This window comes from Phallusia mammillata, chromosome 3 (genome assembly GCF_965637545.1).
Source record: "Phallusia mammillata chromosome 3, kaPhaMamm4.hap1.1, whole genome shotgun sequence".
Taxonomy (NCBI): Eukaryota; Metazoa; Chordata; class Ascidiacea; order Phlebobranchia; family Ascidiidae; genus Phallusia; species Phallusia mammillata.
The window spans coordinates 2,735,016-2,791,233 of NC_137254.1; the positions used below are offsets into that span (position 1 = coordinate 2,735,016).

Genomic DNA, 56,218 nt, shown 5'->3' on the forward strand with positions numbered 1-56,218 from the left:
ATAGAAAAAATAGATATAAATGAGTCGAAAAAGGTCGAAGTATTTCAGTTCGACAACAAAAATTGTCATGTTTCATTTAAGTAAAGTTAGTCACAGTCAGCGTTTTCAACATATTCTATGACACTTCACAGATTATTGTCACACAAAAAATCTAGCCATACAGCTTTTTATTGGTATCATAACTAACAAATTTAACAACCACATTACATTGGTTTCAGAACTTGTTCATTTAAACATCTTTCTTGATTTTTTGTGTACAGACTATTAATTATATTTTAGTTTCTTAACTGCTATAATTGCTGCTTGCTGGCAAATAGCTTATAATTCCTTTTTTAAGTGCAAAACGCCTTCAAGCTTTAAAATTTACAACACTCTCACTTAAATTTAAACCATATTATTAAACCTTGTGCTTCCTTTTTCCAACCAAAATGAATCATGAAGTTATAGTTTGGGCATGATAATTGATAGCTTATTCCTTACTCCCAAATGATAGCTAAGAAACTGTTTTCGTATTTAGTACTAGCACTGCAAGTGCAAGTCTTTTGGGAATATTGGTGTTCCTCAGAAAAATTGGCATCTTTTTCAGTGTTAAAAAGAACTGTTTTGCCTTCGAAGGAATCATGAAAACATCAAAAAGGATTTTTCATCCTAGCAATTTAACTTGTCAAAACATCATCTCTAGATTAATTATTTCCAAAGTAATCATGAACATCAGATCGACAGAAACATTTTCATTTGAGTAACTAGCTTTTCTTTGTCAACAATAGGATGTGCTTGGTGTCACTACTATCTTGTCTGTAGAATGTTCATTCTTAAGAAACACTTCCGGTGAAGAAATTTAGCAGCTACTGTTTAGACAAACAGTACATGTCCATTATATCAATACACATGATTGCACTTGGTTGCAAATACTGTCCACATGGTGTGTTAAGAAATCCACACTTTAATTTGTCTTTACTCTTTTTTTTGTCTTCATTTCAAAATTCCTGTTGCTTGCAGTTGTTTGTTCTGCATTTGATATTGCCTGAATTTCAGTGAGGCATTTAACTTCACAGTCACAAATTTAATTTTTCTTTGGTAGCATTAGGAACTAAAACTGAATATTTCTTGTTGTTGCTTATTCCTGCATGACATTGGAGTAGCAGATGTTTTGTCCCATACTTTCATAAATCTTTTTAATTCAGTTATTTATTATAAAGGTTAGTTGTGACTTTTAAAGGTGTTAGATGACCTTTTTTTCTTTTTCAAGGTGTTAGATACAGTTATTTAATTCAATAATAACTGTAAAAACTGAAACCCACTTACAGTAATCTTAAAAAGTCACGACTAACAGTCAAACAATAAGTTTAATAATAGCAAAATAATTATTTAACTGCACTCACTGTCGAACTTAAAAACACAGTACACGGGTTTGGCTTTGGAGCTCACTGACGCGAAGCACACAACACAACTAGCGCTACGTCACGGGAGGGGCTGCGCGAGCCACAGCCCCCTCTCGCCTATTTCTCCCGGCATGTAGTTTTTCCAAGTGCGCATGCGCACAACTGAAAACGTCATGAAACGTCACGAAACTGGAGCTGCAGCTCCGCCATAGATAACTTATTATTATTATTTTTTTTTAAATAATACAAAATTTTTATTAATTTTGTTTTAATAAAATGGCGATTAATGCCATAAAAGTTATTCTTAGTATACACTGATCAAACATAAATACTATATGTAAAGATTGTTTTGTATGACAACTTGGAATAGGAATGTCAAGTAAAAATACTGGGGGTGCTGCAGCTCCGCAGCCCCCTCGCACGAGCCGCCCCTGCATGCAAGTGGCTACTGTAATTTAACTATCTCTTTTTAATACATTTATTTTCTGAAACATAGAGAGTTTTGCCGCAACACTGGCTGTCACAATAAAATAATTATTTACTAAACAAAGGGAATTATTACTACACAGTATAAATAAAATGATCAATTTCTTACATATTATATAGTTTTTCTTGATAAGTCCTGGCCATGCCAGCAAATAACAGTGACGAGAGCAGAAATTGCAGTATTTAAGTCCATTAGCCTGCATTCAAAATTAACGGAAATATGACGTAAAAAGAATAAATATGGGTAATTAGCCAGATTAACAAAATGTAAATTAAAGTCGTTATAGTCTCAAATGAATGAAAGGGGGTAGGTTTGTAAAAAGCAGTATATTAAGTTCCTAAAAGTTCCATATAAGTTATATGCAATGAGCAATTATAATGACAAATTAGATACAGCCTACAGACAGTCTCATCAGCGCATTTGCAGTAACTTGGCTACGCTAGCACATATGGCCAAGGTCTTTACACACGCTTGACTGTTAGGACCTTAAACGTCTAAACCAGGGGCGGGCAACGTACGGCCCGCGGGCCGGATCCGGCCCGCGACGGGATTTTGAGCGGCCCGCAGACAGTTTCTGGTCTTGCATGATAATGCGGCCCGCGGCCACAGTCTGTCGCAATCCCCCACTACTTGCTTACTACGTCAAATTATAGTTGTAACGGACAGTAATAGCAAAAAACTTTCCCGCCGTTGTTACAATTGCACCATACATCCATTGTTATGACATAACTGCCAACCTTGTGTGTGGCCTGCTTTCAGGGTTTCCTTTGTTTCCACACGTACGTGTAGCCTAGTTAGTGTTTCAGCGGTATCTAAGTCTGTGGTGTATGCATTAAATTTGCTGTGGTGAATAAATTGATGTTATATCAGTTAGATTGTTTGGACTGTATTGTAATTGTGACATTCTTGGTTGTAATTGGTTTAGGTGGTCAAAAATCCGTTTTAAATCACTGGATAAATACGCGATTAATGTACCGATTCAGGAATCCGGCCCGCCAAGTACTTCATTTTCCCATATCAGGCCCGCCGACTGGAGAAGTTGCCCACCCCTGGTCTAAACCAATGGTTCTCAACCAGGGCCCATGGCCCCCCAGGGGATACCACGGATGTAAATTCACCAGAAACACCCACTAAAAGCCATTTTCTTTTTAACGCGCATAATGAGTGTGTGTATAGCAAACAACTTTATTCCCTAATTTAATCGACTGTTTCACACACTATCTGTCTGCATTAAGGTTTTTTGCCCCCGACTCAAAATCAGTCAGCAAATTTTTTTTAAAATTGAGTCATATATTTCACCAGCAAAGGCATGGTTAGTATTGATAAAACCTTATTCAAATAAAATGAAGAAATCTGACATAAAAGGTGCCGTGTCGAGCTGGGATTAGATAATTGTAATATTTTTGGGAAATTTGCGAGTCATTAGCTTTCAGGTCAGTAATACTGATACTTTGTTACGTAAGGATCGATACGATGCATTCCGGTTGCTAAAAGAGTGGTTAGCTTTCAGGTCCCGACTTGATTGGTTCCACCAACGTAGCCCCCCATCCAGTCTCGATGACCAAATGCGCCAACCTCACCCTCCAATGTGAGTCCCTGTCACATAACGTTTGTATAGTAACGGTGTAACTGCAGCGCGTTTACCATCTATCCACAAATTGTGCCCTTAACTTTGCCGCGCTTTTTAACGTCTTAACGTTGCGCAGCTATTTCGGGCTTGGTGAATATTTTACACAATTGTGCTGCTACGATTTTGCCCGGCGAAATAAACTCAACTCATCTTAACTTAACATGGGTGGTTAGATTTTAAGCCCCCTCGGCTGGTCCCACCAACGTACACCAGTCGTGTTTTACTCACAGTGCGCCAAACTCACTCTCTGGTTAGTTCCCGTCACTTAACGCTTTTTATCACGGTGTTTCTGCAGTGCGTTTAATAATGATCCACCAATTGTACCCTCCACCAGAGTTGCAAGTCGGGCCGGGCTTTTCGGGCCGGGTTCGGGTCCCCCCCTATGCCCACCCTACTATAAAACGTATTGTTTACCCCATTGTCAACGATTGTTCATTGTGTTTGTTGTCTTCTCACTTTTTTTCTTTCTCATACTTTGTTGCAAGGTTTTCGTGGATGGGCCTGTCAATCAAAATTTCGGGCCCAAACGGGCTTCTCAAAAACGTTTCGGGTTCGGGCCGGGCTTCAGGCTTATACTTTCGGGTTCGGGCTCAGATTTCGGGCCCGCTTGCAACTCTACCCTCCACTATTTTGCGCGCCATAACGTTTAAAAGTTGCGTAGCCATCCCGGCTTAGTGATTCATTTTGTGCAATTGTGTCACTATGTGTTCTTGCATCAGGCGAAATAAACGCAATAAAATTTTGTTTAGATTTTTAAGTTTAATTTTCTTCCAAATTAGTACAAAAAACGCATTTTCCCAATTACATATTGCGATTGCATTAAACACAATATCCCAATTTTTTGTCAGTCTAGTTTTGTTGTTTAGTTGTGCTTAGTGGTGATCCTGGTCCGCATAGATTAAAAGTAGTGCAAATCAGGCACATTTTTTTCGCTGTAACAAAAAATAAAGGACAGTTGCAAAATTATTACAGCAGCAATAAAATTCTAACTTACTTGTTGTTGGTAGTTCTGAGCAATTGTCCAAACAAAGCAAGGCACAAGCCTCCTAGAAAACAGAAATACTAAGTAAATCAAAGAGTTAAAAACTGCTGGCTCACAATCGTAGGATTAAGGGTTCAAATCCCACGGTTGCCTGTGAAATGAGGTCTACTGCCGCAGAAGTTAGTCGACTTTGGCTTGAAAATGGCTCAAACTTTAATTTAGAATTGCGTATTAGGTATACTTTCATGCGGACGGTGTACATACAGATTTGTTGCTTATAACCGTTCATTGAATAAATCTTAGTGCACTCGTGTCTTTCACAAAAGGTCAACTTTTAAGCATAAGTTGAGCCGACTTACAAACTGTGTAGATTAACCAATTGAAGTTTACAGGCACCTCAGCCTTATTTTAATTTTTGTTTTTTGACAATTGTAATACCATTATTCAAACAATAGCTACTAACTGTAAACGCATCAAGGCATTACATGATAAGTAAGCTGCAGACAGTGCACACTGTTTCGACCCATAAGGTCCCATTAAAGCAACTGGTGACAAGACATAGGCCGTGTTGGCTAATGTAGCCATGCTACGACACTCTAGTTTGTTGGGTGCAACAAGCAGAAAAACCAGCCTTATCAACTATGTTTAATACCACAACTGGGCATAAACCCGAAACCCGAAACCCGAAACTGGTATACAATGGCTAGGCGACTATTTGAAAACCAGAGTCACTGCAGTTTACCTACTAACTAGATCTAAAATCATGTTAAGTATAAGAAAGCAAATCTACCTTTGTACTACAGTATATTTTGTATATTTTAACTATGAGTTTCTGATTTTTTTAACTCACCTTAAGGGTTTTCACTTTCTGTTGACTTGATGAGGAAAATAGACTTAAAATGATCAACAACAAAACTATTTTCTTTATGGTAGCTCTTTGCTGAAAACACAGAACTAAATCTTTGCACAGTTCTAAGGGTCTGTTGGCAACGGTCTGTTTTGTACGTGTCGACTGATAAGAAGTGTCACAAGCAAATATTACGCCATTTGTTGACAACACGGTAAACATCGGATGAGCTTATTGACGCCACATTGCCAAAAATATTTGCCACTTGTATTTTATTCCAACTAGCTTCCATAGAAGTATTGTTAAACAGTAAGTATACTACAAAAGTTACATTTAATAATGTAGTTGTCCTTACTGTATTCTGCAAGCTTTTATAAAAATTTAGACAAAAGAAAATCTTCGTTGCATATATAACATAATCCAAACGAACTACAGATAAATAAGTAAGACTCTTCCCAGTCACAGTGGTACACAGTGTTTCCAGGCACATAAAGACATCTATCTGCACATAAACTGAACATCTAATGTCGCTTACAGTGGTCCTCAGTATACTGTAGCGGTCACGTGCTTTCCAACCATCATTTTGGCATTTTGGTTTGGCTAAGCATTAAGTAATGGAAAATTTTAACTTTGCAACCATGACTTTTCGTTCCATGGAATTTATATGCTGCTTTTGCGACATATGGTATCGAGCGGTGTAACTTTACTGTTCCATGTGTTCTCATGATTCAGTAACTATTGGAAGCACATATTCAGTGTCGTTGTTACATGTTCCCGTCTTCCTCATATGTTCCAACAGCCTGACCATAAGACAGGCTGTTGCGTAAACCGGATGTTTCGAAATAGTTGTGCAATCCATTGCAGCGCTGCAAATCTTTGCAAGCGTTTAACTTAAACAAACTAATAACTGATGTGAGTAAAAGAAGGTACTGTTCTGGAACGATCGCACGAAAAACGAGTATCAGTTTAAAAGCCAATGTTTATCGTTGATCTTTCTCTTTTCCATCGTATCTTCTCCTTGAGATGAATAAGACTTGATGTGTGTTGCGTAACCAGAATAAAAGACAAGAACTAAATTGATCTTTTGTGGATCATGTCGGCTCTAAGCAGCAAGCGTTAAGAATCGTAATAATGAACTTACTCGCTACTGCAGACGACCGATACGAGCCACGAGAAGCAGAAGAAATAACGAGCTTTCAATTAAACAATAACACGCGAGCACGGGCGAGCACGCACGCTCGCTCGTACTCTCGTGTGCTTGTGTGCATGCCCAGACACATAAAAATCTGTGCTGTGTATAAACTGGTGTGTGTATCTGATGTTGCTCAATTAGTAAAAGCACAGGTTGTCTCCGCAAGTCCGTTTATTCCGATTTCCGTTCAATCAACATCATCAGTAACATAACAACAATAATCATGACAAAAACATTAGTCACAACAACAACTATTCCAGCAACCAAAATTTCAACTACAATAACAACAACAGTAGGATTATTTTCTTACAGAGAGCTAGACAACACTACAGACAAAAAACTACAGTAACATTACACGTCGAAATCGTATGATTCGTGTTGTTCAAAATCATTCTGGATTTTTTTATTATTGTCTCCGTTTGGTGGAATCCTACGGAAAATTGCTCCACGAAATGAAACCGCACATTGCAATTTCAACTTGCAGTAAGTGCAAATTGCTCGCACTGTAACGTAAAAAAGGTGTAAATTAACAATCCGAATTGCTTGTCAATACCAAACATTTACCAAGATTTTTTTATTGAAAACCAAATCCTATCAAAAATTGGTCAATAACTTAAATATTTTTTTACAAAAGTGTAATCTTCTTACAGATAGATACGTTGCTGGAGCTAGGTGCTAAACGTGGTAAAACGCCACAGCGTTTGTTGCAGAAAGTGCAGATATTAAATCCTTGAGTCTGTAAAATGCAAAGTTTTGTTACAAAACCAAGTAATACAAACTTTAATAGTCGTATTGATTGAATAGTAAAACGTCTTAGAGTGTGCTTAAAAGTAAAACGTTATATCAATAAAAAAGTTAAATTATTGCAAGTATTACAATTAAAAAGTTGTGATTTTCATTCACTATATAGCGTTATGCCTTTTATGCCTTTAGCCATGAGGTACAATTTTTAAACCAATGGGCAGAAACTGTAGTTATAATTATACATATGTAAGAAAGTAGATAGTTGTCCAATTTGTAAGACTTTATAATATAGTTTAGATTAAATTATTAATCACTCCAATCTAACGTACAATAAACATACACATAGACACGTGTTAAATTGTAAAGCAAACAGACAACATACAAAAACACAGGCAAAAATAACACACGTACATTACAAATAAAAACCTAATTTTAAAACAAAACAAAAACACCAATTCGTGAACTTACCACCGACACAAGCATCAAAGTAAAGACGATCAGCAATAATAACTTCATAGTTGTAGTTCACAGCAGTCAATCTTCTTCTAACTTTCTAATAAACACAAGAGTAAGAATAGCGTCTAATACCAAGCAGATGGCTGTGCTGTAAAAATGATACGGAAGGAAATTGAAACGTAGGGTTACTCAGCGTACTCAGGGAGCATATGTGTATGCCCAGACGCATAAAAATCTATGCTGCGCATAAACTGGTGTGTGGCCAAAGCATGTATATGGAATATTGCACACCATCGTAAAAGAAAAGCAGCATTGGTTTTGGATGCAAATTCATTAGTTTAACTCCATATAATCAACATTTATAACAACATCATCAGTAACACAACAACACTAATAACTGCAACAACATTAATTCCAAAACAAATACAATTCCAAGTGTTTTTCAATTAAAAAAATCTTGTGGAATTAGAACTAGTAAATTTTTACTGTTTCAACACAACCGCGCTAAAATGTCTTTTCTCACTTGCACGTATGTGTAGCTGCAGCGCGTATAGTCATAAAGGCTGTTTGCACCAATAGGGAACGCGAAGGGCCCTTTTTTCCCTCAAGCAAATAACGCGAAAATCGAGGTTACACCAGGAGCAAACGTTGCGAACAAAGCCGTTTAGGTGAGCTTATTGACGCCACACTGATACCTAACTATCTTTCACAGAAGCATTGCTGTACATGAAGTATATTACACCATAAACTTTTGATTATTTGGAAGTCCTTTGTGTATTTTGCCAGCTTGCATGAAAATCCAGCCAAAAAAAAATATTTTGCACATACACTGGTGTGTGGCCACAGCGTTCACATTTAATGTTGCTCACAGTGGTCCTCAGTTTTCTCAGGGAGCTTGTGTGTATACCCAGACACATGAAAATCTATGCCGTGCATAAACTGTCGTGTGCACATCTAGTGTTACTTCAGTGCACTTAAGTGTGTTCCCAAACACATAAAAAGCTAATGTTGCTCAATATAATTAGTTGTCTCCGTAAATCCGTTTTATTTTGATTTCCATTTAATCAACACCATCAGTAACATAACAACAATAACAACGGTTACAAGATTACTCCCAACAACAACAAATATACCAGCAACCAAAAAATCAACTACGATTACAATAACGACAATTACAATAACAAGAAACACTGACAGATAAAAAGATAACAGTACAGACGAAAAACTACAGTAGTATTAAACGTCAAAGTTGTACGAATTGTATTGTAGAACATCATTGTCATTGCCTCCATCCGGTTTAGTACGGAAAACTGCCCCACGTGCAACCACCATACATTTCAACTTAACTTCGCAGAGATTGCAAATTGCTCGCACTGTAACGCAAAAAAATGTGGTAAAGTAATAATCATTTTGTAGCCTCTAAAGTACTTTTGCTTTGTCATTGTCTGGTTTAAGCGGTTTTATAATTTAAAATTTGCCTCACAACTCAATTTGTTACGTCATGGCCGATATAAGTATAAAATTCTTTTGGAATAATTCACACTTCTGCTAATAAATACATTTGTTTTAACTTTAGTTAACACGTTTACTATGGAAATGTAGGAGGTTTAATTATGATCCAAATTGCTTCATAATAACTTGCAAATTATTTTGAAATTAATTTTATCGAAAACAATACCCATTAACATTTTGTCAATAATTTCAAAACTTAAGAAAAACACATTTTGCTTACAGGTATTTCCGTTACTGGATGTAGATGCTGATTTTGTTATAGTTCCACAATTGTTCTTGCAGAATGTACAAATGTCAAATCCATGTGTCTATAAAAGGTTTTGATACAAAACACTTAAAAACAAAGTTTAATAGCCCTATTGGTTGAATGTAAAATAAATTTTAATTATGTATTTAATTTTTAAATAACATATCAATATGAATGAATTATCGAAAGTATTGCGAAAGTGGTTTTATCTAAAAAGCGGTATGCCTAAAGCTGTGGCTAAGAATGTTCATATGTAAGAAAATAAATTTGGTGTCCAACAAGCTCCATCTTCTACACATTAATTCGCAAATCAGCTGAAGTATATTCTCAACAGCTGTTATCACAGCAAAAAACGTTAACATCACAATGTGAATTTCTTAATTCAAACAGACATAAATGTATATTAACACCCATAAATTAATACAAAAAAACCCACACAATTAATTTAAAAAAATAACAGATATAAATTACGCAAGAACTAACATAAGTTGTAAAAAGCAGACATTGATACTTGATCAGAAACAGACATACCATACAAAACATACATGAACTTCAAAAAACAGACAAGAATTGGCCCAAAACTGAAAAAACAATATAAAAACAGACATACATTACAGAAAAACATGACCAAAAACAGACATAAACTACAAAAACAACCATGTAACTTATACAAACAGGCATAAATTGCAAAGACAACAACAATAAGAATTTGATAATCTTACCACAGAGATAAACATCAGTGTTAAAACGATCAACAATATTAACTTCATAGTTGTATTTCACAGCAGCCAATTTTCTTTTGACTTTCTAATAAACACAAGAAAAATAAATAGCCGTACCCTAAAAGCAGATGGCTTTGCCATGATGATACAGCGGAAGGAATTAAAATACTTCGTGAGTGCTGTAATGAATGTTGCAGCCAGGGATGGTAAACTAAAATCCCGAAAAATATTGGCACAAAATATCAGTACAATCATAGAGCACTAATACTAGAGGCGACACTCCTAAATATCGACAGATCGGTCACGCTTGGATGACCAGGGTAAGATCGCCGATTCCAGCACTGCACACTACAGTTTTAAAGCGAAAAGTTGTTAGTAGTGATTTTGAAAGGGCACTTGCATGTCCCTGATTGTCGTAAAATTAACTTGTCAGGGTTATTTATGAATTTATGTGTATTATAACACAACGAGCTGGAAAAAATGATCATGAAGGCTAAGTTGAAACATTACAGCTGGCAACATACTGAAGCGTGAGTTCCGCTTACTTCAATATAGATGTACATGAAAATCACTTGGCAGTGACCTAATTATTGTATTTTCCAAGACAAAGTTTTGCAATTGGTAAATTCTGGTCCCAATTATGTCAAGGCTGATGTTTTCATAGAAACCGTTTCTACTTTTGTAACCCTTGAAGAGGTATGTTGTGGTTATTTCTTTTGTTTTATATGCCAACTGCACCATGTGTAACTGTAAGTAAGTTTCTCAGCAAATATGATCCAAACACCTACCACAATTATCAAGACGCTGGATATAGAAATTAGTGGCAAAGCGGTTCTACATTTTTTTATAATTCACTGAATTTTAGTACTTTTCTCAAATTGCCATACAAAAGTTTCCCTAATGATTTTTTTATATGAGTTTCTTGTGATTTAAACTATGATGGCATAGCTGGAGACAGGTGGTGGTGTAACATCCACACTGCATTTACTTCCAAGACTCAAAAAGGAGACACATTTTACTTTATGACATGCAAAAACTGTATGGTCTTTCAGAATCCTATTAAACCCAAGCAAATTACAAACGCCAGCCTAGTATAACATTACTGTACTAATATCTTCAAACAACTGACATTTGTTTGCAGGTACCAATGTTATGGCATTTACAGTTAAGCTTTGAAGCTAATGGAAAGAACAAAAATATGGAGTTCCAACCAAAGTTATTTACTTTTATAATAAACATAGTTTTTTTGTAGAGTTCACCAGAACAAACCTATTATATTTCAAGTTGATTGATGACACTTGAACTAAATGTATATAGTAAAGGTTTTCAAAGAAGGGAATTCAAACTGAACAAGAAGATTGAAAACAAATCATTTCGCTTTTGATATGCAGTACTTTTTATTTTGCTTGTATTCATTGCCACCAAAAATATACACTATTATTGGGGCACAAGTTTTTCTTCTTTTTTTTAAGACAGTTTTATGAAGGTGTCCAATAAGTTTCAGACTAAAACATTTTCATGTTGACTTTTCCAGTGACCTTTTTGTTGAATTGAAAAATTTATGAAACTTGATTGTCCAAACTCCGTGGTGCAAGTAGAAATGTATCCTGAATAGCATTTTGGCAAAGAGGTATCATAAAATTTCAAGGTGGACAACTTGGCACAAACCATTTATTCGTTTTTTTTTGACACAAAACGAATGCGTCCCCCATGCACATATGTGTTGCGAATTGGTTACAGTAAAAATGGTGGACAAATTAGTAGAAACACCTTGTTGCATTCCAAGAACTTCACCTGCATTTTTGCAAACATGTTCATATTTTTTGTACAGCAATTCTGGTTTGGGATTAAGTAAAAATTCCTCTGTAGTTGATTGGATATATAGTCTGCAGACATCAGCACAAACGTCTGGCACATCTATCGATGTATTTTTTGCCATTTTTGAAGCCATAGATAAATTTTTTTCACGTCTTGAGGTGATACATTAGTTGTGGTAGCAATAGGATAACCTGGACATTCTGCACTGGTAGCCCTGGTCTCTTGGTCTATTTCGATGACAATCAGGTCAATTTCCTTCTCTAGGCATGTTACTTCTTCTGTACTCATCTTAAGGTATGTTTTGTATCCAATAAAATAGGTACCGGGGGTTCGCTCTTTATTTATTAGAACAAACATTGAGAAAAGCTTAAAACGTCCTATGCAATTGCCAGCAAAAACAACTGAAAATGGTCACGTGGCAACGCTTCATCCAAGCGTGACCAATCTACAGAGGTTGATCGAACAAAAAGGTGCCGTAATTCTTTATTTGTTTAGTTGTTGCAAAACTAAAACTTTATGCCAAAGAATAAAGTTGTTTATTACCTTATTGTTTTAAAAAATATATATTTTTTGCTAAACAAGAAAAGTTATGATTGATTTCACGCTTGAGTGAGCAATCATTTACCTCTCTAGTATTAAGTGCTCTATGGTACAATAACAGTTAATGGATCAAGGATTCCTAATCCATTATCATCCAATCATAGAACAGCAACAGTTTTGTTTTAAATAAAAATTGTATTCCGATCACAAACATATACTGATGACTAAAATCATTATTTTTTGTCCAGCGAAATTTGCAGAATGCCCAGTCGTAAATGCCATTACACCAGTTAATGAGATCTGTGGCAGAGCTATAATATGGTACCGAATAAGTTTCAGACTACACTGTTTCGACCTATGAGATCTTATTAGTACAGCTGGTGACGAGAAAAAGGCCGCCTTAGCTAGTGTAGTCATCCAACGGCGCTCCAGTTTGTTGGGAGTAACAGACTTAAAAGTCATGCCTTAACCATTTTGTTTCATGCCGCAACTGGGTTTAAACCACAGCCTAAAGTGGCAAAACTATGCTAAAATTATTTGTCTAGCAAAAACATTATGGGAGTAATTGCTGTGCACTAAAAAGGCAACAAAATTTACGTTGTACAAACTTTAAATTAAATTTTCAGCAAAGAAAAAAATGTTTTATTTCTTCTTTATATGATTAGCTCAATTCTTATTGCTTTTTTAGTTTTGTTACAGGCAGCTCGGCGGCGGATCTATTGTAAGCATTATGCATTTAGGCTTTTTGAGAAAAAAACAAGAAACAAACAAACAGTTTGTAGATTTATTGGCTTCTATGTATGTCCATAAACATGAAAATATATGCTTCCCATAAGCTGGTTTGAGGCCATTCCATGTACATCTGATTTTGCTTGTTACGACGAAAGCACAAAATCATAGTTAGCTGTATATATCCGTGTTACTTGTATCTCTAATCAATCATCATCAGTAACACAACAATAATAATAATAACTACAACAACATAAATATCAACAAGAATAATTACAGCAAGCACAAAATCAACTACAATAACAATAACGTTCCCTCAAAAACAATCCGACAATAAGACAACACTACAGACAGAAAATTACAGTAGCATTACTTGTCAAAATCGTACGATTCGTATCGTTCAAATCATTCCGGTTTTTATTCTTATTGTCTTCTTTTGGTGGAATCCATCATAAAATTGGTCCGTCAGGACATTCTAATTTAGCTTCACAGTAAGTACAAATTGATCGCACTGTAACAAAAAAAAAACATTGGTCAAAGTAATACAAAAGAGAAGCGATTATTATCTCAGAAAGCACTTCTTGTTTGTCATTGTCCAGTTTTGGCGGTTTTTAAATTTGCGTCACAACTCAATTTGTGACGCCATTAGTATCCAACTTTATTTAAAAACGAGACTAAATATGTTTTATTGGGGACATATATTTGTCCTAACTAAAACAACAGACAGGTTTCAATCTGGTAATAAACTTACCGTGCATGTCGTATAAATTCAATACGATTAAAAATTACTTAAATTCATTAGGAACACTATACACGGACTTGAAAGTAATTTAATCATAAATATTACTGCCAAGGTACTGGTGTATATAGAATACATCGTTGACAACAGTTGTCAACGATGTATTCTATATACACCAGTACCTTGGCAGTAATGTTTCTGATTAACTTAAATCCTTTTTTAGAAAGCCTATTTTTCAAGTGATTTGTATCGAAAACAATACTTGTTAACAATGAATTAATCTAAATTTCAAAACATTAAGCAAGTGTATAACTTTCATACGGAGAAGCTTGTTGTAGGAAGAAGTTTCTGAAGTTGTTACCCTTCCACACCGGTTATAGCAGAACGTGCATAAGTTGAACCCTCGAGTCTGTTAAAATACAAAGTTTTGCGTTAAACGTTTGATGCAAAACACGATAAACAATGTTCCAAAGTCGCATTGTTTGAATTTATATTATTTTATACTCACACGTTTAGCTATTGGGGAGAGTTTATGATAATAATTCAACCAACAGTTGTTACGGAAAAATAAACATACACGATGACAAAAGGAATATGTCATATTAGAAATATAAACACAAATAGACATAAATTACAAAACATAGAAGACTTGCGACAAAACAAACACAAATTATATCAAAAATACAGGCATACATTACAAAAAAAACAGACATAAGCTACAATAAAACACACACACATGTATTTTAAAGACAGACACAAACTGGAAAAACAATAATAAGAATTGCATAACTTACCACAGAAACAAGCGTCAGAGTAAAAACGACCAACAATAACAACTTCATAATTGTTGTCAACAGCAGCCAATCTTAATTATTTTAACTTTCTAATAAACACAAGAGGAATAAACCGTCTTACCCTTAAGCAGATGGCTTTGCCATGATGATAAAGCGGAAGGAATTAAAATACATCGTGAGTGCTGTAATGAATGTTGCCGCCAGGGATGGTAAACTAAAATCATGACAAGTATTGGCACAAACATCAGTACTAGGCCTACCATATTTCTATCCCCCAGGACACATTGTTGAAAAGAACATGAAAAAATACTTTAATTTCGACGTCACGCTTGTTAAACGTCATGTGACGTAATATTTTGTTCTACAGTCACAAATACAAACAATGACAAAACTCTGCGATTCCATTTTATTTCGATTTTCGGTTATACGATAAACACCGTTCCTTACTAAACAACCATGATGGTTACAAAACAATCAACAACTACAATAAACAACATGAAATAAGAATGATAACATTAACAATGACAACAAAATAGTAACAATAACACCACTCACTATAACCGTAGTAATGATTAAAAAAAAACACTTCGATGTTGGATTAAAGTCCAAAGTCGAGCGAAGGCTTCACTGCTGCTTGTAGTTAAAATGCTATCGAATGTGAAGTCAGGCTCGAATCTGACCGGCCCGAACCCAATTCCAAAAGCCGACTTACGAAATTGACTTTCAAAACACATAATAACTTAATTTGTTTTCACTTGTAACATTTAACTTGTTTAGATCAGGGAAAGGGAGTGTAACATTTTAGACCAAATTAAGGTAAAAATTTGATGTCCATTTTGAGCCAAAAGGCTTAACAGATAATCAAATACGAAATCTCTAAAACGGTATCTAGGCGAATAGTTCATAACAACAACACTTTAATCAAAACATTTTCTTACCATTGAAACCAGCAACAAACCTATCACAATTAACGATACTGACTTCATAGTTTTTAAGAACAGAACAAAATGTCAAAACGTTCTTCTTAAAGATAAAACAGCCAAAGCAATGAAAGTCGCTTCATGTTGTTGATAATTATCATAAAAGGAAACTTAAATAAAATCGAGTGATTAGTCACACTAATTGCCACAAACGACAACACACACGTGTATCGTGATCAACTATTTCTATGAAGAAAACGCCGACTGCTTTTTTAAACATTACCAAGCTCTAATAATCTTTAGTTCGTTATGACGCAGCAAAAGTGCCGAAATCTTTACCGTTAGTGTCATATCATAAAATTGTCTGCTGCTTTTTTTTAATATTTTGTGCACAAATCTTTGACGTTGCTTTATTTATGTCTAGGGTAGTTTAACTTAGAGCGTTATACTATTCTAAAAATTGTAATAGAATAATTAAATCGAATCCAAAATACCAATTATCCTGTTTTTGCATGGGTATTGTTATAATTCGAATGATCTGGATTTTGATTAGGTTGTCCGGTGTGATTTAAATCAACAATGAAATAAATAATAACGTCACACCAACAATAGGCATGTTAATCTCGACGATCATTTAGATTTACCAGTCCAGAAAGTAACAATAAAGAAGCAAATGCCCCCGACTCAAAATCAGTCAGCAAATTTTTTTAAAATTGAGTCATATATTTCACCAGGAAGGCATGGTTAGTATTGATAAAACTTTATTCAAATAAAATGAAGAAATCTGACATGAAAGGTACCGTGTCCACGGCTATAATTGTAATATTTCTGGGAAATTTGCGAGTCATTAGCTTTCAGGTCAGTAATACTGATACTTTGATACGTAAGGATCGAAACGATGCATTCCGGTTGCAAAAAGGGTGGTTAGCTTTTAGGTCCCGACTTGACTGGTTCCACCAACGTAGCCTCCCCTCCAGTCTCGATGACCAAATGCGTCAACCTCACCCTCCAATGTGAGTCCCTGTCACATAACGCTTGCAGTGACGGTATAGCTGCAGCGCGTCTACCATCTTTCCACCAATTGTGCCCGCAACTTTGCCGCGCTTTTTAACGTCTGAACGTTGCGCAGCTATTTCGGGCTTGGTAAATATTTTAGCGCAAGTGTGCTGCTACGATTTTGCCCGGCGAAATAATCTCAACCCAACTCAACTCAACAATATGGATTAAATATGTTTATTTGGCATTGGACTCCCGCCCCACTTGGAAATGCCTGACGCCCCCTAGTTAAGAACCACTCCTGCTAGCACAAGTAATTAACGTTAACGACTGGTTCCCGTAAATGTGCAGGCAAAGGCTTGTTTCAATTAATGCACACAAGACATGTCCTTTTTAGCACACAAAGTAACTATAAGTAAGTGTAATGTCATAACAGACTACATGAATCAGCCTGTCTAACAGGGTGGTGACCGACAGATCTGTCTTCAGTTTTATCTTTTATGTGTTTTTGTCGTTCTTTTTTTTACGGAAATCGACGATGCCTCAATAGGCGAAATTAATATCTCTGTTTTATAAATAAAAGATGCCGATCGTCTGACGTTTTGAGTATATTTTGTACACTAAGTAACTAATGATAATTTGCGCATATTACGGCTTTTTGAGGATCTTGACACTGTCGCATGAAACTTTGCCCATGTTTTAGCCTTACGAACGAAGACTTACGAAGTCTGTTCAAACAAGATGTCCAACTCGTTTTTACGCGATACAGCCTCACACACGCCCTATTGTGGCCCAACTCTGTGCGATACCACATGGTAAATATTACGTCATTTCTTGACAGCATGGTATACATCCGGTAAGCTTATTGGTCTATAACACATATATGCCCAGAAAAAAATGAAATGTATAATAATATGCTTCCTTAGCCTTCCTATAAAAGAAGATGGTGCGTGGTCCTAACATGTACATTTGAAGCACAAAATCCCTGGTTAGCTTCATATACCTGTTTTCAAGCCTATAAAATCTATGCAACGCATAAACTTGTTTGTGGGCACAGGGGGTATATCTAAATCCGTTTATTTCGATTTCCATTTAATCAACATCATCAGTAACATTACAACAATAACAATGGCAACAACATTAGTCCACACAATAAAAAACCAACTACAAATACATTAATATCCACATCAATACTACCCCCTCAACAAACAAACAATCAAGGAACAAGACAAGACTACAGACAAAAAAACTACAGTAGCATCAGACGTCGAAATCGTACGAATCGTATTGTTCAATCTCATTCTGGATTTTCTTTTTGTTGTCTTTGTAAGCGAGAATTGGTCCATTTAGTAACGCAGTACATTTCAATGCTTTTTTGCAGTAAGTACAAATTACTTTCACTGTAATGTAAACATGCAAAAATTAATGACTGAAAACATGTCACTGTGAAGTGAAACATTTTTTTTTATTTCGGATTCTAAACACTCATCATCTTATTTTTATGTGCAATACCTATAATGTTACAGGGCCGAAAAAGTGAAAAAGAATTTGTTTTACAAGAATGGCATTACCAGTGTACGCATAAACAAAACTGGTCAATTTTCTTACATATTTTTCTGTTTTTGTTGGTAGGTCCTAGCGTCGGCAGCAAATGACAGAAGTTGGAGCAGAGATTGCATGGTTTAAGTCCATCAACCTGGATTCAAAATTACATTAAATAAGATCTAAAGGAATAAGAATAAGTAATTATGTTGGACGGTAAATTGTTGATAAAACAAATAAATTCATCAAAAACTAACACAGAAAACGGAAATAAGGCGATTCATTTATAAAAAGTTCAACAAAAGTAAGAGAGTTTTTTATGGAAATTGGCAAAACAACTATTAAGTAATCATAGTACGCCAGGCCCATTGAAGGCGTTATACCGAATCAGTCAGTCACCGAGCATTACCGTAATCACTAGTCACAATCGACGCTTCAGGCCTGATCTCATCTATTCATCTATGTCTTAACGATTATTAGGTTAAGTAAAAAAACATAAAAAAATGTTCTTACCATTGAAACCAGCAACAAACCTATCACAATCACAGATGCTGACTTCATAGTTTTTAACGTTCTTCTTAAAGATAAAACAGACGAAGCAATGAAAGTCGCTTCATGTTGTTGATAGTTATCAGAAAAGGAAGGAAAATGAATAAAATCGTGTGATTAGTCACGCTAATTGCCACAAACGACAACACACACGTGTATCGCGATCAACTATTTCTACAAAGAAAATGAATGCTTTTTAAAACATTACCAAGCACTAATAATCTTTAGGTCGTTATGACGCAGCAAAAGTGCCGAAATCCTTACCGTAAGTGTTATGTCATAAAATTGTCTGCGGCTTTTTTAAGTATTTTGTACACAAATCTAAATCTATGACGTTGTTTTATTTATATCTAGGGTAGTTAACTTAGAGCGTTATACTATTCTAAAAATTGTAATAGAATAATTAAATCGATTTCAAAATACCAATTATCCTGTTTTTGCATTGGTATTGTTATAATTCGAATGTTTTTTTGATTAAATTTTTAGTGGTGTCGAAATATTACTCAGATTTACTATTCCAGAAAGTAACAATGCAGAAGCAATGCCCCTGACTCTAAACCAGACAGCAAAAAAATCTAAAATTGTGTCATATATTTCACCAGCAAAGGCATTGCCAGTCTTTATAAAAGCTTATTCAAATAAAAATGAAGAAATCTGACATTAAAGGTGCCGTGTCGAGCTGGGACTAGAGCCACCACGGCTATAATTGCAATATTTGTGGGAAATTTGTCTTCAGCTTTCAGGTCAGTAATACTGATACTTTGATACGCAAGGATCGAAACAAGGGTTGCAAAAAGGGTGGTTAGCTTTTAGGTCCCGACTTGACTGATTCCACCAACGTAGCCTCCCCTCCAGTCTCGATGACAAACTGAGCCAACCTCACCCTCCAATGTGAGTCCCTGTCACATAACGCTTGCAGTGACGGTATAGCTGCAGCGCGTCTGCCATCTTTCCACAAATTGTGCCCGCAACTTTGCCGCGCTTTTTAACGTCTGAACGTTGCGCAGCTATTTCGGGCTTGGTGAATATTTTAGCGCAAGTGTGCTGCTACGACTTTGCCCGGCGAAATAATCTCAACCCAACTCAACTCAACAATATGGATTAAATATGTTTATTTGGCATTGGACTCCCGCCCCACTTGGAAATGCCTGACGCCCCCTAGTTAAGAACCACTCCTGCTAGCACAAGTAATTAACGTTAACGACTGGTTCCCGTAAATGTGCAGGCAAAGGCTTGTTTCAATTAATGCACACAAGACATGTCCTTTTTAGCACACAAAGTAACTATAAGTAAGTGTAATGTCATAACAGACTACATGAATCAGCCTGTCTAACAGGGTGGTGACCGACAGATCTGTCTTCAGTTTTATCTTTTATGTGTTTTTGTCGTTCTTTTTTTTACGGAAATCGACGATGCCTCATTAGGCGAAATTAATATCTCTGTTTTATAAATAAAAGATGCTGATCGTCTGACGTTTTGAGTATATTTTGTACACTAAGTAACTAATGATAATTTGCGCATATCACGGCCTGTTGAGATTCTTGACACTGTCGCATGAACCTTTGCTCATGTTTCTAACCAAGCGTATCATTACCACGTTTGGTGAGTCATATTATGATTTAGCCTTACGAACGAAGACTTACGAAGTCTGTACAAAACAAGATGTCCAACTTGTTTTACGCGATACAGCCTCACACACGCCCTTTTGTGGCCCAACTCTGTGCGATATCACACAGTAAATATTACGTCATTTCTTGACAGCATAGTATACATCGGGTAAGCTTATTGGTCTATAACACATATATGCCCAGAAAAAAATGAAATGTATAATAATATGCTTCCTTAGCCTTCCTATAAAAGAAGATGGTGCGTGGTCCTAACATGTACATTTGAAGCACAAAATCCTTGGTTAGCTTCATATATCTGTTTTTCAAGCCCATAAAATCTATGCTACGCATAAACTTGTTTGTGGGCACAGAGGGTATATCTAAATCCGTTTATTTCGATTTCCATTTAATCAACATCATCAGTAACATTACAACAATAACAATGGCAAAAACATTAGTCCACACAATAAAAAACCAACTACAAATACATTAATATCCACAACAATACTACCCCCTCAACAAACAAACAATCAAGGAACAAGACAAGACTACAGACAAAAAACTACAGTAGCATTACACGTCGAAATCGTACGAATCGTATTGTTCAATCTCATTCTGGATTTTCTTTTTGTTGTCTTTGTAAGCGAGAATTGGTCCATTTAGTGACGCAGTACATTTCAATGCTTTTTTGCAGTAAGTACAAATTACTTTCACTGTAATGTAAACATGCAAAAATTAATGACTGAAAACATGTCACTGTGAAGTGAAAATTTTTTTTTATTTCGGCTTCTAAACACTCATCATCTTATTTTTACGTGCAATACCTATAATGTTACAGGGCCGAAAAAGTGAAAAAGAATTTGTTTTACAAGAATGGCATTAACAGTGTACGCATAAACAAAACTGGTCAATTTTCTTACATATTTTTCTGTTTTTGTTGGTAGGTCCTAGCCTCGTCAGCAAATAACAGAAATCGGAGCAGAAATTGCATGGTTTAAGTCCATCAGCCTGGATTCAAAATTACATTAAATAAGATCTAAAAGAATAAGTATAAGTAATTATGTTGGACGGTAAATTGTTGATAAAACAAATAAATTCATCAAAAACTAACACAGAAAACGGAAATAAGGCGATTCATTTATAAAAAGTTCAACAAAAGTAAGAGAGTTTTTTATCGAAATTGGCAAAACAACTATTAAGTACGCCAGGCCCATTGAAGGCGTTATACGGAATCAGTCAGTCACCGAGCATTACCGTAATCACTAGTCACAATCGACGCTTCAGGGCTGATCTCAGCTATTCATCCGTGTCTTAACGATTATTAGGTTAAGTAAAAAAACATAAAAAAATGTTCTTACCATTGAAACCAGCAACAAACCTATCACAATCACAGATGCTGACTTCATAGTTTTTAACGTTCTTCTTAAAGATAAAACAGACAAAGCAATGAAAGTCGCTTCATGTTGTTGATAGTTATAAAAAGAGGAACGAAAATGAAATAAAATCGTGTAATTAGTCACACTAATTGCCACAAACGACAACACACACGTGTATCGTGAATAACTACTTCTATTAAGAAAACGTCGAATGCTTTTTAAAAACATTACTAAGCACTAATAATCTTTAGTTCGTTGTAACTCAGCAAAAGGGCAGAAAATTTAACCTTAAGTGTCATATTATAAAATTGTCTGCCGTTTTTCTTGAGTTTTTTGTGTAGAAATCTTTAAAGTTGTTTTATTTGTGTCTAGGGTAGTTTAACCCAGAATATTATACTATTCCAAAAATTGTAATAGAATTATTAAATCGAATCCAAAATACCAAATCCTTTTCTAGCATTGGTATTGATATAATTCAAAGTATTTTGATTTTGATTAAATTTTTGGTGTGCTTACGAAGAATAAATCAAAATTGAAATAAAGAAATAGAATTTTAAAGGGGAAATGTCACTCCAATAGTAGGCATGTTAATATCGACGATTTACCGATCCAGAAAGTAACACTGTAAAAAAAAAAAAAGTAACAAAAAAGCAAATGCTTCTGACTCAAAATCAGTCAGCAAAAAACTCTAAAATTGAGTCATATGTTTTTACCAGCAATGACAATCAGACTTTACAAAAGTTTATTCAAATAGAACAAAGAAATCTGGGACAGAAGGTACCGTGTGGAGCTGGGATTAGAACATACACCATTATGAATGTAATATTTTTGGGAAATTCAAAGGTCTTTAGTTTTCAAATCAGTAACACTGATTATTTGATACTTAAAGATGGACATAATTCATTCCGGTTGCAAAAATATGGATTAAATTTGTTAATTTGGCATTGAACTCGCGCCTCACTTGAAAATGTCTGGCGGCTCCTACTTAAGAACCACTGCTCTAACACAAGCAGTTAACGCTAACGAATGGCTCACGTAAATGCGTGAGAAAACGCTTGTTTCATTTATTGCACAGAAAGCAGGCGAAAAAACAGTTGTTTTTCTTGGTTGAAAATGTAGCCACTTGCGCCCATGGGACTACTAGAAGTCTCCCCAACCTATGTTGTAAATAGATGAACTTGCTGTAAAAGTAAAAATCGCGGCTTGTTGCGAGCTTGTCAGTGTCGCATGACGTCACGCAACATGTGCTCATGTTTCTAACTCAGCGTATCTTTGCCACGTTTCATGAGTCATATTATGTTTTAGCCAAACGAAGTCTGTACAAAGCGCAAGCTGTTCAACCCATTGTTACGCAATACTGCCTCACATACGCCGTTTTGCGGCCAAAATAATACAGCGGGTGTAGGGAAAAACACATACATTTTCTGATTTTTACTAACTGAAAAAATTGCATTACAGGCAAAAATACACCAAGTTTCGTAGTGTCTGAAAACGTCCTGTATTTTTTGTTGTTGTCATTGTACTAAAAAAGAAAGCACAAATTCCGCGCACTGTATATACAAAAAATATTAAAGGTTGGTGTGAAAATAGTTTTTTTTTTAGCCTGTTACTCCCGACAAACTGGAGGGCCTTTGGATGGCCATACTAGCCAATACGGCATATCTCTCGTCACCAGCTGCATGAGACCTTATAGGTCGAAACATTGTGTACTGTCTGCAGCTTTAAAAAGGTTTTATTAACAAGACATCTGCCGGGGTGCTTGTTTACAGTAAAAACGTTCAATTAGCAGAATTTTCAACAAATGGTGTTGTTATTATCAGTCATCAAAGGTCGTTTTTTTTTTTTTTTTTTTTTTCTTCACGGGGTTCGAACCCAGGAACCTCCCGGGGACGAATCCCGATCAGGTTTTTTATGTCTGTGTATGGGTCAGGCGCGCCAGGCCATTCGGCCAAGTTCCTGCCCAAAGGTCGGTTTGTTGGTTCAGTGAGTTTCAACTGGTGTTCCGCGGAACACTAGTGTTCCGTGAAAGTTCGTCAGGTGTTCCGCGAGAAATTACTGGTTTGAATATAGGATTCCAATGTTTTAGACTTCTATGGTTTGAATAGTGTTTTATGTCAAACACCGGTCGAAACTCACTGGTTAAATACAATAGGCGGAAATAGGTTTTATTTTTTGAAAGTAATTATCCGCTTTTTGAAAATATAATTATATTTGACATTTTGATCCACGGCCGAACGAGGTTGGTGTTTTTGCACCATGTGTTGGTTACCTAAAATGAAAGTAAAAAATACGCAAACGCTCAAACGGGTTCGCAAATAGCTTACAGCAGGGGTCTCAAACTCAAACTGCTTTAAGGGCCAAAAACAAACTTTTTAGTAAGTCGAGGGCCGCACTATCGAAACATATGTTACAGTGTAACATGACAACAAAAGTATTGCATGATTAAAAACGAAAGTGTTCATTTATGCCAATAACTGCATTAAAAAAAACACACAATAACAAACAGATATACAGTGCAGCAAAGTGAAAGAACCAACTGTGCCTTATAGCTTTGTGTGAAAACAATGACCTGCAATAACGCAACAATGTAAATAATATGGCGCAACCATCGTGGCTGATTCTAAAGAGGAGCTATTTCGATTTTTCCTGTTAAAACGTTGCACATACCACCAATAGAAAGTGATTGTATATTGTAAACTTACTGATCTGACAGGGTATTCCGCCTGAGTAAAACACATAGCTTCTAAAAAGTTATTTCGCGGGCCGCACAAAAACTCTTGGAGGGCGGCATGCGGCCCACGGGCCGCGTGTTTGAGACCTCTGGCTTACAGCAACGAAAAGGAGCCGCAAAGGCAAAAAGGTTGAGAACCGCTGGACTAAACCTAGCATGTGACAATGCAAAGCCTTCAGGAAATGAGCAACGACTGGTGGAAGTCAAAGACGCTTAGGTTTCAGTTTTGCTAACAATTGTTGTTTTACGCATGTTTGCAGTTTTGACTAGAGATATCCCTTATGATAAAGCCGCTGATATGGGAAATGCTCATATAGTTTAGAAGCCGACAGCAAATTGATCAACCAAGAACTTGCAAAGAAAACCCATCAGTATGAAGAAATCATCTGCAATATCCAAAGCTTGTTTGATGTTGTTTATTGTTGCTATTGTTTTGCCAAGTTACTCAGCTTTAGACCCGGTACGATTGTGTTAAGTGCTTATCGTATGCACGAAGCTTGTTAGGAAACCGACCTAATGTGCTCAAGATAGTGTATGTAATGACAAGCGCTATGCTTGACTGTACGTAGCTCGTTAGGAATTCCGCTTTTGAACTAGTAAATTCGTTTCCATTGTTGTAGTTGACTGCATAAAGCTCGTTAGAAACCCATTTTGGGCGTGCTAAGTCGTACAGTTAACAAAATGTACGACAATTTGTATTGTTTTACAGCCGATATGCTACTGCATCGAGCACTGCGGTGATTATGGGGCAACATTCTGTAAGTAAATTTCATACCGACAAAGAACAACTTAAATTTTTTAAAGTTTGATGAAGTTAACTTTTAAGTCCGTGTCAAAAGTACTAAATTAAGATAAGTTAAAACATATTTTTTCATAAAAAACAAAGTTGAGAGCCGGCCTGGATTTGAAGCAAGACCAAAACCTGAGTGAAACTACTGTTAAACTGTGTCCTAGTGTAACGTTTAGCTTAAATAAAAACAGATTTGTTTTAATATGTAGCTTGAACTTGACCTCGTATCGGACCTTGGACTTTTCATTCAAAACATATCGGACTTTGGACTTTTAATTCAAAACATTCACTTGCATGCATTTGTCGTGACGTATATTTGCCTCGGTCAAACTCGGTCAAACCTCGCCTTTTTCTACACAGAAACTTGACCGGCTATTAAACCTATTTAAACCTGTTTTTCTTATCACTGAACCGGTCAATTACTGCTTAAGGCTATCGTTTTATCGTCCCCTTACGTGTTAACGTGAAGCAACGTTTTAAACTGCTTCCAGCCAGGTTACACTTGACACTTCTATAAGCGATTTAAAGAATAATTACGGTTTAGAACACAGTTAATCTTTTCGGGCGTACGTTTTTACGACTAGCTGGCATAACAACTATATGACCTGAAAGCTATATAATCTGCATCATTTTTGACGTAAAATCAGTGACTAGAGTACGCATTGGAATTGATATCTCACAGGATTCGTGGCGCGGTGACTTTTGTGTTGCGTGTTTAGCCGCAAGAGGCGCTTTCGTGGCTTGCCTTATTGAAATATAATGTGGGAACGTTAATTTAGTTTTGCGTCTTTTTAGGTTTAGTTAAGCAGCATTAGTTTGTTTATACAAGGAGTCAGATATACGGCAGTGTTGTTAATTGTCTACCCACTGGGTCAGTACAACCTTACCTACAACCCAGATAGAAACTGTTATTTTTATTGCAGTGTATAAAAACTGCATGACATGCAAAGTTATGGGGCGCTGTGATCCCAACGATAAAGAACAACAACTTGGAGCAACAAACATGACGTCTTTTGAAACGTAATAAAACGAATCAAACACTTGTTGTTTGTTATATTACGAAAGTGTTTTGACTGCTTTTGGAATTTGTTTAAGTTCGTTCAGGTGGCAATGCTAATTCTGTACTATGTCCAAACTGAACCTCTATCTTGGAAACGGCCAGATCATTAAGAATTGGTGGAAGTCAAAAATTTTTGGTTTTCAGTTTTGATATCAATTTGTTTCGCTTGCACTTTTTAAACCTTTGACTGAAACCTGAATGTCTTTCTTCAAAGAAAATCAGTTGTTTTTGAGCGAGAACATTTACATTGTCGAACAACTGTCAAAAAAACTAGAGATTTACCAAATATTCGGTTTGCCAAATTAATATTTAGTCTTTTACGAACACATATATAAAGCGTTTAACGAGTCTCTTCTGCTTAGTAAGGTAACACGCAACCTTTTAAACTACACCTCAACTAAAATCGCGTCAATTATTATAAATTCTAAAACTTATTGTTTATAAATTCTGAACTTATTGTCTCCGCCGTAGACAAAAAACTGAACAATTCATTGGCAGGTTTGTAAACATGCTTAAGGCAATGTTGAACCCAAAAAAAAGTATTTTGCACTAATTGCCTGGTAGATAAACTTATGTTTTCATGTCAAACGCGTAGCGTACGTCTTCGCTTGACGTCACAACTGATTCGGTGTATGCGGCAAAACTGCCGAATCTTCGGTTTCGACCGAACCGAAATTTAGCCGATTCGGTACATCACTAAAAAAACTCCCAGCTTTAAACTTTGCGTATATAGTCTAGGCATTTGGATTATATGTTTTCGATTGGACGATTTTTTTCTTTAAATGATTTTTTCTTTTTGGGACAATTTTTTTGCTTACATTTAGACATGTTAGCTGTAGTGAGTTTGTATATTCAGTCAATTTTACAATAATTAACATTATGTAGCGACCTCACTACCGAAACGTGCTATTTGCCTTTTTCTTTTATCGCCATTGCCTCTTTATAAACGCCGATTTCGCGTTGCTCTATCTCTTACACGTTTCTAACATGACTCGGACATGGCGCCGCTGCTCAATAAAGCTTCGACCGCTTCATTGGTGACCCCGCGACTCTCAAACGGACTTTGAAGGTCATGGAACACGCTGTGTGTCTCAAGCTTCCCACGTGTTCGCTAACTCAGCCACGTGGTTTGCTTCAGTACGAGCTCGGTTCCAAGATGTGGCAGATAAAACAGTTTCTTCACGTCGACTCAACGTTGGAACTACATCTCAGCACACTGGAACACGCTACAGCCGTGTTACTAATTTTCTTGTTGGGACGGCCTCTGCAACAGATGCGTATCAAGTACAACGCCGACTTCAAGCATTTGCGATTTCCTGGCACAAACAAGCAGCGCGACTCCTGCACGTGCCTCTGGACATTTGATTTGTTTGAACGGCAGCCTGCAACAGTTGAGTACAAAGCACACGCACAACGCTTGCTTCAATCGATTGCTCTACCCGGCACGACCGTGCAGCGCGACTCCTGCACTTGCCTCGGGATATTCGATTTGTTTTGCCCGATGAAGACCCGACTGATCTTCATTACTTGGCTGAAAAAGTAACCGTGTTGTCGCCATTACGTGCACCTCAAGCTTGCTCAGAGCACCGCTTTGCTCTGCTACTCTACGTCATTCCGAAGTGACCCAGCAAACACGTGCAGCGCGCCTCCCGAACTAGCCTTCCGAACACACCTCTTCGGGCATTAAAAACCAACCCGGTTTTTGGATGAAATCCTCGCTCCGCCCGAAACCGCCAGTCATCTGTCCTCCACGAACACTGTTCACGCGGCACATGTCTGAGGATAATTGATTGGATTTTTGGCCAATGAAGTACCGACTGTTCTGCGTAAATTGGCTCCAAGGCAGCTGAAATTTCTCTCCGTGTGATGTTACGTTACCCACTGGCCATCGTAACAAAAGCCCGCTTCTGGAGGGGGGTCCTGTAGCGACCTCACTACCGTGTTCGCTCATGCGCATCGAAACGTGCTATTTGCCGTTTTCTTTTATCGCCATTGCCTCTTTATAAACGCCGATTTCGCGTTGCTCTATCTCTTACACGTTTCTAACATGACTCGGACATGGCGCCGCTGCTCAATAAAGCTTCGACCGCTTCAATTACATACTTTCATTTTGTTTATTTACTTAGTTTATAAGTCCTTAAAGTTCCCCTGTGGTTTTTGGTGCAAGTGAAATTCTTGTAAAACTGAAATGCATTAGGAAATAGCATTGACATATCGAGTTTTGCAAAAATATGTAAAAATATAGTTTCGAAATACAATAAATAAGTAACTTTTAACAGTTAAGAAAATAAAAACCGTGTGGTCAAAAATTGATGCCTCGTTTCATTAAAAAACAAACATTACTGACAGTTCACATAATTTGAAAGTAATTGATGTTTAAAGGAGATTCGATTGTGAACAATTTAAATTTAATTTTTATATATGATATCATGAGTGTGTAAAATAGGAAAAGGTTTAGAACAAATGTGAATATACTTGGAAATTCCGAATAGCCCTAGCACGAGTTTAAATAATGCGAATTGTTCCGTTAAGTATTTGTTTGCTTTTTATTTTGATCCTCGGTGGGCGGGCAACGCTTAAATGCGTTGTGATCACAATGATTCATGAGCTGCCTGTTTCATTACAAGTCTGTGGAATCATGTTATTTTCTGTTTTCTTTTCTGCTCGGCAGATTTTTTATGATTTCAATTTAGTTCAACTCAGTGGTAACTAATGCCTCTTAAAAAGATTGTTTTCAAATACAAACAACCGAGACAGGATTAAAACTGTGAACAGAAAGCGTTACACTTACCACCCGGCCATGTTAACGTAATGTGTAAGAAATAGATCGTTTGATGTTATTCACAATAGTGTAGCGAAATTTTGTTTACTTGTTGTTGTTGTTTTTTTCACGGGGTTTGAACCCAGGACTCTCCCGGGGACGAATCCCGATCAGGGTTTTCCCTAAATCCCTATGTCTGTATATGGGTCAGGCGCGCCAGACCTTTGTCACTGTCACATATTGTTTATTCTTTTTCGTTGTGTCACCTTAGTTACGTTTGTGTTATGGCACCCTCGCTGCTTTCCCTTTGTGGTGATTCATTTGTAAAGCGTTGATTGCGCCGGAATGTGCCTTCGAGTTCCGCATGCCTTGAATAGGGCGTCGCTAGTCCTTTTTCTCTGGGCGCCGTGAAACGTGATGGTGTTTGTGTTAGTATTGGTGGAGGGTTGCCACGTGCCCGGTGTAGCGTTGTTTTTTTTACATTTTTTCAGCGCCCATAAGCTAAACCAGTGTGCGGGAGTAATTGGCCTCAGTGGTAAGCCGTTATTGGAGGGTTCTGGACCGGTTTCGAATTAAGTAATTAGGCTTGGTGTCTCAGACCGATTGATCAGGCCTGCCGAAATAATTCGGTAACAATAGGCAAACACAATTTTGCATACTGAGCAACCAAACAAACAAAATAGTAATTTGCGCAAAACATGGCTTATAGCGACCCTTGTCGATGTGGAATTACGTTTCTAACTGATCATTTAGTTTTGCAGGTGGTTGAAATCAACGCTGTTTGCGTATTTTTGCCTTGTCATCCTATGTTTTTAGGAAATTAAAGTTAAAAAAATATTTGGATGACAAAGCTAAAACCTGAATTTATCTGTGAAATTAACAGGGTTGTAGAACAAGGTTAATTACTGCATTCTAAACATAACTCATTTTCCTTGACATTGCATTCGGTATGTAAGTTATAATCAGTTTCCAAGTTTCTTTAATTTGTATCAAAAAAATAACACAATATTATTTCAAATTTGTTTTATTTGTCTGAATTTATTAGCACCCAAAAGTGATTTTTGAAGTCTCTGATGCTATTGGTAGCCTTGTTGTTGAAGCTGAAACAAATAAGTAAAGTAACATTTCATTTTTTGCAACAAATCCGAAGCCAGAATTTCTTTGAAATTGCAACAAACTTTTTGAAGTGAAAGTGCGGTATCATAAATAAATAAAAAAATTCCAAAGGAAGTGCAATCTGTTTAAAAGGGGCTCGAATATTAACAATTTTAAATATAATTTATCCTTAGTGAAGCGTTTGTACGCGGTTTTTATAATCTCTTGTCTGTGTAAATAAGAGTTGTAATTCACTGTCGGTCTCATTAGTGCTGCAGTTTCATCAACTTTGGGTCTTAATTTGTTGTTTGTTAAAAATCGTTTGCAAAATCATGTACAACAAAATATAATCAAGAAAACTCACCAAGAAGTTTACACCAAATTGCGGCGTTGAATCTCATCAACGATGTCGTTAACCAAAGCCCTTTCCAATGCTGCTTCATCCATCACTGGAACAAAAATAAAATGTAAATTCAAACAAAAGTATAGATCTACTATCTACGACAGAATATTTAAGACAATGAAAACACGACAACAAAATGATTATAATTGTTTTTCTGAAACAATATTTTCATAATGGACCATTTGTTTTATTTTTTTATCTTTGCAGCAGGGTTTTCTTAAATATTTTTATCAAATAATCTAAATAGCATTTTTGTGACTAAAATAGATCACATTTTATAGCATTGTTTTTCTGAAACACGTCAACATTTAAGTATTTAACACAACATAAGAAATTTGAAAAGAAATACCTGAGCCCTGCTGTTGGTCGCCTCTAAAACATAAAGAAAAGCAAAAGTGAATATTTTGGAGTTTTGTTCAGCTACAAACAAATAATCCTTTCACAACAAAAATATAGCAACTTTACATCGACACACTGCTATGTATATCTTTTTAATGAAATACACATGCCAATATCGTTTGTTGTGCAAAATAATCTGTTTGGGATGTAACTTTTATAACTTAATATTTTTTTTCTATGTTTTTCTTTGTTTCAAATATTTACCTGTTAATTACAAAAATAAAAACAATTTACTTACATGTGGTGTGCAAGTAAATGCAACCCATGCTTTGCAAGTGAGCTAAAGAAACCTGCTTCTGTGGTCGCCAAGCACAAAGTGGCAACCAGAAAAATAGACAGACACAGCTTGTTCATGATGATAGTTGAGTTGTTGAAGTTGAAAACTTACTGATGACTGAAACCCATTCTGCTCCTGGTTTTATAGAGATTTTACTGTTTACATTGACTGTTAAATTCTGTGAAGATTTGATTGACAACCTTCTGGCATTCAGCCAATAAAACAATTATATTTCTTTCCTTGAAAATCATAGCCATTGATGCAGACAATTTTCTAAAAGAATTGTATTTTATTCATACAGTACTTAAATTGTTTGAATAGTTTTCTTTGTTTGAATGGGAATAATAAAAGCGGATTGTTTTACTTATTGGAATTGTCTTTGATAAAAGCTTAATGCTGCATAACAGTCGGTTCATTATTATTTTGAGGAATTGTTTGGTAACAATGCGTATGCGCAAACGCGTTGCAAAAATAATTCATGGAACTCTGCTTTGACTTAATACAAAAATTCATTACTATTGTTCGTCATCTTGGAAATGTTCTTGCTGCTAAAACAATGCTATTAAAATTCCTAGTATATTTTGAGCTAACAGTTATCAAACAAAAACGGCTTCAAACGATTAAAAATATCAATTGTATGGTTAAAACGCAAACTGAAAAAATAAGCTGCATCAATGGCTGTGATTTTCAGAATTAGATTGTTTTATTCTTTGAATGTTCGCTGTTTAGATTGACAGTTAAGTTCTGTGAAAAAAACCATTTGGAAACCTTCTATTGATTTTGAATCGTTGAGTTCTTTTATTTTTAAAGACCAAAAATAGAAACGTAATGTTGGATTTTATAGAAATTTTTTCAACTTTAAATTGTTTGCTAACAACGCACTCCACAAATTATTTGTGAAGGTTCTTGGCTTTAACTTGATACAAGAAGGCATTACTATTGCTAGCCTTCTTGGAACATTTTCTTTGGATAAAAGAAAGCCATTAAAATTTCCTGCAAATTTCGTTTTAGAATGTGCTTTTCCATGATTGTTGATCTAAACCAGCAATTCTTGACTTGTGGGTTAACACTCTTATAGGCGTACATCGACGATTTGTAGGATTAATTTTGTTGTATGTTTTAATTTTGTGACGTCATTCTTCCACGACGACAAAGTTGTCAAGTTTACTTTTATGAAACGTAAATGTTTAGCAAAGACCTGAATATTTTGTGGCTCGTTCTCAGAGAAATTTATTGGAAGTGCCTATATATTTTATGCTGTTTAGTCACTTTATACAAACGGGTGCCCATTAGTAAAACCAGCTTGTTATCTCTTTGCCTTAGTGGTGGGCTGTTATAGCAGGTTTCGAATTGGGGAGGCAGTTTGTGCAAGTAGGGTTTGGTGTGTCGTTTTGGGTTTGACATCGAAAAAGTCTTTTAGCCAAATTCTTAGAGCTGCCAAAATAATTCTGTAACACTACTATTTCATCCATTAAAGTAAATACACTCTTGTACTCCATGCCAAGCATTTACTAAATAGCTTTTGCAAAAAAGGATTCGAAAATGTCGTACTTTTATAACCATGTTTCAGGTGCACACGCTGCAAATCTAACATTTTCTGTTTCAACTGTTTCAATTTGCACCAAATAAACACAATATTCACATTTTTTTATTTGACAGAATTTATTAGCATTCAAAACCGTTTAGTAGTCTCGGATGCTATTGGAAGTCTTGCTAAAGCTGAAATTCATAAGAAAAGTAGCATTTAAAGTTTTGCTACAAAAAGCCACAGTTAAACTATTCTTTTTTTGTAAAAATGCAACAACCTTTTAATAATTAATATTTTGCAATCATAAATAAAATTATTTCGAAAGGATGTGCCATGTGTTGAATGGGGTTCAATTATTGACAATTTTTAACTTAATTTTTCGAGATTGAAATTTTTCCCTTGATTTCAATGTTCTATTGCCTGTGTAAATCCGAGTTGTTATTTAGATCGGGTTTAAGTTTGAATAAAAGAGTTAATTAGAGCCTGAAATCACACTTGGCTTTATTCCTGCCAAAACTTTGTCAAATTTTGGGCCTAATTTGTTGTGTAAGTAAATTCGATAATGCAAATGTGTACAGCAATGTACCATGGCATCTCACCAAGCCAAAGTTAATGTATTTCAAATTTTGCATTACTACTAGAAAACATGTTATAATGGTTCTTTCAGCGAAACACGTAAACAATTAAGTCTTCAACATAACATAAAAATACGAAACAAAATTATTTTGGTCCTGTTGGATACCCCAAAAACACATTTGGCTAACACGAACTTTATAATTTTTAAAAGTGTGACATGCAGAAGTTGTAATTGTCACTGATTCAAATGTTTGGAAAACGGTGACTGTAATAACTTCATGAAAACAACAATAATAGTTAAAGAACTTTTCAATTGAAAAAAATCTCAGCTCAAGAGTCACCAGGAATTTTAATAACGTATTTTCATTTGCAGAATTTTTGTTAAGAAGGCTTTCAATTGTTATACTTTCTTGTATAAAGCTAAGTCGTTCAATGATTAATTTGTGCAGTTCGTTTGGTTGTACGCATTGTTAGCCAAAAAATCTGAAAAATATTATTAAACTAACTGTTATCCAGTATTGAATAGTCTCATACAAAATATTATTAACCAAAGAAGTTAAGATTTCATCAAAACAATTCTATGAAGTACTTCTATTATTCTTTTCAAAATAAAAAGGACAATTTAACGATTCAAAATCAATAGGTTTGCCAATGGTTTTTCAAAGAATTTTAGTGTCAATGTAAACAGCCTGGCATTCATAGAAAAAACAATCGAATTCGTTTTCTGAAAATAACAGCCATTGATGCATCTCATTTCTTTTAATTTTGGGTTTCAACTATACAATTGCTATTTTCAATCGTTTGAATTGTTCTTTTCATTTTGAAAAGAATAATAGAAGCGCATTGTTGGACTTTATAGAAATGCAATCGTTTTTTGACAAAAACTTCTTTATTTAATTGTATTCCGTACAATAAATTTAACAGTTGCTTCATTATTATTATTAGGAGTTGTTTGGTAGCGCAAATTATCCATGGAACTTTTTTTTCGTTTGTTTCTTGTTACAAGAAGGTGTTTCCATTGTTTGACATCAACCAATAAATATTTTTGCCAAAAACAACAACAACAACATTAATCATGATTTGGTGAATTTTATCATTATTATGTTGTACTAAACTTTATGCCCTGTGTTAAAAAATTCAATGTACTTTTATATTATTATCATTGAAAACGTTTCATACGAAATATAATTGATCAAAGACTTAAAGCTTTAATGAAAAACATTTCCATGAAATCAAACAATGCGCTTAAGCGCAATAGAGTTCTATTATTCTCTCCAAAATAAAAGAACAATTGAAAATCAATAGTACTTGTTGGGTTGAAATAGAAATTTAAAAGGAAATGAGCTGCATCAATGGCTGTGATTTTCTGGAAAGGAAAATGATTGTTTTATTAAATGAATGGCAGAAGGTTGTCAATCAAATCTTCACAGAATTTAACAGTAAATGTAAACAGCAAAATCTCTATAAAACCAGGAGCAGAATGGGTTTCAGCTATCAGTCAGTTTTCAACTTCAACAACTCAACTATCATCATGAATAAGCTGTGTATGTCTATTCTTCTGGTTGCTGCTTTGTGCTTGGCCAGCACAGAAGCATTCTGGCCCTTAGGCGACGTGTCTTCAAATCCCAAACACTTTATGTGAGTTGTTTGTTTGCTTTTTCGAAATAGCCCGAAAAATAAGTTATTCAACAAAAAGCTTAAACGATTGACGTGAAAGTCACTTCGAAAGTTCGTTGTAAAGCACCACGAATACTTAACCAATTTATATGTTCAGTTAAACAATTTTTCACAACTGTGTGTTAATATATGGCAGATATAATTCGGTTGGTATAAAATAACTAGGGAGCCTTTTTGTTTGTAACTGAACAAAATACCCTTATGCCTACTTTTCTATTCCTTTTTTTGTTTTGTTTTAGGGGTGACCAACAACGGCAAGGTAACTTTGTTTCGTATTCTTACGTTATGTTAAAGACTAAAATGTTTACGGATTTCCCTAAAAAAAACATATTATTGACGCATTTTTGCAAAATATAAAGTATTTTAATTTTAGTTACAAACGGTAGATCTCTAATATTTTTGTATTTTTTGTTCCAGTGTTTGATGAAGCAGCTTTCGAACGGGCATTGATTAGGGACATCGTTGATGAGATGCAACGTCGCAATATGGTGTAAATGCCTTGGTAAGTTGCCATGTTATATTTGCTGTACACAGTTTCATCAACGAAATTACTTAAACAACAAATTAAGCCCTAAAGTCTAAAACTGCGGCACTAATGAAACCGAGCGTGAATTCTAATCAAGCCTGTTTTCTTTAAGCTCAAACCCGATCTGATCTACAACTCTGATTGAGTTTCCAATATGCAGGCATTGAAATCAACGTTGTAAAGGGTTTCGAATATGGGGCTCCAATACTACCCGAACCCCAATTTGGCCTTTATATTAAACTCAGCCCAAAATATACCCTAAAGTTACAAATGAGGCAGAGTGTGAAGTAAATCCCCTAATCAAATCCGTTTTATTACATGTTTTTGCCCAAACTCCGTCTGAATTAAAACAAAGTCTACCTGATGCTCGCAAGCGTGCAAAATTTTAATTCAGATAAGTTTGAAAATACAAATGACAATAAATTTTAAAAAATTCGAACCCCATTAAACAGATTTTACTCTCTTTTAAAGTATTTTTTTTCTTTGTTATAACAAACTTTCTCTGTTAAAAGTTTAATGCACTTTGAAAAAGAAATATTTCCAGCTTTGGCTTTTGTTTTAAAACTTTTATTTGGAAATGTTACTGATATTAATTTTAATTTTTATTATTTTTACTATGATTTATTTTATATGTTCCAGCTACAACAAGGCTGCCAATAGCATCAGAGACTACAAAATCACTTTTGGATGCTAATAAATTCAGACAAATAAAAATAATTAACAAAAATCTTGTGTTATTATTTGGTGCAAATTAAAATAAACTATAAACTATTACGAAACTGACATGTGCAGCATACGAGGCAGGCAACGGTGCTTGTGATTCGACATTCGGCGGATTCTCCACTGAGCCTGCGTAGCTCAGTTGGTAGAGCGCGAGTCCTGAAAAGACTCCTGTCGTGGGTTCGAATCTCACCGCAGGCTAGATTTTTCTAGCCTACGCCTTGCCATATGGTGGTGAATGCTTGGTGACTGGCTGATTCGGTATAACGCCAATGGGCCTGGCGTACTATGATTTCTACATGAGTGTGCCGTGATCGCTGGTCTGCATAGACGCTTCAGGGCTGATCCCAGTTATGAATTTATGTTCATCTTAACTGAAACTATAAACTAATTATAACTTACAAGTCCGAACGCAAGCTTAAGGAAAATGACTTAAAATGATTAGAATAGAGTAATTTAAACTTCGCCTACAACTCATTCAACTTACAAGATGAAATTTAGGTTTTAGATCTTTCATCGTATTTTTACCTTTAAGGCCTTAAAAACAAAATATGACTAAGGAAAAATAAGGACATAATATTGCTTACACCCATCTGTGAAAAACACGGGAAAAGATAATGTTTAGTAAGAAACTTCATCGACAAGGCTCATATAAGCCACGTTTTGCGCAAAATGCTATTTAATTGTTTACTTCGTGCAAATATTTTAAACGATCCGTTCCGGAACCAGTCGTTCGCTTCGATTGACTTTGTGTCAAAAGTTATTCGGAATTTCCAAGTATATTCGGATTTTGTCCAAACTCCAAACCAGCGGTTCTCAAACTTTTTTAGCATGCGGCGCATTAAAGAACTAAAATTTCCTTCCGCCGCACACTTGGCAGTTAAAAATAACAAACAGCTATTAGGGTTGGTTGAGGTTTAACAATAATAATGACAATAAAACTGTAACTGATAAACTCAGTTCCTGAGACCCAGTCCCACTGCCAATTTGAATACCTGTGCTCTTAATGCCATCTATTGGTATTTAGCAAACTTTGTCTGTTATGAGTTCTCATGTTAGAAGCTCCATCCATTACTGTTTCAGTCGATACACGGATATGCCGTAACGTGATTGGTTAATTTGTTTGTTTCATTTTTATCCTCGGTGGGCGGGCAACGCCCGAATGCGTTATACTCACACTAAGTCCGCCGTCGAGCTGTCTGTGTTATTACAGGTCCGTTCATCATTTTTTATTTGTTTTCTGTATTAGGCAGTTGGTGACTTCAATTTAGTTCAACCCATCGGGAACCACTAGGTTGGAGCAATGTCGCTTAAGTTTCTTGCTCAGGGAAACACAAGCGACCGAGATGGGATTAGAACCCACAACTTTGTGAACAAGTGATTGTTTGTTTATTTTCGCTGAACCATCTTATGTTTGAGGCTTTATAGGCAACCAAGAGATTGTGATGACAAAGCAAAAACCTAAACTTCAACGTAAGCCAAGTTTAAATGACTTCATTCTAATCATTTTAAAGTCATTTTAATAAAATCGTTTCTGACTTGTAATTTATAATTAGTTTCTAGATTTCCTCAATTTCTACCAAAAATAACACAACAATATATTTAATTCTTTTTATTGTTCTAATTTTTTTAGCATCAAAAAGTGATTTTTGAAGTCTCTGATGCTATTGGTAGCCTTGTTGAAGCTGAAACATATAAGTAAACAAACATTTAGAGATAAATTTTTGTAACAAAAGCCAAAGCCAGGAATATTTTTCGTCGAAGTGATATTTTTAAAAGTTAAAGTGTGTGATCATAAATAAAAAACATTTTATAAGGAATTGCCATTTGTTTGAATTGGGGCTCGAATATTAACAATTTTAAATTTAATTTTTCGTCAAAAAATTTTGCACCATGTTTTAAAATTCTATTTTCTTTGTAAATCAGAGTTGTAATTTAGATCGGTTTTGAGTTTGAAGAAAACAGGCTTGATTAGGGACTGAATTTACACTTAGTTTCATTAGTTCCACAGTTTTATCAACTTTAGGGCCTAATTTGTTGTTTGTAAAAATTCATTTGCAAAATCATGTACAACAAAATATAATCAAGAAAACTCACCAAGACGTTTACACCAAATTGCGGCGTTGAATCTCATCAACGATGTCGTTAACCAAAGCCCGTTCCAATGCTGCTTCATCCATCACTGGAACAAAAATAAAATGTAAATTCAAACAAAACTATAGATCTACTATCTACGACAGAATATTTAAGACATTGAAAACAAGGCAACAAAATGATTATAATTGTTTTTCTGAAACAATATTTTCATAATGGACCATTTTTTTATTTTTTTTTATCTTTGCAGCAGGGTTTTCTTAAATATTTTTATCAAATCATCTAAATAACATTTTTGTGACTAAAATAGATCACATTTTATAGCAACATTTTATACCATTGTTTTTCTGAAACAGGTCAACATTTAAGTTTTTAACACAACATAAGAAATTTGAAAAGAAATACCTGAGCCCTGCTGTTGGTCGCCTCTAAAACATAAAGAAAAGCAAAAGTGAATATTTTTGAGTTATGTTCAGCTACAAACAAATAATCCTTTCACAACAAAATATAGCAACTTTACATCGACACACTGCTATGTATATCTTTTTAATGCAATACACATGCCAATATCGTTTGTTGTGCAATATAATCAGTTTGGGATGTAACTTTTATAACTTAATATTTTTTTTTCTATGTGTTTCTTTGTTTCAAATATTTACCTGTTAATTACAAAAATAAAAACAATTAACTTACATGTGGTGTGCAAGTAAATGCAACCCATGCTTTGCAAGTGAGCTAAAGAAACCTGCTTCTGTTCTCGCCAAGCACAAAGTGGCAACCAGAAGAATAGACAGACACAGCTTGTTCATGATGATAGTTGAGTTGTTGAAGTTGAAAACTTACTGATGACTGAAACCCATTCTGCTCCTGGTTTTATAGAGATTTTACTGTTTACATTGACTGTTAAATTCTGTGAAGATTTGATTGACAACCTTCTGGCATTCAGCCAATAAAACAATTATATTTCTTTCCTTGAAAATCATAGCCATTGATGCAGACCATTTTCTAAAAGAATTGTATTTTATTCATACAGTACTTAAATTGTTTGAATAGTTTTCTTTGTTTGAATGGGAATAATAAAAGCGGATTGTTTTACTTATTGGAATTGTCTTTGATAAAATCTTAATGCTGCATAACAGTCGGTTTATTATCATTTTGAGGAATTGTTTGGTAACAATGCGTATGCGCAAACGCAAAAATTGCAAAAATAATTCATGGAACTCTGCTTTGACTTAATTGTATGGTTAAAACGCAAACTGAAAAAATAAGCTGCATCAATGGCTGTGATTTTCAGAATTAGATTGTTTTATTCTTTGAATGTTCGCTGTTTAGATTGACAGTTAATTTCTGTGAAAAAAACACATTTGGAAACCTTCTATTGATTTTGAATCGTTGAGTTCTTTTATTTTTAAAGACTAAAAATAGAAGCGTAATGTTGGATTTGATAGAAATTTTTTCAACTTCTTTAAATTGTTTGCTAACAACGCACTCCACAAATTATTTATGAAGGTTCTTGGCTTTAACTTGATACAAGAAGGCATTACTATTGCTAGCCTTCTTGGAACATTTTCTTTGGATAAAAGAAAGCCATTAAAATTTCCTGCAAATTTCGTTTTAGAATTTGCTTTTCCATGATTGTTGATCTAAACCAGCAATTCTTGACTTGTGGGTTAACACTCTTATAGGCGTACATCGACGATTTGTAGGGTTAATTTTGTTGTATGTTTTAAGTTTGTGACGTCATTCTTCCACGACGACAAAGTTGTCAAGTTTACTTTGATGAAACGTAAATGTTTAGCAAAGACCTGAATATTTTGTGGCTCGTTCTCAGAGAAATTTATTGGAAGTGCCTATATATTTTATGCTGTTTAGTCACTTTATACAAACGGGGCGCCCATTAGTAAAACCAGCTTGTTATCTCTTTGCCTTAGTGGTGGGCTGTTATAGCAGGTTTCGAATTTGGGAGGCAGTTTGTGCAAGTAGGGTTTGGTGTGTCGTTTTGGGTTTGACATCGAAAAAGTCTTTTAGCCAAATTCTTAGAGCTGCCAAAATAATTCTGTAACACTACTATTTCATCCATTAAAGTGAATACACTCTTGTACTCCATGCCAAGCATTTACTAAATAGCTTTTGCAAAAAAGGATTCGAAAATGTCGTACTTTTATAACCATGTTTTAGGCGCACACGCTGCAAATCTAACATTTTCTGTTTCAACTGTTTCAATTTGCACCAAATAAACACAATATTTCACATTCTTTTTATTTCACAGAATTTATTAGCATTCAAAACTGTTTAGTAGTCTCGGATGCTGTTGGATGTCTTGCTAAAGCTGAAATTCATGAGAAAAGTAGCATTTAAAGTTTTGCTACAAAAAGCCACAGCTTAAACTTCTTTTTTTATTCTTTTTTGTTAAAATGCAACAACCTTTTAATAATTAATATTTGGAATTATAAATAAAATTATTTCGAAAAGAGGTGCCATGTGTTTTATGGGGTTTGATTATTGACAATTTTTACCTTAATTTTTCGAAATTGAAATTTTGCCCTCGGTTTTAATGTTGTATTGTCCATGCAAATCCTAGTTGTCATTTGGATCGGTTTAAGTTTGAATAAAAGAGTTAATTAGAGCCTGAAATCACACTTGACTTTATTCCTACCAAAACTTTGTCAAATTTTGGGCCTAATTTGTTGTGTAAGTAAATTCGATAATGCAAATGTGTACAGCAATGTACCATGGCATCTCACCAAGGCAAAGTTAATGTATTTCAAATTTTGCATTACTACTAGACAGAAAACATGTTATAATGGTCCTTTCAGCGAAACACGTAAAGATTTAAGTCTTCAACATAACATAAAAATACGAAACAAATTATTTTGGTCCTGTTGGATACCCCAAAAACACATTTGGCTAACACGAACTTTATAATTTTAAAAGTGTGAAATGCAGAAGTTGTAATTGTCACTGATTCAAATGTTTGGAAAACGGTGACTGTAATAACTTCATGAAAACAACAATCATAGTTAAAGAACTTTTCAATGGAAAAAAATCTCAGCTCAAGAGTCACCAGGAATATTAATAACGTATTTTCATTTGCAGAATTTTTGTTAAGTAGGCTTCCAATAGTTATACCTCCTTGTATCAACTCAAAGCTAAGACGTTCTATGAAATATCTGTGCAGTGCATTTGGGTGTACGCATTGTTAGCAAAAAATTCCGAAAAATATTATTAAACTAACTGTTATCCAACATTGAATAGTCTCATACAAAATATTATTAACCAAAGAAGTTAATCTTTTATCAAAACATTTCTATGAAGTACTTCTATTATTCTTTTTAAAATAAAAGGACAATTGAACGATTCAAATTCAATAGAAGGTTTCCAAATGCTTTTTTCACAGAATTAAGTGTCAATGTAAAGAGCGAAATCTCTAAGAACTTCTGGCATTCATAGAAAAAAACAATCGAATTCGTTTTTTGAAAATTACAGCCATTGAAGCAGCTTATTTCTTTTAATTTTGCGTTTCAACCATAAAATTTGCTATATTAATTGTTTGAATAGTTCTTTTTTTTAAAATAGTTTAATAGAAGTGAATTGTTGAACTTCATAGAAAAACTGAACTTCTTTAATTGATTAATTATATGCCGTATGAAAAGTTTCAATGCTAGATAACAGTTGCTTCATTATTACACCCAAATGCATTGCACAAATCATCAATTGAACTTTTCAGTTTTTTTCTTGATACAAGAAGGTATTTCTAGTGTTTGACATTAACGAATACATCTTTTCGCCGAAAAACAACCATATTAATCGTAATTTGTTAAATCATATCATTATTGTGTAGTACTGGACTTGATGCCCTGTATTAAAGAATTCCATGCAATTTAATGCTATTATTAGAAACGTTTCCATCAAAATATTATTGATCAAAGACCCATTGATCGAAAAGCTTTTATCAAAAACGTTTCCATGAAATCAAACAATGCGTTTAGGCGCAATAGAATTTCCTCTCCAAAACAAAAGATCAATTCAAACGATTCAAAATCAATAGTAATTGTATAGTTTAATATAATTTAAAAGAAAATGAGCTGCATCAAACTATGATTTTCTAAGAAATGAAATATGATTGTTTCATTGATTGAATGCCAGAAGGTTGTCAATCAAATCTTAACAGAATTTAACAGTCAATGTAAATAGTAAAATATCTATAAAACCAGAGGCAGAACGGATTTCAGTTATCAGTAAGTTTTCAACTTCAACAACTCAACTATCATCATGAACAAGCTGTGTCTGTCTATTCTTCTGGTTGCCACTTTGTGCTTGGCGACCACAGAAGCATTCTGGCCCTTAGGCGACGTGTCTTCAAATCCCAAACACTTCTTGTAAGTTCTTTGTTTGCTTTTGCAAAGTAGCCCAGTAAATAGGTTATGCAATGGAAAGCCTAAGACGCATACAAGATTGACGTGAAAGCTACTTCTAAAGTTCGTTGTAAAGCACCACGAATGCTTAACCAATTTATATGTTCAGTTAAACAGATTTTCACAACTGTGTGTTAATATATGGCAGATATAATTCGGTTGGTATAAAATAACTAGGGAGCCTTTTTGTTTGTAACTGAACAAAATACCCTTATGCCCACTTTTCCATTCTTTTTTTGTTTTGTTCTAGGGGTGACCAACAGCACCAAGGTATATTTGTTTCGTATTCTTATGTTATGTTTAGGACTAAAATGTTTACGTGTTTCGCTAAAACAACCATCAAAACGTTTTTGCTGTCCAGTATTGACGCCTTTTTGCAAAACAGAAAATATATTAACTTTTGTCACAAACGGTAGATCTCTAATCTTGTTGAAATTGAAATGTATGTTTCTGTTCCAGTGTTTGATGAAGCGGCTTTCGAACGGGCATTGATTAGGGACATCGTTGATGAGATGCAACGTCGCAATATGGTGTAAATGCCTTGGTGAGTTGTCATGTTATATTTGCGGCAATATGCAGGCATTGGTATCAAAGTTGTAAGGGATTGGGAACTTTTGCTTCCAGTCCTGCCCGAACCCCAGTTTGGGATTTGTTTTACAATGCGGTAATGCGGCGGAGTGTGAAGTTAAACCCCTAATTAAACCCGTTTTATTACAAATTCATGCCCAAGTCGGTCCGAATTTGTTTTAAAACAAAGCCCACCTGATGCTCACAGGAGTGCAAAATTTTAATTGAGATCAGTTTTAAAGATACAAATATTAAGAAGTTTTAAAATATTCAAATCCTATTAAAGAGATTGTACTCCCTTTCAAAGTATTTTTTCCTTGTGATCACAATCTTTAACTATTTAAAATTGGATGCACTTTGAAAATAAGATATATTTCCAGCTTTGGCTTTTGTTTCCAAACCTTGTTTGGAAATTTTACTTATATCAATTTTATTAATTTTACTATAATTTATTTTACATTTCAGGCTCAACAAGACGACCAATAGCATCAGAGAATACAAAATCACTTTTGGATGCTAATAAATTCAGACAAATAAAAAGAATTAACCAAAAATCTTGTGTTATTTTTTGGTACAAATTGAAGAAAACTATAAACTAATTATGACTTGCAAGTCCGAACGCAAGATTACCGAAAATGACTTAAAATGATTAGAAAGTAATTTCAATTTGTCCTAGAACTCATTTAACATACAAGATAAAATTAAGGTTTTACATTTGTCATACAAATCTGTTTTAACCTTTGAGATCTTAAGAACATAACATAACTTAACAAAAGCAAGCAAACGATATTGTATACCACCTGCGAAAGACATGTGAAAATGCTTAATGAGAAACTGGTTTAGCGCAAAATGCTACTTGCAAATGTTAAGCCAGTGGTTCTCAACCAGGGCCCATGGTTCTCCAGGGGAGCCACGGGTGTAGATTCACCAGAAACACCCACTAAAAGTCATTTTCTTTTTGCCATTATTTCCTGATTTAATCGACTTTTTTTCACACACTATTTGTCTATATTGAGGTTTTTCACGATTACTGATTCTTGTTTAATCTATTCGACCTGTTTAAAGCCGAAATTAGTACCGGATTCCAACACGAGATGGCCATTTACATTTTTAAGGTGACTACAGGTCTCATACTGTGTTTCTTGAAGGAAGCCACGAGGCCCAAAAGTTACTTTTTGAGGGCCACGGTCTACGAAAGGTTGAGAACCATTGTTTTAAACAATGTTTTTACACTATATATTCGGATTTGGTTTAAACCAGTGGTTCTGAACCTTTCACCAACAAATTTTCGCTCCCCTTCTGTAATTGCTTAAATAGAATAGACCTAACCAACCTTAATGATTCAGCACCCCCGCACCCCCTAGGAACAGTTCTCGCAACCCTGGTTAAGAACCCCAGGTTTAAACTTTAATCCAGTGGTTATCAAACTTTTTGAGCATGCGACCCATTTAAGAACTAAAATTTTCTTCCGCGGCACACATCGCAGTTAAAAATAACAAACGTTGTTGAGAGAATGTTAATTTTCAACTTTATTGTGGGGGGTAAGGATGATTTTTATTTCCAATAACTCAAATATGAGCTATGAAACGTTGTTATGCACACCAATATTTATTCTTTAAGTCTTTAAACACCAGTTCGTATTCTCACTTAAAAATGGAAAATATTTTGCGGCACATTTGGAAATCTCTAACGGTACACAGTTTGAGAATTACTGCTATAAACCTTTATCACTGTTTTTAACTGCACAAAACTGTACAATACCAGTAGTACTGCAAATATAGACAACGTTGCAGTTTTTGAAATCGATTTTTGCTTGTATATTTCATCTTAATTTTTCACTCTTGATGAGGTGTCAACAAAATCAACTGAAAATATTTGAAAGCAGAATTGCACGAAAATGCTGACGGTTAGGGCTAATAGGGTTGAGTGAGGTTTAACATTAATAATGACAATAAAACTATAGCACCCAGTCCCAAATGCCAATATAAAATCTAGTGTTGTTTGCGCCATGTATTGGTATTTAGCAAACTTTGTCTGTTATGAGTCCTTATGTTAGTAGCTCTACGCATTTTTGTTTCAGTCGATACCTGGATGTGCGTTTGCCGTAACGTGATTGATTTCGTTTTTATCCTCGGTGGGCGGGCAACGCCTGAATGCATTATGCTCACAATAAGTCCGCCGTCGAGCTGTCTATGTTAAGTCCGTTGATCATTTTTATTTTTTATTTTTTTTCTGTTTTAGGCACTTGGTGACTTCAATTTAGTTCAACCCATCGGGAACCACTGGGTTGGAGAAATACCGCTTAAGTTTCTTGCTCAGGGAAACAGAAGTGACCGAAGAAACCATAACCTTGTGATCACAAGGCGTTTGCGCTAAACACTCAGCCAACTTGGCAACCAAATTGACGTTATGGGTAGCGTTAAACGTCTTAGCATGACAAGCAATGTCAGTCTTTCTCGATCTGGTCGTTCTGTGTGTCATAGAAAAACAAAACAATTTGTTTTCAGAAAATCACAGCCATTGATGCAGCTTATTCTTCACAGCCATTGAAAATCACAGCCATTGATGCAGCTTATTTTGCATTCCAACCATACAATTGCTATTTTCAATTGTTTGAAGCCGTTTTCGTTTGATAACTGTAAGCTCGAAATTTACTAGGAAATTTTAAAGCGTTTTTTCCGCAAACCTTTCCAAGATGGCGAACGTTTTGTATTAAGCTAATGCCGAGAAGTTCCATGAAATATTTATTCAGCGCGTTTGGGTTCGCGCATTGTTACCAAACAATTCCTAAAAGTAATATTAAACCAATTGTTATCCAGCATTCATATGAAATTTAATTAAAAGACTTCAAGCTTTTATCAAAGACAATTCCATTAAGTGAAACAATGCGTTTCTATTATTCATATTCAATCAAAAAGAACAATTCAAACGATTCAAAATCCATAGGAACTTTATAAATTAAATAAAATTCTATTAGAAAATGGTCTGCATCAATGCCTATGATTTTCATGGAAAGAAATATGACTGTTTTATTGGCAAAATGCCAGAAGGTTTTCAATTAAAACTTCACAGAATTTAACAGTCAATGTAAACAAGTCTCTATAAACCAAGGAGCAGAATGGGTTTCAGTCATCAGTAAGTTTTCAACTTCAACAACTCAACTGTCATCATGAACAAGTTGTGTCTGTCTATTTTTCTGGTTGCTACTTTGTGTTTGGCGAGAACTGAAGCTTCGATTTTAAGTCTGTTACAGCACATGCGTGCATTAGACAATGCGTAAGTTATTCTTTAGTAATTGATGTTTAAGTAAAACAATAGATGTTTAGTTAAACAAGTTTTCGAAGCTGTGTGTTGATATATAGTGGGTATATTTTTTGATACTTTTTGTCTGTAGCTAAATAAAAGTTGTATTCCAACTTTTTCTTTCTTTTTTGTTTCAGCGTCCCATCACAAGGCACAAGTAAGTGTGTTTCGTTTCCTTACGTTGATTATAGCAGTGTTTCCCAACCTATGGGTCGCGACCCAAAGTTGGGTCGCCTGAACATTCTGTTGGGTCGCTTGTATTAGTGACAATAAGAGCATCTACTTTTGACTTCGCCCCGTAGCGTTATTTTTATATTTTCCGAGGTTTTAAATTGTTGCCCAATAATAATTTCATCACAATTTGTCGTGATAATGGTTAAAACTGTTTGTGATGTCATAAAGTGATGTGTTAGCTGACAGTTCAGCGTTGTCTGGCTAATAATGCTTCGATTCAGCTCCAAGTCCGGGCTGAATGGAAATGTTTGGTCGAAAAAAACACACTATTTGTTCGCTATAAGGTTATTGATTTGCTAAACTTGCGTAGTAATTTTCAAAAGGCTTTCCTAATTTACAGACAAAAATAGAACTAAAATAGCATGTCCATGGGTCGCGAGAAACCACTAAACAAAACTTTGGTAAGTATTTGGGTCGCGTCAAAAAAGGTTGGGAACTACTGGATTATAGTACGCCAGACCTACTAAAGGCGTCATACACAATCAGCCTTCCATACGGGAATGCTTGGTGACTGGCTAGTTCGGTAAAACGCCTTCACAAGGCCTAGCGTACTATGATTTATACATGAGTTTACATTGATCGCTGTTTTGCATAGAGTCTATGCCATTTTTACTGCCAAGCATTTTTGCAAAATGTAAATATTTTTATGCTTGTGGCAAACGGTAGATCTGTAAGTAGTCTTGTTTTTATTTAAATGTTTGTTTTTGTTCTAGAGCGTGATGAAGCAGAACTTGTACGGGAAATGTTTAGGGACGAGTCGAATAAAAATAAAAAAAATAAAGGAGACATCATGGATCAGATACAAAGCCAATATTGGATGTAAATCCGTGGTAAGTTTTCTCCATGTTTTCGGAGAAGTTGTTGACGATCATGGTTGTAAAGCAAAGGTGGGAAACCTTTTGTATGCGCGGGTTAAAAAGTAATGATATTGTGTAGGAGGGCCGCAACGATGGTCATGCCAAGGTTGTAAACGGGCCCGAAATTGGAGCCCGAACCCGAAAGTAGAAGCCCGAAGCCCGTCCCGAACTCGAAGCGTTTTTGAGAAGCCCGTTTAGGCCCGAAAGTTTGATTGACAGGCCTCTCCATAAAAGCCTACAAAACGTACTACTGTATATAATATAATTAAAAACGGCTCTTTGGGGCTGTTGGGCACTAGATGAAGTCCAGCAACTGGCTACTTAGTTGGGTAATTTTTATCAAAACAAAAAACAACGGACACAAAATTTAATTGTCAGACCTGAATCAAGTCCGTTCGTTCAACAAAACCTAAGCCGAACCCAGCCCTAACCCGGCCCGAACCCGACCCGAAAAGCCCGGCCCGACTTACAACTCTGGGTCACGCAATGACATACGACTGTGGGCAAACTCAACTTACCTCGTAATTGCTTGCTGTCAATATGCACAATATCAAGTGAACTGTACAGTACTCGTTTGCTCCAAATTTAACCTTAAACAGATTTGCTTGGGATTCTAAAATCATGCCCACTCACACAGTAAACTTTAACACAATTCTTAGACGCAGTTTAAAGGCAACACTTGTAGTAGCTTTTGCCCACCCATTACTCCGAAGCATAAATAGCTAAGCCGGCTGAAACTTTTAATTACAGTAGCACATAAGTATGTATTGAGGTGATGTCAAAATAATCGACAAAGAACATAAAATCTCCCATGAACGGGGAAAAAAAGCACAGCAACGAGGTTTACCGCAACATATTATGCATTCAAGTCAAGTCAAATTTTATTTGCATAGTCACTTCATCATTACATTTCCATTGTTGAACGGATACGTAACCAGCAAGGACACCGAAAAAAACCGCAGGTTGTCGAGTCAAGTGTCCTGTTATTTGAATTGTGGTTGAATTCTGTTTTGGGTATGTCCTGCCGTAGGATCGCAACCGACCGCACGAGCCTGGCGGGGTACGTCCGGTTGCATAAGACGGTGTTTGAACCCGCAGGTTCTGCTGGCCAAATTTACCCGCCTAAACGGAAACACCAGCTCGGTTCCGCGGAACGTTTCCTGTGATCGCGTAGGCCAGTGGTTCCCAACCTCTTTGTAGTCACGGACCCCTTTTACAAATTTTAGAAGTCTGCGGACCCCCAACTTATGTTTCACGTTTCTTGAATTATCTGTTATTACGTCTTTGGATCATTTTAATTCTTAATTTTAAAAAAGTTTCTTGTATTGTAGCGGTGAACACAACAAATCGATAAATTTTCTGGTATATATAACTTGACACAACACCCATAAAGTCTATTGTCCATGTGTGTTATGATGTCACAATAGGGAAGACAATCACAAAAGTAATTGTTCCCAATTAAGGTTAGATAAACAGTTTGCACTTGTATGCAGTATAGTAAAAACGGTTGAAAAACTTAAAAATATTTTTCTGTTGGTTATAGATACTAAACATATTTGCCTCCATGGACCCCCTAAACTATCTTACGGACCCCTTGGGGGTCCGCGAACCCCAGGTTGGGAACCACTGTTGTAGAGGGACCCAAATTGTCGTCCGAAACCGGCCCGAATTTTTCTTTGTGTCTAGTATCTGCTTAACTTTCTGTCCGATTGTTCATGTTTGTCTTTTATCCACTTTGTCCCCGTTACTTCATAAAACATTTTTTGTGTTGTACAGAATGAATACTGCGCCTTATATGTAAGCATTAAAAAGTTTTGATGCGAATTTTTGGACTATTTTCAGATTAAGCCATTACCTTCCATCAGAAGAAATGGATAACTTTCCGAACACCTAATGTGATTTGCCACCAACAACATCTTACACGGAATATTTTTTTGCTTATTTGAAACATTGTTTCCTGCATGATATACTTGGTGTATCAACTATTGTTGTTTGAAAAGCATGACTGATATTCAATTGCTTTCAATAATTGGAATACTGTGACTTAGATTGTTTTTAACTTTCTAGAAAAGTTTGATGAAATAAACTGGATTAAAAGTTCGTGGTTAAATAACAAAAAACACTAAAAACATACAGCAAAGCAATCTTAAAGGCTTGCACCAGTTTCAAGTTTTAAACGGTAAAACAAATCTATTCATTTGTTTTTTCTAATTGAATTGTTCAACCGAAGGTCTCGCATAATCAGCCAGTAACCAAGCATTGGGCGTCCAGAGGCAAGAGGTTCGCAAATATTAGACAACGACGGCGCAGCCCGGAGTGCAAAGGCAAGGCCAATAGCACCCGTTAATGGCGTGTAGCCAAGTTTTGTCGAATTTTGAACTTCATACCGCTCCAATATCTCCTTCCAATGGGTTATCTAGTATTCCCTCCTTCAAAGTCATCAGCGCTTCGTTGACAAATCTTGATATAAGTCGAAGTTGGATATCACTGTCGCTTGAAACAGATGCAACGGGCTCAATGGCGAAAGCTTTAAGAATTTCAGTTGCTTTGTCGTTCAAAGATCTGTTCTTGGATTTGCCGTAAACATATAAACCTTTGCCGGATTTTCGACCTGCGCATCCGCTCTCCACTAGGCGACGCAATACCTCCACGTTTCCACCTGCACAACGCTCCCCGAAAACTCCTCCAAGATAATCTGACACGTGGACAGCTACGTCAATTCCAACCTCGTCCAACAGTGTTGCTATGCCAACGGGAAATCCGAATGACGTGGCGAGTTTGTCGAGCTTCTGTGGGGAAACCCCCTCTTGTAGGAGCCGCATAACTTCGGATAGAGTTGGTGCCAGAAGACGAGTTGTGTAAAAAAAAAAAAGTTTGAGTTTAAGACCCAATCTAGTCGTTTGTTTTTTGTGACAAAAGGGACATTTGCAACTTTTTAGTATATATAATATATATATAATGCTTACAAAAATTCGTTTGATTTTTCGATATCAGTTTGAGGAGTATTTATTTTTGTCGCTTATAAATTTTCTTCAAAAGGTTCAAATAAATTTCTTTTGGTATCAAAATTCGACAAAACTTGGCTACACGCCATTAACGGGTGCTATTGGCCTTGCCTTTGCACTCCGGGCTGCGCCGTCGTTGTCTAATATTTGCGAACCTCTTGCCTCTGGACGCCCGACACGGCGTGCGTCTTGGTGAGATGGTCAGTATACTCCTGGTATGGTGTTTTTGTCAAAGGCTGGTCATTTATGTCAAGGGATACACTAGAAAATCTAGTTTGTGGTTGACTACGAACCCACGACAGGCCCCTTCTATTAACCGCGGTATGTTTCTGGTACTGCAAGTCCTTTTCAACGCGCCAAAACCAAAAAATAGTCACCTTCACAGAGACTATGATTACAAAAAAATGTGATACAACTTTTCGCCACTATTTTGAGCTAAGACTTAGTGAGCTGATGTCAATTTAGAGCAAAGGTATACAAAGACAAGCTTGTCATTGTTATGAATTCCATCAGTTGCTATTTTGCCGATATATAATAAAGCTAACAAACGAAGCATCTAAAAAAAATGTTGATTGGGAAATGCTTGGTGACCGGGTGATTCGGTATGACGCCTTAAATGCGCCTGGCGTACTAGAACCTATTTGTTGTGCACTATCAATTGTTCACTGCCCATGTTTACGTTTTTGCTTACGCTGTGCCAAGTTTATACTGACTAGTTCCACCAGATTGTGCCTTGTTTGTCTTTACGTGATTGGTTGATACAGAGTTATAAACGGGCCTTGAAACTGAAGCCAGAACCTGATAGTTAATCTTTTATCAAAACATTTATGTGAAGTCCAACAATGCGATGCTATTATTCTTTTCAAAATTTAAAAAAACAAAACAAACTGTAGTGTTCGGTTTTAGGTTACTGGTATCTAATGAGTCTCAAGGTTATAACCTAATCACTGCAAATTAAAGAGGTATACCACCTCCCAAGCTCCTGAGCTTGCCAGGACCGAGTCGTGGAAACTCCACACAGTTGTCTTGCGCTTCGGTTCGTTTGTTTATTTCTTCTGAAAGGCACAAGAAGGTAAAGGGAAAGAAGACATCGAAATGAACCAGTGTTGTTTTATATATATCCCGGATAAGGCATTAAAATCGTACACATGTGCTCTAGCGATTGGCTCTTGCACAATTCTCACACAAAGCAGCGTCTAATCACAGCACAGGACAAACCATACGATTAAAGCATGTAAACACCAGACCACAAAGTCGCATCTGCATTCTAATTAACTGCGACAGGAAATATTACAAAGTCCTAACACGATTTGTCAATACAGTGGGATTTGGTTGCTACACAATTTCCTCGCAAGCATTGAGCTACCGAGTCAAAAACGAGTCATTTTGGTAAAAAAAAACTATTGCAGAATTTGCACAAATTATGTCGCAATCGCTATAGTACTATTCGACGATTCAAAATCAACAAAAGGTTGGTTTTGCACAGAATTTAACTGTCAATGTAAACAGCGTAGTCTGCAAAACAATTTGGCATTCACAGAAAAAAGCAATCCAATTGGTTTTCCGAAAATCACAGCCATTGATGCAGCTTATTCTTTTGATTTTGCATTTTAATCATACAATTGCTCTTTTCAATTGCTTGAAGCCGTTTTGTTTGATAACTGTTTGCTCGAAATTTACTAGGAAATTTACTAGCGTTTTTTTTCAGCAAGAACTATTCCAAGATGTCGAACAATAGAAACAGCTTTTTGTAATAAGTTAAAGCCGAAAGGTCCATGAAGTATTTATGCAACGCGTCTGGGTGTGCGAATCGTTGTTAAACAATTCCATGAAATGATATCCAGCGTTGAGACTTTTCGTATAAAATATAATTGATCAAAGACCCCAAGCTTTTATAATTGATTAAATATAATTGATTAAAGTCGCCAAGAATATTTCCAATAAGTGAAACAATGCGTTTCTATTATTCCTATTCAAACAAAGAAAATAATTCAAACGATTCGAAATTCATAGTAATTGTGTGAATAAAATACAATTCTATTTGAAAATTGTCTGAATCAATGCCTATGATTTTCAAGGAAAGAAATGTAATTGTTTTATTGGCTGAATGCCAGAAGGTTGTCAATCAAATCTTCACAGAATTTAACAGTCAATGTAAACAGTAAAATCTCCATAAAACCAGAAGCAGAATGGCTTTCAGTCTTTAAGTTTTCAACCTCAACAACTCAACTATCATCATGAACAAGTTGTGTCTGTCTATTCTTCTGGCTGCTAGTTTGTTTTTGGCGGGAACTGAAGCTTCGATTTTAAGTCTGTTACATCACATGCGTGCATTAGACAATGCGTAAGTTATTCTTTAGTAATTGATGTTTAGTTAAATAAGTTTTTCAAAGCTGTGTGTTGATATATAGCAGGTATATTTTTTTGTTATTTTTTGTTTGTAGCTGAATAAAAGTTGTATTCTAACTTTTTCTTTCTTTCTTGTTTCAGCGTCCCATCACAAGGCACAAGTAAGTTTGCTTCGTTTTCTTATGTTGGTCATTTTATGCCAGACCTACTAAAGGCGTCAAACCCAATCAGTCAGTCACTGAGCGTTCACATATGGTTAGGTGTAGGCTACCTAGCCTGTGGCGGGATTCGAACCCAGCGTACGAGCCTTTTCGGGCCTTGCGCTTTACCTTTCGGGCCTTTGGCTCCGACTGTACGGTGAGCCTGTCGAAAGTCGAATCACAAGCACCGTGGCATTCCCAGTATGCTGCACATGATACCTTCGTAACAGAGAAATCGTAGTAGTAAAAGAGGAATTAGTTAAGATGAAAATAAATTCATAGCTGGAGCAGACCTCAAATTCCACCGCGGGATAGATTTGTCTAGCCCTACGCCTTGCCATATGGGAATGCTTGGTGACTGGCCAGTTCGGTAGAACGCTTTCACAAGACCTGGCGTACTATGATTTATATATGAGTTTACCGTGATCGCTGATCTGCATAGACGCTTCAGGGCTGATCTCAGTTTATGTTCATCTTTTCTGTTGTTGTGTACAAGACCTAAATGTTGTCATATTTGGAAAAAAATAGCCACTCTTTATGAAAACGTTTTAACTGGCAAGCATTTTTGCAAAATGGTAATATTTTTAAGCATTTCGCAAACCGTAGATCTTTATGTGTTCTTATTTAATTTAAATGTTTTTGTTCTAGAGGGTGATGAGGCAGCACTTGTACGAACAATAGTTAGAGACACGAACAAAAAAAAGAAAAAAGAACCAAAAGTTGGAGACATCATTGATGAGATACAACGCCGATATTTGATGTAAATCCGCGGTAAGTTGTTTCCGTTTATTTGAAGTAATTGTCGACAATGTAGGCATTCGAATCATGGTTGTAGAGCAAAGGTGGGCAACCTTTTCGTATGCGTGGGTCAAAAAATTGTGATATTGTTGAGGCGGGCGGCAACAATGCTCGTGAAATAACATACGACCAGTGGTGGGATTCAAATTTGTTGTCAGCCGGTTCTATCACAAAAGTCATAGTTTCAGCCGGTTCTGTTACAAGAAGTCAAATTTTCATTGACAGTAACCAGTAATGCTAACCGGTTCGCTGATCTCATAAAATTGCGTGAGACGGATCTATAGAACCGGTGCGAACGGGTTGAATCCCACCACTGCATACGACTGTAGGCAAACTCAACTTTAACTCGTACTTGTTTCAAGTGAATATGTACAATTTTAAGTGAACTATACATTACTTGCTTCCTCTAACTTTAACTTGAAACAGGTTTGCTTGGGATATTACCAAACATGCCCACTCAAACAGTAAACTGCAACACAATTCTTAGGTTTAAAGGCAAGCCCACATACACAATGTTTTTGTTTTTTTTACGAAACAATGCCTAATTATCAGCGTTTAATTTAAAAACTCTTTGGTACATAAATGGAATTAACACATACATTGCATCCAGCCGATCAAAAATACAAATTTTTAATGCGGTCGCGGGCAGCCCAGAACTTGCTCGCGGGTCGGATCCCATATTTGCTGTAAATTTTGCCTATCCGTGTTGTAGAGAGACCAAAATTGGTGTTCCAAACCGTCTCGAAACTGTTCTCTATGTCTTGTGTCTGCATAATGTTTTGTACGATTGTTCATGTTTGTCTTTTATCCACTTTGTCCCCGTTAACCTAAAAAAACATTTTTTTGTGTTGTACAAACCTTCATTTTAAGCATTAAAAAGTTTTAATGCGAGTTTTTGGACTATTTTCAGATTAGATCAATACCCTCTATCAGAAGAAATGAATAACTTTCCGAACACCTGATGTAGTTTGCCACAAACAACATCTTAGACGTATTTTTTTGGCTTATTCGAAACGTTATGTCTTGCATAATAAACTTGGTGTATAACCTATTGTTGTTTGAAAGTAATGCATTAAATAGCATGACTGAGTTTAAATTGCTTTACATAATTGGAATACTGTAACTTAAATTGTTTTGAACTTTCTAGAAACATTTGACGGAATAAAATGGAGTAAAATTCTGTGTTTGACTAATTTGTCGTTCAACTGGTGTAATGCTAAACAAAATACTAGTTGTTTACTCAAGAACTTGTATTTCTGCTGACTTTGCGCCAACCAGAACGGTAGGGCTTCTTCAGAGCAATGAATGATATATTGCGAGCACACAAGCGAAAATGTACAAGGGCAGCGGGATATGATAAACAAACAATATTTTCTATGATCAGAACAAATCATAATGGAGCGAGGCTATTAGCGGTATGTCAAGGCAGTCGGCACCATCGAAAAAGTTGGTTGTTAAATTACTAATAAACACCAAAAAATATACAGCAAAGCAAATTTAAAGGCAAGCACCATTTTCAAGTTGAAACAGCTCTATTCATTTGTGTATTCCAATTAAAATTGTTCAACTAAAGGTGTCATGCATAATCAGCCAGTAACCAAGCATTATCATTTTTGCCAATGAATAGGTCGAAAAATCCAGCCTGCGGTTGGTTACTAACCCACGACAAGAGCCTTTTATTAACCGCGGTGTGTTTCTGGTACTGCAAGTCTTTTCAACGCGCCAAAACTAAAAAAAATCGTCACTGTTCACAGAGACCAAGATTTACCAAAAAATGTGAAGTTTTTGCCACTCTGTTAGAGCTAAAGACTTGTTAAGCTGATATCGATTTAGAGCGAAAGTATACAAAGACAGACATGTGATTGTTAGGATTTCCTAAACTGCTATTTTCCGAAATATAATAAAGCCAACAAACGAGGCATCTAGAAAAAATGTTGGTTGGAAAATGCTTGGTGACCGACTGATTCAGTATGACGCCTCGAATGGGCCTGGCGTACTAAAACACATTTGTTGTGTCTATCATTTATTCACTGCCCGCGTTT

The 56,218-nt window shown here is 35.7% G+C and overlaps 8 long non-coding RNA genes across 8 annotated transcripts; 4 read left to right on the forward strand and 4 right to left on the reverse strand.

The window, feature by feature from the left end:
- Positions 1 to 6,673: 6,673 nt before the first annotated feature.
- Positions 6,674 to 7,838, reverse strand: LOC145218905 (uncharacterized). The gene is made up of 3 exons (XR_013857780.1): positions 7,733 to 7,838; positions 7,169 to 7,256; positions 6,674 to 7,023 (listed from the first exon to the last, which is right to left on the reverse strand). It is a non-coding gene; the product is annotated as an uncharacterized LOC145218905 (long non-coding RNA).
- Positions 7,839 to 13,327: 5,489 nt separating this feature from the next.
- On the reverse strand, positions 13,328 to 14,906 carry LOC145219238 (uncharacterized). Its single transcript, XR_013857899.1, has 3 exons — positions 14,822 to 14,906; positions 14,349 to 14,436; positions 13,328 to 13,799 (listed from the first exon to the last, which is right to left on the reverse strand). It is a non-coding gene; the product is annotated as an uncharacterized LOC145219238 (long non-coding RNA).
- A 15,284-nt stretch (positions 14,907 to 30,190) lies between these two features.
- LOC145220497 (uncharacterized) lies at positions 30,191 to 31,437 on the reverse strand. The gene is made up of 4 exons (XR_013858202.1): positions 31,289 to 31,437; positions 31,001 to 31,023; positions 30,613 to 30,697; positions 30,191 to 30,253 (listed from the first exon to the last, which is right to left on the reverse strand). It is a non-coding gene; the product is annotated as an uncharacterized LOC145220497 (long non-coding RNA).
- Positions 31,438 to 34,917: 3,480 nt separating this feature from the next.
- On the forward strand, positions 34,918 to 36,337 carry LOC145217424 (uncharacterized). The gene is made up of 4 exons (XR_013857395.1): positions 34,918 to 35,069; positions 35,348 to 35,367; positions 35,526 to 35,610; positions 36,274 to 36,337. It is a non-coding gene; the product is annotated as an uncharacterized LOC145217424 (long non-coding RNA).
- A 1,638-nt stretch (positions 36,338 to 37,975) lies between these two features.
- LOC145220536 (uncharacterized) lies at positions 37,976 to 39,284 on the reverse strand. The gene is made up of 4 exons (XR_013858211.1): positions 39,142 to 39,284; positions 38,854 to 38,876; positions 38,452 to 38,536; positions 37,976 to 38,039 (listed from the first exon to the last, which is right to left on the reverse strand). It is a non-coding gene; the product is annotated as an uncharacterized LOC145220536 (long non-coding RNA).
- Positions 39,285 to 42,611: 3,327 nt separating this feature from the next.
- LOC145217456 (uncharacterized) lies at positions 42,612 to 43,959 on the forward strand. The gene is made up of 4 exons (XR_013857402.1): positions 42,612 to 42,827; positions 43,114 to 43,133; positions 43,323 to 43,407; positions 43,896 to 43,959. It is a non-coding gene; the product is annotated as an uncharacterized LOC145217456 (long non-coding RNA).
- Positions 43,960 to 46,583: 2,624 nt separating this feature from the next.
- LOC145217418 (uncharacterized) lies at positions 46,584 to 49,792 on the forward strand. Its single transcript, XR_013857394.1, has 4 exons — positions 46,584 to 46,706; positions 46,871 to 46,890; positions 47,681 to 47,797; positions 49,667 to 49,792. It is a non-coding gene; the product is annotated as an uncharacterized LOC145217418 (long non-coding RNA).
- A 3,277-nt stretch (positions 49,793 to 53,069) lies between these two features.
- Positions 53,070 to 55,358, forward strand: LOC145217329 (uncharacterized). Its single transcript, XR_013857365.1, has 4 exons — positions 53,070 to 53,173; positions 53,320 to 53,339; positions 54,027 to 54,149; positions 55,087 to 55,358. It is a non-coding gene; the product is annotated as an uncharacterized LOC145217329 (long non-coding RNA).
- Positions 55,359 to 56,218: the final 860 nt, after the last annotated feature.